Raw genomic sequence first — 69,313 nt, forward strand, 5'->3', positions numbered from 1 at the left:
ATCTGAAAACAGTAGTGGTAGAAGTGGCTGTGTCCACTACAAATGGCTGTCACTGGTTTGTTGATGAACTCTCCTTTGGCTAAACTTGCCCTCAGGCTGCTGCATTTCTAACAGGCTTAAATCAATAAACTCTTTTTAATATTGGTGGGACTGTGGTTTGACAGTTTTGAATTGGTAATTATTTTGGGTTCAAACTGCAGCACAGTCCTGGACTGAATGAAAAAAAAAGTTGATTTGTGTTTTGCGATTTTTCTCTGCACCAAATACACTCATTAAACTAGGGTTTACAGTCCCTACAGAAAACTAAGGCTGCTGTGCATGGATCAATGCACTGCAGAGAGTGAGATTGGAGCAGAGGAAATCATTATACACAGATTTACAGTTTTTATTAACCTTTACTTGCCCAGACTAGAATCACTGACTATGACTGAGCACTTTGCTCCATATTGTGTTTGTTGCACATGACTGGACCTGGACCTACTGCCCACTACAAGACACAATGTCCAAAAATGAATACCATAATGTAAACCACTCCAGCCAATTAAGCAACTGTACAGCTTCCGACAGACTATGCTAAATCATGCCAGCACAAAGTGTGCCATCACAGCATTACTGAATAAAGCCTTTCTAACATGCTGTAGTTAAAGCTGTGTATGTGGCAGCAACTTGAAACTGTCCATTAATCCAGTGGCTTTCACTGTGTCATTATACTGCTCCAACCACAAATTTAAAGCCAGAAATAATTGTATTACAGTTGTCATCATAAAAAAAAATCATGTTGTTCACTAATTCATCTTACTCCTGCAAATGAAAAGTACTGACGATTGAAATAATGTTGTTGATATTGCAAAGAATGTAACCAACTTTCCTTCCCGGGGCTCTGTGTCTGAATATTTGTGGTATCACTGATTTACACCAAGTCATTTCCACACATGCCAGCCAACCCACTCTGTAGTTGAAAACTTAAACAAAACACATGAAAATGTATCTTGCAACATTAAATAAAACTAGGTCTAACCCTCCCATTATGTTGTGGGTCAGTCTGAGCCATCTTAAAGTAAAAAAATAAATGTACATGTGGAATGAGAACGGATAATTTGCAAGCCCCTGTGCAATATTACTTGAATGAAATGACTCAAAAATGTCCATCACCTTACAGTAACTGCTTTATCTCCAAGTTGAACAGTGGGGTTCTTACTCTTATGTAAAATTTAAAAAGTTCAGACTCATTAAAAATACAGGTCCCAAAATTGGAATTCAATGCAACAAAAGTCAGTACACCTTTCATTACTAAGATTCAAATCTTTTTTTTTTTTTTGCAGTACTTCAGATTCCTGCCTTTGATGGCAGACTCCATCTTGCTCTACCATTCTTCAATTGCTCTTTGATGGAGGAGTTCCTTTACTCTTTAAAATACCCTGAAGGTGTTGTATTGAATTCAAGTAAATTAAAGGACTTGGGCTATAGTTTTAAATTTTCCTTTCAAATTGTCCTCAGACTGGGAGCCATCTTGTCAGCCAATATCCAGGCATTCATGGTGCCATCACTAAATGTAATTTCTCGGTGCTGTTTCACTGTTAGGACTGTGCATTGACTGTAGTAGTCCTGGTCAGGTTCCTGTTAAACTTGCTGGACCACATCTCAGTCAGCCAAAAATTCACCTTGGTCTCATTTGAATCAAGAACGTGTTCTTTTCGTGTTAAGTTAATGTTAAACTTTTGTTCCAAACAATGGTCTTTTTCTTGGATGCCATCCATAGAAGCTGAAATGATGCAATATGCCTGGCTCTGCCCGAGCTGTCACAGGAACTCTGATTTCTGTTAGTAACTCTTGTGCCAACTTTGAAGCACTTGCATTGGTTTTCAGACCTAGATTGTGCAAGCAGCACTCTATCCATGGCATCATTTCAGGAGTATGATTGCCGCAGCTTTGTTTAGCGGTACTATGGCTTTTTTTTTTTTTTTTTTTCTTTATTTATTTGATTGGGACAATGCATGTTAATGAACAGACATGAAAAAAAACATGAAAGTAAACATGCCAGATTATAGCCTTCAGGCTAATTTCCATCTGTAGTCCCACGGGACAGGGTCAGGGAAGAAGAAAAACATATAAATGTATTTACATTAAAATAAGTAGTCAATATAATATTTCACTCATATCTCCAACATTCGTCCTCTATAAAACATTCACTCTACATGCTCACCTACAACACAATATACAGACGTTTTCCCCTGGACATAATATACAACAGTCTAAGGTACTCAATAATGTGCACATTCCTGTTTAGACAAAAGCCAATCCTTTAATTTGGCCTTAAAAGAATTATACGTAGGACAGTCTCTTAACGTTACTGGTAGACTATTCCAAAAATGCCCACCCCGAACAGACAAGGCCATTCGACCAAATGTGGTGTTTCTATGAGGTATCGCCAAATCGCCTCTGCTCATTGCTCTTGTGGTTCTGACATTATCATCATAACTCGTACTTTTAATAAAAACCTTCAGGGGTGGAGGAGCGAGGGAGTGTAAAACTTTGTAGATCAGACAAGCCGATTTTAAATTTATCATATTTGTGAAGTCCAATAATCTATGTTTTTTCAAAATGTAACAATAATGAAATGATAACGGTTTTTTATCTAAAATTTTTAAGCCTTTTTTATAAAGACTTTCTATAGGTGAAAGTGTTGTTGGACACGCAAGTGACCATGTATTCAGACAATAATCAATATGTGAAATGATCATAGAATAAAAGTATATTTTAGCTGCACTCAGAGTTAAATTATTTCTAATATGACGGAAGTTTTGGATGTTGAATTTAACAACTTGTGTCACCTTTTTTACGTGACCCTTAAAGGACAATGTTGAGTCCAAAACTACTCCTAGATATTTAAATTCTGGAACTAGGTCAAGCTCTATTCCATTTAGAAAGACGTTTGACGTAGTTAGTTCACGAGGAGTTTTAGCAAAATACATACAAACCGTTTTTCTGGTGTTCAGCAGGAGACAAGAGTCACTGAACCAGTTATGTACAGAAGATAGTGCAGCTGTTAGATTATCAGATGCTTGTTGAGTATTATTTGCTTGAGTGTAGATTACAACATCATCCGCGTACATTTGCGAGAAGACATTATTTGGACATACATTAGGTAGATTATTAATAAACAAGGAAAATAAAACCGGCCCAAGGATAGACCCCTGCGGAACACCAGTATCAAGGTGTAAAGTCTGAGATTTAGCACCACCCACTACCACAAACTGTTTCCTGTCTGACAGGTAAGATCTGAACCACAAAAGCGCTTGATCAGAAATGTTAAATTGAGTCAACCTGCTAAGTAGCAGTAAATGATTTACAGAATCAAATGCTTTCTTCAAATCTAAGAAAACTGCCCCAACACAGGAAGATCTCTTGTCAAGCAGGCCTTTTATATTTTCTGTCAGCACACACAGAGCACTGTCCGTGGAATGATTGGTCCGGAAACCAAATTGTAATGGATGTAGAGATGGATGAACATTCTGTAAATGAAATGTCAGAAGTTTAATCACCCATTTCTCAGCTATTTTAGACATAATGGGGAGTATGCTTATAGGACGATAGTTGGATACCTCAGTACTCTCACCAGATTTAAATATGGGAGTCACTGCAGCTATCTTCCAATTTGCTGGGACAATAGAATTTTTAAAGGACATATTAAGAAGGTGTGCAATAGGACGTACTAAAGAGTCCTTATATTCTTTAAAAAAAATTGTATTCAGCCCAAAGGCATCAAGAGTTTTCGAATTATTCAAGCTGGTAATGATTTTATCTACGTCATAATCTGATACACACGTGGACAAAATTGTTGGTACCCCTCAGTTAAAGAAGGAAAAACCCACAATTCTCACTGAAATCACTTGAAACTCACAAAAGTAACAATAAATAAAAATTTATTGAAAATTAAATAATCAAAATCAGCCATTACTTTTGAATTGTTGATTAACATAATTATTTAAAAAAACAAACTAATGAAATAGGGCTGGACAAAAATGATGGTACCCATAACTTAATATTTTGTTGCACAACCTTTTGAGGCAATCACTGCAATTAAACGATTTCTGTATTTGTCAATGAGCGTTCTGCAGCTGTCAACAGGTATTTTGGCCCACTCCTCATGAGCAAACAGCTCCAGTTGTCTCAGGTTTGATGGGTGTCTTCTCCAAATGGCATGTTTCAGCTCCTTCCACATATGTTCAATGGGATTCAGATCTGGGCTCATAGAAGGCCACTTTAGAATAGTCCAACGCTTTTCTCTCAGCCATTCTTGGGTGTTTTTGGCTGTGTGTTTTGGATCGTTGTCCTGTTGGAAGACCCATGACCTGCGACTGAGACCAAGCTTTCTGACACTAGGCAGCACATTTCTCTCCAGAATGCCTTGATAGTCTTCAGATTTCATCGTACCTTGCACACTTTCAAGACACCCTGTGCCAGATGCAGCAAAGCAGCCCCAAAACATTACTGAGCCTCCTCCATGTTTCACCGTAAGGACAGTGTTCTTTTCTTCGTATGCTTGGTTTTTGAGTCTATGAACATAGAGTTGATGTGCCTTACCAAAAAGCTCCAGTTTGATCTCATCTGTCCAAAGGACATTCTCCCAGAAGCTTTGTGGCTTGTCAACATGCATTTTTGCAAATTCCAGTCTCGCTTTTTTATGAGTTTTTTTCAGCAGTGGTGTCCTCCTTGGTCGTCTCCCATGAAGTCCACTTTGGCTCAAACAACGACGAATGGTGCGATCTGACACTGATGTACCTTGGCCTTGGAGTTCACCTTTAATTTCTTTGGAGGTTGCTCTGGGCTCTTTGGATACAATTCAAACGATCCGTCTCTTCAATTTGTCATCAATTTTCCTCTTGCGGCCACGTCCAGGGAGGTTGGCTACTGTCCCGTGGGTCTTGAACTTCTGAATAATATGAGCCACTGTTGTCACAGGAACTTCAAGCTGTTTAGAGATGGTCTTATAGCCTTTACCTTTAAGATGTTTGTCTATAATTTTTTTTCGGATGTCCTGGGACAATTCTCTCCTTCGCTTTCTGTTGTCCATGTTCAGTGTGGTACACACCTTTTCACCAAACAGCAGGGTGACTACTTGTCTCCCTTTAAATAGGCAGACTGACTGATTATGAGTTTGGAAACACCTGTGATGTCAGTTAAATGACACACCTGAGTTAATCATGTCACTCTGGTCAAATAGTTTTCAATCTTTTATAGAGGTACCATCATTTTTGTCCAGGCCTGTTTTATTAGTTTGTTTTTTTAAATAATTATGTTAATCAACAATTCAAAAGTAATGGCTGTTTTTGATTATTTAATTTTCAATAAATTTTTATTTATTGTTACTTTTGTGAGTTTCAAGTGATTTCAGTGAGAATTGTGGGTTTTTCCTTCTTTAACTGAGGGGTACCAACAATTTTGTCCACGTGTGTATGTCTGAGATAGTGAACAACGGTTGGTCCGGATCACTGGCATGCTCATAATAAGAGGGTGAATTAAATTGCTGAGTAATCTCTCTGACAGAGTTAATAAAAAAATCGTTAAAAGTAGTAGCTATGAGTAAGGGATCCTTAATGATTGTTGAATTAGTTATTTGAAGCTTAAGTTTCTGATTACTGGAATTTGGTTGCCGACCTAATAATTTGTTTAAATTTTGCCATACTACTTTCCCATTACCTCTAGAATTTTGAATTATGGTAATAAAAAATTTGGCTTTCGCCTGTCTGAGATTCTGTACTACTTTATTTCGCATGTGTGTAAACCTTTGACGGTCTGTTGTTAGACCTGTTTTCAGAAATTGTCTTAATAATAGGTCTCTAGTTGACATCAATTGTTTACATTGTTTATTCAGCCAGGGCAAATGATATTTTTTCTGACGTTTATTTTCCCTACGGATGGAATGATTTGAAATAATATCTTTTAGAACCTGGGTAAATTGACTACTATATACTTCAAAATTTTCAACATCTGTTAGTATAGTATCCCAATCCAATGATGACAATACGTTAGATACGTTTTGCCGCTGGCAGTTGGGTACAAATTCATATAAAGACCGATTATTTTTTGAATTAAAGTGATCATTCCTTGTCCTAGACTTTGAAAGTTTCCTAGAAAATAGAATAATATTATGATCAGAAATGCCAGTTAAAAAATTATATGATTTTACTATTCTTTCAGGTTTATTACTGAAAATCAAGTCCAATTTAGTTTGAGAATGTTTAGTAATCCTTGTTGCTTTTTGTACTAATTGTGTAAAATTAAATTTGTCCATAATACGCTTCAGTGACTTTTTGTCTTTCTTACAGTCCCAATTTACATTAAAGTCTCCAATTAGGATAATCTCATTAGACTTATTATGCATTGTATGATGCTTAAGTAGCACTTGCAATTGTTCATAGAAATCAGGCCTAATTGGTGGGGAACCATATAGACAAACTAAAGTAAATGTCATCTCCGGGGAGAGAGATAGCCTTACTGATATATTTTCAATTTCAACCTCTTTAGGAACACTAAGTTGCACACAGTCCAGATTATTTTTACATATAGCAATACACCTCCTCCTCTCTTTTTCCTACTTAAAATTCTGTCCCTTCTAAAAACATTGTAATTTGGGAAAATAATACCAGATTCAGGAGAAGATTTTTGGAGCCAGGTTTCTGTCAGTCCTAGGACATCAATGTTGGAGTTACCAAGTAAATTGTCCAATTGCTCACGTTTCTGGAGCATACTACATATATTCAGATGAGCACAAAGTAGCCCTTTCGGTTTATTTTTTCTATCCCAGATTAATTTCGCATGATTTAGTGTCTTTAAAATTATTGACTTTCGAAATCTCCTCAGTACAGGATTTCTTGTCTTTATACCGTGCTGACAGCGGTTTGGTGAGTGAGGAGTTTGATGTACACACCCAGTTTTGATCTCTGATGGCATTGTACAGTCCACTGACCCTGTAGTGTTCTTGACGGCGGATGTCACATGACCAGAGTTAGCTTCTTGTATTGTTTGTAGCCTAGCTGCTGAATTAGCCACCAAGCTGGCCGCCTCCAAAGCCTTTTTGTGATGTACATAGTGACGGCCCGTTGTAGTAGATGTCGTCCCGGATGCCAAACAGCTATCCAAACGCGCAGCCCCAACATCAGATCGCCAAGGGAGCTGTGGCGGGGAACCGACTATTCCCGCATTGGTGGTCAAAGACAAACCAATAATCGCCGCTGGACATGACGCCGTTGCCCGGGCCACTGTAGACACTCCAAATCCCAGGTGAACACACTGTTCCGACGGTACAAGGCGGATCAAGCCCTCCTGTACGTCTATACCAGACCTGCATTGGCTCGGATGATTACTGAGAGCAGTGGATAAAATGTTTAGGTGGGATTTACGATCAGCAATGGATTTGGGTGGGCCAGGGCATTGGTGTATGTCTCCAGATAAGAGTATTCTATACCTCCTAATTACTGCTGCAATGAAAAAATTTCAGTTGATCATTGATCTTGCTTTATCCTTTTCTGTCTTTGTGAAGTTACACATTCACATTTTCTGTTCCTCTGGAGCTTCTTGTCCATGTAGATATGTGGAAATTCAGATAGACACTGTACATCTCTGCAGGACAAAACAGGTATAGCTAATGGATGGACGGGTCCATCTTTAACTTCATGACGTTTTGAGGTCAAGGAAAGCATTCATGAAAAGAAATTGGACATAATTTCAGTTTTATGTATTCATCCACAACCCTTGGCACATCAAAGGGATAATCATAGCAAACAAGATGCACCAACACCATTTGGTGTTTTACAGCAAATGCCCTCAATACTATTGAAAATGGCAGGAAGTGGTATCTTAAGCCATTGTTTCATCTAATATTCTTTTATTTTGCTAGATGAAGCTACCGTCATGTCCTGTTAAGCGCTTGATTTGAATGAAACACTGATACAAAATAGTGCAAAGAAACGAAACCATAAGTGAGGAATATCACCCTTTTGTATAGATGCAGTAGACTGGGCTTGTACCAGTGATCTTCTACATTAAAGAAATCCTCTTCATATAATTCTTGATTGGTGGCCACGTCGTCTGCTTAAACGTGGACATCTAATCCTGTGTATTCTGTATTGATCAATGAGCGATTTTATCAACACAAAATTAAATCCACAACACAAAGTGAGCAAAAAGGCTCTAACTACTTTCCAGATCTGTTGTATGCTGTGCTCCTACAATGATGGCTCAGTCAGAGTTCATCTATGCTGCACTCTGTGGACAGATTGAAATTGACCCATATATTGACCAAAATTTCACACAAGATTGAGAATTACATTTTCAGCAAGGGAGTGCAGGCAGATTCCCCAGCGGCTTCGACATGCTAAGTAGAATCTATAAAAATGTTCACCTCACCACTGTGATCTAGTACTTCTTACCTGTTGACTTGTCCCTTGTATAAAAAGGAATTGAGATGTGTGAGTTCAATCAATTTCAATTTGCCCGCAATCTGACTTTTTCATCAGGCTGAATTTAGGAAGAATTGCTGCATTAATCAAGCATTGGTAGACATCATTAGATGTTTAAGCAGTGTTTGTCTCTGAAAAAAAAGAATTGTCCTGAAATGACTAAACCAGAATCAAATAAACAAACAAAACAGGGTTGCATAGTCTGGCTTAACTAACAGCAAACAAAGTGCCACACAGAAATATTCTTCCATGTTACAGGCCATCAGCTGAGCCACGGGTTGTCACCAGTATTGCTCTCAGATGTGCTGTTAATAACACAACCTAAGTGATAATCTTAAAGATATATCGCTCATAAAATTGTGATTAATTGGTTGCCAGCCACATTTAGAGACATTAAAGACTGTCATTAAATTCTAATTAGTTCTACATGAAGTAACAAAAGACCTGGTTACTTTAATCATACATATTTATTATGCTCAACTTGGAGAAACAGTGAGATAAATAAACACAGTGGAGAGATAATTGCCTGGGAAAAAAATTGCACCCACTGTTGAACACGGACTCACCAAACAATACTACATAATAATTAGAGGGAACATGTCGCTTCTGTGGCAGCAACTCTGAGATTGTGTAACTGATTAAAAAATCTAATTAGCTTAACGTGATCCGGTTTATTCTTGTGGGTGTCACACAAAAGACAAAACTTTTTCTGGCCAAAACCTGATAACCAAGCAGCGTTTTGGTTTTACTAACAGGCCACTTTAAGAAGATTTACCAGCAGACAGCCACAGAATGATGATCTTGCACTGATCGGGTTGCTTCTTACAGATTCAGGGCTTTACACAAAATCTTTAGGGACATAGAATAGCTTTAATGCAGCTCTAAAATGATCTATTGACTATCAGTTTATTAAACTCAGACTGCTGACAGTCTCAGACATCCTATAAGGCCTGAATCAACGGGGCTTAGGATGGTTAACCTCCTGTGACACACAGGTTTGGAGAAGATGGATAGAGTTATGTAAATCGAGCGTTATTCTGCTAAGATGAGTTTAAAGGTTTATAAAGCCCTCTTCTCTCAGGAGAGGACTCCTGAGGTTATGGCTGATCTTTGCAGTGACGCTTGATGATTTTGTGGGGCTGAAGCTGACATAAACATGGTAACGTGCACACAATGACAATGTTAGCACATTGATGACCATCAAGATTAGCAGTAACTGATAAATAGCACCTCTAAGTTTAAATACAGCTATCGCTCCTATCTACAAACACATCCAAAATCTCTCTAGACAGCTTGTTACTGTATTGTTCCACAAACACAGCTACTGGCTGTGACAGTAAGGCATAGTTTCATCTTGTCTTTGGGCACCACCTTAAAAACTTTTTCCACCAGCTTTGAATGACTTGATGCTACCACCACACAGAACAATTTGTTTACCTTGGGGAGTGTACAGTTGCAATCATGCAGATACATGTGTCTGCAGAGGTGGATGTTGTCCACCATTCTTACCCTGCTTCTGTACCTGCAACTACACCAGAATAGGATCACTTTATAAAAAATCGTTAAAGGTCTTCAATAGAAAACCAATGCCTTATCATGTTTGTAATATCTTAGAAATATAGAGATTGTCCTCCTTGAAAAAACGACCACATAGGTCGTCTGTACACGCCTGTATTACGACCGAGTGTTATGTTTTGAAGTTAAGCGACCTCTAGCGGTTGAGTAATTATCGACACTTTGGTGTCTCAGCTGAAACGTCACCATGAACAAACTTTGACCTAACACTAACCCTAACCCTAACCCCGAATTAAATCCCGTAATGCCTTCCTGTCTCCCGTAGGGGCGCTAACCTAAATATGCTCTCATGGGTCGTATTCAGGGGTACATTACATACGACCTGTGTGGTCGTATGAGTTTGAGGGCTTGTTGGAAATATGCAACTTATTGAGCTTTGAGAATTAAAAAATTTCAAACTTGTTTGATCTACAAAGTGTTACATGGACTTGCCCCACCCCTATGTCTGACTTTCTTACAAGAAGGGCTCACAGCAGTCTTCCCGGGCCTCCTCTGGTGGGGACTGTGAGATCCCACACTGAAAAACAGTCTTCGAACAAAATGCTGTTTCTGTGAAGGTCAGTAAGATCTGGAACAGTCTTTCACTCTCCATATGGGAGTGTCCCACATTACCAACCTTCAAAACTCACTTTAGACAGTGACTGAAAGTGAGCCTTTTATTGTGACCTGTTGTCCTGTTTCATTGTATGTTTCACTGTTAAGTTTTCTATGTGTACTTTTGTAATGTGCTTTTATTGTGACCTACTGTTTTATGTTTGACTGTAATGTTTTGTTTGTTTGTTTTTACAGGCCTAGAGACTGTGGATATAAATTAGCATTGTTGCTACAATCTGGCATATTTACATCCATTGCTGTCTAAATGAACATTTATTAATGTGCACTGTCCCTATCAAATAAATTAATAAACAAACAATAAACAAACCAACTGTGAGACACAAGTCTTTTGGCAAGGACGTGATTCGCTACCAGCTTCTCACCCATAAGTTGTTGGAGCTTCAGGTGAAGGCAGGAACACCACAGCTGGGAAAAGAACGCAACTATAGCTATGTTCGCGTAATGTATTTTTATGCATATTCTTAAAATGTTCATGGAAACACCAAAATATGAAAAGAATTTCCTTAATTTTGCTCAGTTCTTTTTAATTACTGACTGGAGGTGTTTTTCACTTTTTTTGAAGAAGCGCGTGGTGATAGACGTGTGCATAACTGGAAAATGAAAACATCTTGTCAGAATTAGTTCTGATGTGGTAAGCTTTGAACCTCACATGACTGATGACTTGTTTTCACTTCTTTTGTTGTCTTCATTTTTGTACAGCATGAAATTTACACCAGCTGACCATAAAAGAGGAACTGCAACTTCCTCAACTGAACACTACTTTGTAAGACTTCTTACCATTGCTCTCTTGTACATTCCTGAAATTTTGTCAGTATCTTCTTCATCCTTTTCCCTAAAGTTTTAACAGCAGTTGGGAAACAACTGATTCTGTTTTGAACTCCTTCATATTTAGGTTACGGTCATGTGTAATGTAGCCTATAGCAGCACCTTCTGATGACACCGCACGAGGCACTTTATTTGCTCCTATGAAGACGTGGAATTAGCATTTTCTTTTACTAAATTATTTTTTCTGGCATTTCAAAAGTTGTCCTTAAATGCATTTGACAGTCTTATGGAAACACAACTTATGTCTTATTGAGACAATCCCTGAAATGATGTTTAGTTTAATGTTCAAATAGACTTTTTCAGGGAATGAGAGCACTGGAAATGCACTAAACATTTATAAATAATCATGTGTAGATGGTTAAGTTTAAATAAGACAAACTCAGCTAGTCTTTACACCAGTGACTGTAAATACGCAACATGAAATGGAACAGCTGCAAAGGCTAAAAAGTGTCATCACTGCCATCACCCTTAAACAAAAAACATTTACTAGGTTGATACATTCCCTTTTAATCTGTAAACCTGATGTGAAAATGTGACACTGTGTGCTACTGTGATGCCTTGAGTACCTTCTGGTTGCTATAGAGGTCAATAAATGTTAATGATTAATACAGTTCATAGACTGGCCAATGTTCCTTTTACAGGCACTGTGGCATTCAGCTTTGTGAGACTTCATCCAAGCAACAAAGTCATTTTGTCATGTAAGCTGCCTTTAGATTCGTTATCGAGCATTTCAAAGCCATGCAATCATCTGGCAATGGCAAGCCTATGTAGAAAGTACATTGTTGAGGTCTTATGGGACTGTGCTGATTGTCCCGCCTCTGGTCCCGAGTTACATCTACAGTTTATTGACTACAGCCACCGGCAGCCCACGATCAATATGTGAGAGCACCAAAGCCATTGCTGCAGCTGTTGCAATTTCATTGATCGTTTATCATGTTCCACAAAAGGTTACAGAAATGGAGTCTGAGGCAACTGGCAAGGCCGCAGTGCACATCCAATTTCAATGAGTCGGAAGTAGGTTCTTTGTGAGTGGCTGATGCTTTTGTTATTTCCGCATTTCTCAAAGTCTTTTGTAGACAACATCAAACAATTGCTCCACAGGTTTGCTCTCTGCACTGAGGGAGGTATTGGATTTTAAAGGTAACCACTTGATGTTGAAGTAATGTATGCTGAAATACTCTGTGCTTCTGTAGATTCTTATCAAATCTTCACCCCAATGGCAATGTATCTTTTCAGATTTTCCTGCTAGTTTCTGTTTAACATTGAGTTAAATGACAGTGGAATACAAACCAGACTCCCAACAATGTCCAGTTCACAGGTCAAGTAGGAGACATTGCCTTGCAGTTCTTTGTTCATGTCATAACAAGCATTGTGTTCCTCAACAGCATAACGAGTGTATTTCCCATTGTACATGGCACAGCTGGAAACCTGCCTATGAAGTGAGCTGCAGTGCTTGTCACTGAGCATCAGAAAATAGTCCAGTCATTTGAAGCAGAGACACAGATGCTGCATCCACACAGCACATGCCCTCCTCTGCCTAATGCATATTCACTACATGCAGATAGTGAAGTAGCTCTAATGCAATCTGGCACATTAGTCCTGCAATAAGGGCAACATGTACATATTCTGTCACAGCATAAAAGCATTTTGCTGTACCTGAGAGACAGGATGTGTACTTTGATGATCTGTTGCAAAGCCCGGTGAAACTTTGTGACCATCACTGCTGACAGCATTTTGATGGCCACATCTATTGGTCATACAAAAATTATGAACTCTAAGACAGGAGCTTGAGTGCTTCTGGGTGAGGTGGGTGTATTTTGCTGCACTTCACTTCAAAGTTGTGTACAAAAACTAACTACAATGTTGTTGATGCACTATTTAGTATTAGGTATTGCGTGCTTTTTAAAATAAAATGGGATGAAGTGGATTAAGGGAAACCTCTATTGGGAAAAAAAACAGACACACTGTTGACGGCACCAATGATAATGTTGCTTCATTTAAGAGATGTTTGTACTTTGTCTTTGCTTTTTTTGACAGGTTAAAATTATGTGGGACTTTGCTGTGACGTGATGTCAGATTATTTCTGTGTACAGATCAAGATGATTTAAGCTTCTTCACCCTCCCAATGTAAACAAAACCCTGTTTTTTCCTCAAACTCTGCTCTTCCAATCATCTAATCTCTTTGTCAATCTAAGTGCTATTCATCAACTTTCTAACCTGTCTTTACACAAATGTCTCTTTTTGTTCAATGCTACACAGTTATCAGGTCTTAAATCAAAAGAAAAGCAAACAATTATTTGAATTGTTTTTTTCCCCCAAGTGAACACAGGGGTTACCAATAATGAATAAAAGGGAGGCTACACATGCTATATATGTTTAAGCATTTCTATTTTTACTAACTGTACAAGTACACCACCTGCACAATTACAACTTGCAGTTTTTTTTGCAACCGAATCAGTCAAGGCTTCTCAGTTAGTGCTGAGGCAAAATTTTGTGATTATGCAATTTTGAAAAAAATATTAAAATTTTGATATCAAAAGCCTTATTTTTGGTTGTTTTTCCTGACAGAACTACATTTCACTTGCATGTGATATATTCAAGGACAGTCAAAAAGTTGAAAATTCTTACTGTTTTATTGATTCTTGCTCTTCTGAGGCAAACAGTGCATTGCATAGCAATTTTGTTTATCTGTGCTATTGGCAGTCACATTGCAGCAGGGTCTGGGGTTTTTTGTACTAGTTATTCACTCATGCTGCTATGCTTTTTTGCTTTAAGCAGAATTGCTTACTTACTGCATTTGCCACCTCGGCACTAGCTGTTACCCTCCTAGCTTGAACACAGCCTCACCAGCTTTGCACTTTTTTCTTTGAAAATGAACTATTTCTGTCTACAGAAATGGGCTCAAATGAACTTACTTATTGCTGAGTGGATTATTTGTTTTGGTTTTTAATTAAAATCTCAGTATGGATACTTTGTTTACATGTGGTTACGTTTTGTTACAGAAGTTGAGGGTACAGTCTTGCTGTGGCACTGTACTGTATGTTATATTTTGGTTTAGTAACATATGACTCCTCAAGAATCATTGACAAGAAATGAAGACCGCATTTAAATTCCCTTTATTTACTTTAGTGGACAGTGAGACCACTATGTAGGTTCTAAAAGCGCAAAATGTAGAGAAGCAGCAAATGAATGCCCTTTATGGATCTTCAGTTTGGTGGTCCCACTGTACTGTGGACAGCCGAGGAGAAGGCTAATTCTACACTAATCTACAGCTGATGGAGGGCAGAATAAGCTGTATGTGCTTGGTCCATTGTGGACTCAGGTGTTTGAGGACTGAGCAGCTGTTCTGGGGCCAGCTCCACGCTAAGGAGCGCTGCATGGTCGCTGCTCTCCAGCTGAGGCGAGGCCTGTTGTCTGTTGCTATATTTGATACCACAGTGAGTAATTAATAATGTTCTATTAATAACCGAGGGAGATGTAAAAATTTCCCATTCTTCTCTGCTTCACACTGCAGCTTTTGGCACGACTTGGCAGCCCCATTCAGTTCTGTTGTTAAGCCAATAGCTGTCACAGAGCCACTGGGATGATGACTCACGTGCTATTTCATGAAATGTTTTAATTCCACCATTGTAAAAAGTGATGTAGAAATAGCTATAGAGGTGGTTATAAATACTTCTATCCAGAGGTTAGTGGAGGACGTAGAATTCCACACAAATGACATACTACAAAATAGGTGCATAAAAGTTTTATTACACTAAATTATAGCATGCTTACAGGCACTCATGGCTAAATTCAAATTCACAACACATTCACTGAGTATAATTTAGTCTAAATAAATTAGACAGTGTTTTCATACAGTACACGTATCAGGTACCAAGTCATTTGTCTCACAAAAGAAACAGTAAATTATAGTGTTGATTATATTGTTGTCCTGCTGGTGTGTAGAATTTGTAAGTGGCTGCTGATTTCCTGAGGGGTGCAATTTAAGTGTTTTTAAGTGGAAAATTTAATAGATTCATATAAATACAAGAAAATACAGATTTATTTTTGGAATCTTTAGCACTCATTTTTCTTGAGTTTTATACTTTAGACAAATTAATGTGTTCTCTCTCGTTTTCTCTCATGTCCCTGTGAGGGCAGTGTAGCTCAGACTGTGAATAAAAATGTTATAAGACAATTTTCAATGACTTGTGAAAGATATTTACATTACAAATACACTGTAAAGTTATTCCATCTTAATTAAAAATGCTTGTGATCATGATAGTGTAGCAAGAGAAAGAGTACTTTGTTTTTCAGGCCTGACTTCAGTTTATATTATTTTAGTCCATGATAATTAATGTTGTTGTGAAGGCTGTGCTTTATTTCCTTCATTGAGATGTCTGTTCTTCTCTCACTCCAGATTCATGTTCCTTTAATATTAGCCTGTAGGGTGATTTAATTTGACTGCTGGACAGTCTGATTAGGTCAGTTACAAAATTTGGCATGAAAATGTTCAGATTTTAATTGCCAGAGATGCATTTCTTTTAAAGCACTTCAGGACATCTTTATAACCCACCATCAGAAACTCCCTCATTGCATTCCAGAGGAAGGTCTTGCATAGGCCAGGTAAACATGAAGGTGTTTAATATTAAATGAAAGATTTTGATTCCCCACTGGGAGGTTATATGCTTTGTTGTTAGTGTATTATCTCTCCCATACATCTCTCAGATCTCTCAGTGTTCCACACATGCTGCACAAGCAGTAATCATCAACGCTTAGGTTCAGGTGACTTGCTGCACTTGGCCTTCAGTGACCCATTAAGGACCCTTGAGATGGAGGGGAAGTCATCCAGGTTGTGTTTTTTAACTGAGTAAACTTGACTGAGTTCTGAAATTGCCTGGCTTCATTTTGAAGAGATTGGGTGCACTGTGATTCATAATCCAACTTTACCCTCAGGGCTAAAGAATGGTGGCTTAAAACCAAGAAGGCAGGAATCACACAGTGTAACACTGGCAATATGGTTAAAATAAAAACAGACTTAAAAATCACGCTGATTGTATACAGATCCTAATCTGATAAAAATGGAACTCAGCATATCATGACAGTTGCTTATCCTGATATGTCTTGATTTATTTTGAGTAGGAAGCTATCATGGAATTTAAATGCCATTGGCAGTTGCCAAGTGCCGGTACAACATTTTACAAATGTGAATAGCAGGAAATGAGTGTGGGCTGAGAGAGCTATTGAGTGGTGATGCCGCAGTGACAGTTATTTCTGCCCAAGCAATGACTGGCTGCCTACTATTTTGGCACTGTGAAGCCAAATCAGTAAGCTGGCCTTGGGCAGCACAGCTCTGTTGTTGCCATGGTGAACAGATTATCTCTGTATAAAAACCCTCCATTTTCCCAACTTGGATGGACAGTTGTTTTAGCTGGTAACCTTTAAGTGCATCACTTTCTGTTAAATATTTCTTCAGGTTTCTCCTAAACCCTGTACAAAAAACTGAGGTCAAACATTAACACTTCAGTTGATTAAATAAAGCAGATGTATATCATAAAAACTCTACTCTTGAGTATTCAATCTCTGGTGGCGATGATGATGTATCTGTTACTTTCTTGTACAATATCCACATTATTCTTCACCCCACGATGCCTTACATGAGTTATGGGTGCAATTTATGGTTATTTCTTTCACTGAACAGGCATCTGTGAGAGTTAGCGGTATGTGACAAGTGTCTTCCCTTTCTTAAAGATCTGAGGGAAATAAATGATGAAGCACAGCTTGCCACACCTGAAAAAGGATCATATGTTCATTCTGCTACCTTCTACAGCCTTCGAGCAAATGCATTTTGTCTTCATTTGTGAGTTTTCTGTCTGCACCATAACATCCCATAAAATATCCAGTTGTCTACATTAATACTCAGTTTTTGTAATGATCAAACGAGCACGATACAAAATGTTAATTTATAAGGTTTAGACACAACTGTTTGCAAAATTCATGCAAGTTATCATTAGGCTAAGACAAACCTGAAAATATAAATAGAATCTTGACATACACACGTGGACAAAATTGTTGGTACCCCTCAGTTAAAGAAGGAAAAAACACAATTCTCACTGAAATCACTTGAAACTCACAAAAGTAACAATAAATAAAAATTTATTGAAAATTAAATAATCAAAATCAGCCATCACTTTTGAATTGTTGATTAACATAATTATTTAAAAAAACAAACTAATGAAATAGGGCTTGACAAAAATGATGGTACCCATAACTTAATATTTTGTTGCACAACCTTTTGAGGCAATCACTGCAATTAAACGATTTCTGTATTTGTCAATGAGCGTTCTGCAGCTGTCAACAGGTATTTTGGCCCACTCCTCATGAGCAAACAGCTCCAGTTGTCTCAGGTTTGATGGGTGTCTTCTCCAAATGGCATGTTTCAGCTCCTTCCACATATGTTCAATGGGATTCAGATCTGGGCTCATAGAAGGCCACTTTAGAATAGTCCAACGCTTTTCTCTCAGCCATTCTTGGGTGTTTTTGGCTGTGTGTTTTGGATTGTTGTCCTGTTGGAAGACCCATGACCTGCGACTGAGACCAAGCTTTCTGACACTAGGCAGCACATTTCTCTCCAGAATGCCTTGATAGTCTTCAGATTTCATTGTACCTTGCACACTTTCAAGACACCCTGTGCCAGATGCAGCAAAGCAGCCCCAAAACATTACTGAGCCTCCTCCATGTTTCACCGTAGGGACAGTGTTCTTTTCTTCGTATGCTTGGTTTTTGAGTCTATGAACATAGAGTTGATGTGCCTTACCAAAAAGCTCCAGTTTGGTCTCATCTGTCCAAAGGACATTCTCCCAGAAGCTTTGTGGCTTGTCAACATGCATTTTTGCAAATTCCAGTCTCGCTTTTTTACGAGTTTTTTTCAGCAGTGGTGTCCTCCTTGGTCGTCTCCCATGAAGTCCACTTTGGCTCAAACAACGACGAATGGTGCGATCTGACACTGATGTACCTTGGCCTTGGAGTTCACCTTTAATTTCTTTGGAGGTTGCTCTGGGCTCTTTGGATACAATTCGAACGATCCGTCTCTTCAATTTGTCATCAATTTTCCTCTTGCGACCACGTCCAGGGAGGTTGGCTACTGTCCCGTGGGTCTTGAACTTCTGAATAATATGAGCCACTGTTGTCACAGGAACTTCAAGCTGTTTAGAGATGGTCTTATAGCCTTTACCTTTAAGATGTTTGTCTATCATTTTTTTTCGGATGTCCTGGGACAATTCTCTCCTTCGCTTTCTGTTGTCCATGTTCAGTGTGGTACACACCTTTTCACCAAACAGCAGGGTGACTACTTGTCTCCCTTTAAATAGGCAGACTGACTGATTATGAGTTTGGAAACACCTGTGATGTCAATTAAATGACACACCTGAGTTAATCATGTCACTCTGGTCAAATAGTTTTCAATCTTTTATAGAGGTACCATCATTTTTGTCCAGGCCTGTTTCATTAGTTTGTTTTTTTAAATAATTATGTTAATCAACAATTCAAAAGTAATGGCTGTTTTTGATTATTTAATTTTCAATAAATTTTTATTTATTGTTACTTTTGTGAGTTTCAAGTGATTTCAGTGAGAATTGTGGGTTTTTCCTTCTTTAATTGAGGGGTACCAACAATTTTGTCCACGTGTGTAACTCCAGCTACTGCCATCATTTCAATCATTTGTCCAACTGACTGTTGTCTCTGAAAAATGTGAGCAATGTGTCCCTGGTGTTAACTGACTTCTTATTATCTGCATTTAACTGAAAAATTTGTACTCACAGTGAAGGCATTGTAACTGGACAATTCTATACCCAAGCAAAACATACCGTAACATATCTTGTGTAACCAAGCCAGGACTGTACTTCTAATGAGCAAGAAGTAAAAGAAAACATCAGTTGAGGATGTAGAAGCGAAGTAACATAAGACAGACAGTTGACAGTAAAGTAAGGCAATCTTCTTTATCTATGGGGGACAATTTGTCCTCCAGTAAAACAAACAAAGGCACAGAAGTATGTAATCACCACCACACATGGAAAACAGATATAAACTAGTAAAATTGTTGATTAATTTTCAATTACAAATTGGTTAAAACACTGATCTGCAATTCTCCAAGGCCCTAAACCAACTCCTGAGGGAATTTTATTTTCTGCTGTGCAGAGGAAGGGCTGTGGACACCTCTATCTCTACTTCAGTACTAACCTTAGAAGTCTTAAGGAAGGAATAAACCAACAGCTGTCTGTTTTCATCTTAGCTCGCACCAGGTTTAGCTCATTTTGTACACATTTAATGCCATGAATGATCGTAGAAAAAGTAGTGACGCTATTATGCTGCCTTGAAAACAATGAAAAAAACAACACCGTCACTGTCTCCCATTAGAACTGTTGTTCAGGGGATGTATATGATCAAGTCTAGATTTCATATTTGGTTTTTAAACTCAGACTCATCATATTCCATATGGATACACAGTGCAGCTGGAATGGGGCAGTAACAAAAGTGACGATTCGTTGTGTTGACCAACAAAAGTTTATCCTTATCAGTTACAAGTGGAGCGTAGTTTTTGTTAAGCGTTACCCTTGACATAGCATCAAACAGAAATTAGCTTTAGCTTTAACGTGGTGTTTATTTTCTTTAGTTAACTGATTTGAAAACACTCACTGATAAGATATCAGTGCTTACATTTGTCCAGGTGAAGGCCTTTGTCAGGAAGTCCATGAACTCGATCTAAAAATCAATAGGCAGCCCATTATCAGAGGTCAACAAAACACATTATGGAGTAGCTGTCAAGCCTGTTTCTGTTCTTTCTGCATCCATGTTCATGAAATGGTTCTACAAACTAAGCAAATCCCTTTATTCTGTTTATTTCATTACCTGTTTCCCCTCTGCTTCTATATGCTCCTGCAGACCATTTAAAAATGATTTTGTGCTGTTTCTTCATGGAGAAAAAGTCTGTGAGGCCCAACAACTTCCTGTTACATTACAGTCTTACTGCACACTAACGCATTTTATGGCAGCACTGCTTTGTATCGTCATTGAAAGATGCTCATTATGGTCCAAGGCAATCGCAGAGTTAAAAAAAAAGAGTTGTTTCTTTAGATATGGAGTGTTCATTCATTACCTGTGTTACCCAGCCTTGCTGGAGAGCAGGTCATTATAGGGAGGCCATGGCAATGCTGGCTCCCTCAGTGTTGTACGATAACAGGTCCTAGTGTCTAGTGTAACACTGTTGTAACAGTGTGAGTTTCTCTTTTTTTGTTAGCACACTTTCTCACTTCACCAAAAAACTAAGTGAAAATGCTTGCTGACAGCCAGGTGGGGATGGGACTCCAGAGCAACACTTAATTGGTCTGCTGAAGCCATGGCCAACATGGGGCCACGAGAAGACACATACGCCCAGGGAAGAGAACCGAAAAAAGCTTTCCTTGGTATGGGATTACAACACACAAGGGACTGTGGACACACTAACAACACTGCATGGCTGAAATCCTTGCAATTCTCAAATAAAAAGTCCAATCTGTCAGGCAGAATCCCCCAAAGCCAAGGGATTTGTCAAAATGTGTAGTCAGTGTTTGTTTTGTTTTCATTCATTTATTTATTGTTTACTGGCTTTATGATGCAGTGAAGGGGTTTTGTCACTCTTTTGTAGCCATGCTAGCACAACAGCTGCTCTACAAGATGGCACTGTACATTGGTTCAAAAGCCTGCTTTAACCCTAACCAAAAATCTCAACAACTTTGTAAGAGATCATCTTGAATTATTGTGCAGACATTTTTCGTCCCTGGAGAATAAATCCTCATCACTGAGGCGAGCCTCAGACTTTTTCTCCAGCTTTCTAGCAAATGTCTTGAAAACTATCAGATTGATTTCCACGGATCTGCATACAGAACAAATATAAACTATTTGAAAGAATTCCACTTTTTGATTATGAAGAGTGGCAAACACAGAGATGCCAGAAACTGCAATTTCTTGAATGGCCACTTAAGGCATGCTTCAAAAATGAGTCAGTCTCTTTAGAACCCTTAAACTGTTCAACTGCAAAGCAGAAATAAACAGCCTGGTGCAAAAACTTTTCTGTCTCTATTGCTAATTTCCCTGTTCAAGAAAACTGTAAAGAGGTGAATTGCATATAACTAATCTGTTTAAATTGTAGTAAGATGTAATGTTATGCGCTAATTTATTGCGTGTGGACTTTAAGTGACCGGTGCTGCCCATATTTCAGAGATGTTTACATGACCAGCCGTAGCTCCTCTCACATTCCATCTGTTTGCTAACCAGGATATAAAAGGAATCAGACACTACCAGGAGCTTTAAAATCGTACTTTATAAACCTTTAAGATGCATCATAGTGTTCACCTATGTTGATATACAATCAGTGATACTGATATACAATAGTTAAAGCATTTTAAACTTGATTTATTACCTTATAAATCAAAACATTCAACTCATAAACATCTGCAGAGAGAAGTCCCTCTTGTAGATCTGAATAAGAAACGCTGTAATTGATTATGTTTAAATGTATGTGGATCTTGATTTGGAGAGCCACGTATAATTCTGAATGGCAACTTCATCATAATCACTAGTCTCATCTTCAAAGTCTGTTTTTTTGTGTGCTCATTAGGGATGCTTGATGAAGTTCCCAATCAATATGCAGATTAGGAGCACATCAATTTGTTTTGATTCCTCTGCCATCATTGTTTCTGCACAGAGCAATCCCGCTGAAATGCTAGAATGAAGATGTCAACACTACAGATTTATATTTCATTCCCAGCAGTACACAGAATGTTTGCCATTTATTTTATGAGCATGGCAAGTGCGGTGTGTTTTCGAGGTGTTGTTGAGGAAATAATCCAGATTTTGCATGAACGCTGAACTTTACTGATTTTAAAACAAAAAATATTTATTTGCTTTAGTTTCGGTCGAATTTTGTGGGCTGGGATCAGTGGAGATCAATGCCTGGAACACATTTCTCCTAGAGTTGTATCCTTCCATTGAATCGGCATTCAGATGGCGTGGACGTGGACACAGATTGACTCTTCAGAGGCTTGTTCAATAAATTAACTTGGAACCATTGTTCCTGTCAGAAATATGGCTGTGCCTCAAGTTTCCAGCAGAATACTGCTCACAGTAGCACTGTGATAGAGGTAAATATGTTATCTGAACTAAGTGAAAGTGTCAGATGTCAGATTGTTATTCTGAGCAAAAAGGAACTTTCTCACCCAGCGTCAAGTCACAGTTAGACTGAAGGTTTCTAAGAGGGTAGTGCATGGAGCTCAAAAACACTGTGTGGAAACTAGATCAGTTGTCTCAAAGGCACGATCAGGCAGACCAAAAGTGAGCACATCGTCAGACAGATCAATACATCAAGCATTGTTCACTGAGAGATAAAGAAAAAAATAACAACTGCATCAAATACACAAAAGTTGCAAGCAGTGCTCTCAGAGGATGAATCGTGTTCCTAAACCACCTCTCAGGATGGAAAACAATGCACTTTGGGTGGGCTAAGATTTCCCAACATTTCACAGTGGATGCTGGAAAAAAATCTAGTTTACTGATGAATTACAGTTTGAACTCACAGTGACACATACTGCTGGGAATATTCCTGTTTGCAGGTGTTTTGTCTGCTTGGGGGCTGGCCAGTTGCAATGAACTGACTCCGCCCTGACCAAGGCAAGGAGAAGCAGGACAATGAGACCAAACACACCTCAAAGCCTTAAAAGAACTTGAAGACCAAAGAAGACCAAGGAGTGCTGACTGTTGCAGACTTTCCTCCACAGTCACCTGACCTAAACCCTATTGAACACTGATGGGCTGCTTGAAGACCAAGAAAGTCAACCATTCCTGACATGGCCGGAAGCACTTTGGAATATTATCAGATCATACTGGAATTACATTACTTATAAGGATTTGTGCAATCTTGTGTCCATGTACAATAGAAGGCATGCTGTTATTAAAGCTAGAAAGGGGGGAAGACTAAATAGTAAAACATTGTAATAATGATAAGATTTATTTTTTCAGATTTAAGTTTTCAGTCAAATTGTTAGGCTGATTTAATTCTGGAAACACATGCAAAATAGGAGTATCTTTACTGGTGGTTTTAGACTTTTATACCCTGTACATAACAAAAAACTGCAGTGTATATATATATATATATATATATATATATATATATATATATGTATATATATATATATATATATATATATATATATATATATATATATATATATATATATATATATACACACACACACACAGACACACTAACGATTAAAAGTTTTAGAACACCCCGATCTTTCCATTTTTTTCATTGGAAATTGTGTACATTAATGTCCTATGAAATTGAATATTTGATAGATGCAACAAAAACTGTGCATTGTTTTATTAAGGAAGTGACTTCATTGACTCTGCAGACCTTTGAACATTGAGGCTGACTGAAGCTCCACTCTGTTAGCTTCACATGAGTCCCTGAAGTAATTTAAATGTTATCAGAAACCTGCTGAAATCAACTCAACTCTAAAACTGAATGGTACTCAGTTACAAAAAACAGACACTGAGGTCGTATTATCTTGTCTCTTCAAATTTGTCAAAAGCTCAGGACTTGAAGTATGAACCTTCCTCTGCTCTGTTTCATTTCATTTTGTAGCACGCTGCTCTGATGAGGCAGGTGGTGTTTTCTCTGAACAGCAGAGTCAAGCTAATGTTCGTTTTGTAGTAAAAAGGTTGACTCAGCATGGGACTCATTTCTGGACAAATCAAAGTAAAATTACTGCTATTGATTATCTTCTTCATCCGGGTCATGGTAATTGTAGAAGCTTCAGTAAATTCAGCAGCGCTATTGTCTTGTTTTATGTGACAATTCCAATCAAACTCCTGTTGCAGTTTGTATTGAAAATGTTGGTCTAGCAGAGGATGGTTTTGATCCATTGACCTCTGGGTCCAGCATGCTTGCACTGCACCACTCTGCTCCTCTGGACTCTGGATGGGACTCCAATTGGAGATCTCCTGATGGTCAGATCATGTTTGAAGTAGTTGTTCTACCACTGATACCAACATTCAGTTAGAGAAAGGGGGAAAATGAAGTGAAACAGAGTTTGTCTGCAGCCTTCAAATCATTAAATCCTCTCTGCTCTGTAAAGAGGGCAGATTTCTAGATTTCTGCTGTTTAGCAAAGAAATGAGCTACAAGTTAAGCAGTCCAACTGCTCCTTTCTCTGTTTGAAAGTGATCAACTTTTGCTGAGCGATTCAACAGATTGTGAGTATTTCTGGTCCCACATGTAAATGACTTGTTACTTCTGCGGATTTATTCTTAACATCCTCACCTTAAAGAATAAACTCATGAACTGCAAGCAGGGTTCAAACCTGCGCAGGGAAAGCCCATTGGAATTCAGGGCCAACACCTTAACCACTCAGCCATCACAGCTTGGTGTTTGGTTGTGTGTCTCTCTGATGGACTGGTTACCTTTTGGTTACCTGGTTACTGGCTTCACCCTAAGCAGTGGATACAACAGTGTATAGATGATGGATGGATTTTATTCATACATTTCAAGAAATGTTTTGGACTTTGTCTTGTTTTATGTGACAATTACAGTCAAACTCCTGTTGCAGTTTGTAGAGAAAATGTTGGTCTAGCAGAGGATGATTTCGATCCATCGACCTCTGGGTTATGGGCCCAGAGGTCAATGGAAATGTGGAAATCCAGTGAAATTCACTGGATTGTGGTTGATTTTTTTGTGTGTGAATGTTCTTAAGAAACATTTTTCTTTTTTTCCACCAAAAAAAATTAAAAAATTTCTCAAAAATGTTGAAAATGTGAGCATCAGAAGTTTCACTGTGAACATGTGTATTTTTTCTACATTTTCATACTTTAAAACGGGTCAATTTGACCTGCAGGACAACACGAGGGTTAAAGGAGCATAAGCTGATAACAGATTAACTAAAAGCAGTGAGATAAAAGAGGGAAATTTTGCTTATTTTATGCAAGGTATTGATTTTTGTTGTGAACGTTTTTGGGGAAAACTAAGCAGCCATAAATAAGCCGGCATTTCAAAATTACTTTCTTGGGTCTTTTGCCTGTTATTGTGATAACTCTAAAACACACTTTTGAACCTGGTTTTAGCGATGACTAAACATCTGCAGTATTCTATATAGGTGGTTCTAGATAATATCAACTTGGAATGAAGGCAGTAAATGCAAGTGTAGCAGCAATGGAGTCATATATGGACCATAGACCGCACTTACTGGTTTGTAGACTACTGTTTGGAAGTTCAGCACTCATCCACCGACATCTAGGTCTGATGTAGGGCTTCCACTAACCATGTTTTTAAAATAGAAATCTGTTCACAACTTTATTGATTTGGTCTCCAAATCAATGAAATAACCATTCTATTGTACTGCTGTTCTATTGTGGGCCACATTTCAGTAACTAAGTCATACTTGTTCTGTTGTCTGAATACAGAAACAGACAAAAAAAAACAGATTCATGGAATTTCAGCTGTATTAACATGTAGTATATGAAAGCAGAGAGTAGGAGTGTGAGTGTGAATTGCTTTCTTGAGATGGTCCTTGTGTGTTTCTCTTCAGGTGCTTGTGCATTGCCTTAATGCTGCTGTGGTACACCATCAAACTCCTTATTGTTTAGTGATAATTTGTAGTTCTCCCAGACTTCTAAAATCTTTGGAAAAATTCACAGTAAACTGAATCGGATTTTGCTGCAGATGCAAAAATGTCTGACGTTGTGATGCAGTAATTACATCCTGATACTGAAGAAAAGCAACTGTTAGCCCGAGGACACTATTCACATCCACATGATAGCAAAATTGCAAAGTAACCCCATCAGAAAAGTCTTAAAAGTAGTAATTGAGACCATAAACTTCTCACTTTCTACTTAAGGGTTAGGCTGGCCTGTCCAGTACAAAGGCCTTCCATCTCTTGTAATCATCTACAGTTTAGGACTTTCAGTCTCTCTCCAATAGAATTCTCTTAATGCTAAGAACTGTTTGATGTTATCCAATCATGTCTTTCTTGGTCTTTCCACTGGTCACAGTGCAAAAGCTCAAAATCTCACCAAGTCTATTTGTCTTATTTTTAGTCAGTGTCTCATCCCACTTGATTTATGATAAATTCACTTAACAAGTGTTATTTCAGCAGATGGAGGGACTTGTTTTAAGACAATGCATCTTAAATATCTTGTAAAGTCAAACAATCTGGAAATTATCTTGTTTTGAGTTGAATTTTACAAGAAAACTCAAAATAAGTTTAACCCTGGTGTCGTTCTGAGGTCAAATTGACGCGTTTTAAAGTTTGAAAATGTGGAGAAAAGATTTTTTTTTACAGTGAAACTTCTGATGTCCACATTTTCAACATTTTTGGGAAATCTTTGTACATTTTTTGGTGGAAAAAAAGAAATGTTTAAAATGCTTCTTAAGAACATTCCCATAAAATTCAACCAAAATCCAGTGAATTTCACTAACCAAAATTTACAGTCTTTCTGAAGTAACAATTCATAACTTCGTGGCCTCTATACGAGTACTTTGTAAACTTGATACTTACAAAGACGAAAGCTTCTCTAGGCTCAAGCGTTTAGCCACTGCAGCATATACATGTAGTGTTTGCAACTGTTTCTGCTGTACTGTTAGCATAGACTGTATATAAAGATGATTGTTAGTCTGTCTTACGTCAAAGATTGTCTATATACCCAGATGAACTCTCGGTCCAAAAAACAACCAAAACGATCTTTTATGAAGAAGTGTCTCACTCCGACAACTTTTTAACCATTGTCCTTCAACAGTTTTTAACCTGAAATCAACTTATTTAATTACACATTATGAACGTATTTGCAACCGTTTAACTGTTATGAAATTGTTAATGCCTTCAAAGGCATGACAGTATTGTTATAATAATAATAATAATAATAATAATAATAATAATAATAGCATATTACTATTATAATTATTTACTATAATATAATAATAATAATAATAATAATGTTATTCGTCATAATAATAAGAATAAACTTTATTTATAGAGCACCTTTCATGCACAAAATGCAGCCCAAAGTGCTTGAACAAAGTGATATAAAATATAACAGTTAAAAAAAACAGAGTAAAACAAGGAATACAACAATAAAAACATAAAAGAAGAAAAATGCTAAAACAAAACAATAGCCGTGACAATAAAATCAATCAGAATAAAATTTACCGAATCACACACAAATTAAGCCACCATGACCTTTTATCATAAAAGCCAGCAGTACCACCACCACTGCAGACAAGTCATTTTTGTGTTTTTGCTTGAAAGTGCACATAGCGGTCATTACGTAGCATACAAACACATAATGTCAAAAAAACAAACAAACAAACACGCAGCTAAGTGCAGAAATTGTTTTCAGAGCCACTCTCAACAAGTGTCTGTTTGTCTGCTGATGGAGTTCTTGTCAGTCACTGATCAATCACTACACAAGTTGGACTGCACAGCTTTTACATTTGTTTAGACCGGAACATCTTGCTTCACCTACAATATCTTTGCAGCAGAATAATAGTGGTGTCAAACACAGAACATACCACAGAAATATCTAGAACAAAATAACATTCAAAGCTACTGTAATTTGCAGCACTTTATTAGCCGTCGAGTCCCACTGTGCAGGGTGGGTTTCAGGGATATTTGTCTTCCTTTTGAAGAAGAGGCGGAATTCTGAGCAATTATTATGTTTTAATTCTTGCTTGTGACACAGAGAACACAACATGCATGTTTGTATCATTCTGTCATCTCGAACACCAGCTTTGGGTGCCACAATTTCCATGGATATGACGAATATGCCACTGTGAACATCAGACAGCATAATCACCAGCTACACTGACACACCGGCATGCTTCTGGCATAGCTTGAGCAACTAGGAATTCAGACAAAGCAGCTACTGATACTGTTGAAGCCAGTCCAGAGCTGGCTGGAAATATTCACTCATGAGGTGAGTTACATAGGACCCTGCAAATTCCACAAGGGTCCTGCCTTACCCTCGCCTTAAAGCGAGTGTCAGTGTTTACAACCTCGGCCAGAGGATGAAGAGAGACTGTTCTGCTTAGCCTGCTGCTACCGTGACCCGACTCTGGATAAGTGAAAGAAAATCGATAACTAGTTGGATGGATGGATGGCACTGTTAAATGACACATAGGGCCTAGCTGCAGTCTTAGACCCTAGACTTCATTTCACTTTGTAAAGTCACAGATAATTGTGATACATTGCAAGGACTACATTAACTTTTAAATAATTGTCTATATTTAATATATTCTACAGTTTCTTTTTCATTGTGCATTCATTCATTTTTAATGGAAATATAAACTTATCTAAAGATCCTATCAATTTTTTTCTATCAATAAATATAATTTCTTCATACATCATTCTGTATAGGTGTACTTATTCTTACACTGACAGATGGAGAAAACCCTGTTAAAAGAGGGAGACTTTTACTGGGGACTCAGGTGTGACTGTGAAGCAAACGGCTCACAGGTTATGTAGGAATCCCCTTCAGCAGAATTTCGTTCGGGGCCTCAGGGAGGTTCTGCTAGAAATGAGTGTGAACTAGTTTACTTTTTGGGACTGTGAACTTAGTTCAAAGTTTAAAACTGTGAACTGTGAACATTAACAAGTTCATAATTTGTGTGAGCTGAAGCTCTGGAGAAGTGAGAGTTTGCAAACATAAAGGCAAATTAGCCAGATTAACATAAAATTGACTGTGTACATTCATGCTCTCAAGGGAACAAACCTTTTTATTTTAGTGGCCTTTCCTGTTGCAAGGCATGCAAGGACAAACTTCACATGAATTAATAAACACTGCGGCCTCTGCAGTTATCAGGGCTTTAGGCTTTTAATGTTGTTATGCTAATGATACTTTCATGTTGGATGGTGTTTAATATTGTCTTCTTCTGTCTGAATGGGTACAGGTCACTTTTTTGACCTACAGACAACTCAGTGTAATTTAGTGCTCTCATGTCCCTCCCTGAGTGTTAGCACTTCCTTTGCCTCTGCTGCCTGCTCTACAATCTACCCCAGCTTTGAAAAGCCAATTCACAGGGCAAGTAGCCACTTTACTTAAGTGATTTTGTGGTTTGTACCACTCCATGATTTCTCTCATCTCTGCCCCCTACTCCCTGCACCCTCCCTGGTTCTCTTTGGTGTGGGTAGAGCTGATCCCTGTCAGGGAGGTCCGATTCTCTGCACATGGGGGTTGAGTTATGAAGGTGGAAACCACAAGCTCAGCAAACACGACGAAAGAGACAGATGAAGCCGCTTTCGCACTCTGGGCTTCTCATCACCCTTAAACCTCTAGAATTTACTTCATGTCAAGCGGCTGTCCCTGTGCCACAGAGACGTGCTGAAGCAACAGAGTTTATGACACCCAAGCCAATAGGCAGTTCACACTCACTGTTACACCAGCTCATGTCATGCATTTCATAAAGAGTAAATAGGATTCCACAATAATCACTGCTTAACAAATTCCACAGACGGCGCTCAGTCAGTGTGAAAACAATCCACCAAGATTTTACTGCCTGCTTGCACTTGGCTTATTTTTTCTTTCTTCTTTTTTTCTTTAAGCTTCAAATTCTGTTTGGAGGACAGTACAATAAATATGCCCACTGATGCAAAGTAACTCTTCGAATAAGCAGAAAGTTTGCATAAAAGCTGAGTCATGTAAAACACGATATTGTGTGAGTGCAAAGACTTCCATTAGCAAGAGCTAATTCACTGATGGTGAGATTTTCTGAGGTCAAGCCCACTTGACACCAGAAGAAAACATGAATCATGAGCTCTCTGAGGACTGCTTAGGCCATTGAACGCTGGGGATTAGGAAGTTTTTTTTAATTTTTTGAACCACAAATGCCAAGAGATGTCTGTAAATTTTTAATCAATGAGATGGGAAACAAACATGTGTGTCTCACTTTCCTTACAGATAAACAGATGCAATGTTGACACATGTTCTTGCACAAGGTTAACATTACATTATATGCTGTTTGTGGGAAGGTCAGGCTTTATATTTCAGCCCTTCTGCAGAAATTTCTGTCACTTGGTTATAAAAATCAATTCCAATGAGGCCATGTCATCTTCCACTCATGGCAGAGCTGTCAAATCATGTCTGAGAACTGCACTTTAGAAATCACCGTCAAAAGCTCCAGTATGTCCATTACAGGAATCCAAAATGTCAGTCAGCCTGACTATGCAGTGGAAAATGGCAAAGACAGGGCTGATAACAGTGTAAAATAGTTTTTTATTAAATAATTATAATTATTGCATCATTGATTCTCAACATGTGACATTAAATGAAAGTATGTTCATAAAAACTAAACTAGACTTCCTAGCATTAGACCTTATATGTGGTACCTCTCAAGGCAGAAAGTGAGGTGAAGATTCTTCTTTGACACAACCTGCTCATGCAGTAACAGCCACTAGATGAGTACTGGCAAACCCTTTCCTCTTTAAACATTTGTTTACACCACCCCATTTTAGTTATCAGTAGTTTTTGTCTCAATCAAAGAAGCATGGCATAAAAAATAAAAAAAAACGTCGTATCCTAATGTCTTGAAATTTATCACTTCACTAGAAAAGGTTGAGCTATTCATGTGTGCAAATTGGTGGTCAGGGTTGAGTGAGGGGTCAGAGCTATTCATGGCAACTGCTTTTGATTCAGAGGTTGATTTAGTCAAAATTTTGTCTTGTTTTGGTCAGTGAAAAAAGCTTCTCACACACTGTTTCCATGTGACTCCTCTGCAGTTATACAACGACTAAATGACTCTCTTAAGTAAAGCCAGTTGTCATTTCCATAAAGGAAGCACTTTCTCTCTCAGTCATTCTTGTTAACCTAGCATTACTGCATCTGTTTTTTGCTGCAGAGCAGACAATAATAAACTCAGAAATAACCATTTGGTGTGGTAGGACTACAACAGGAAGTCAATACAGAGACATGAAACTGAACCGTGGTAACTAGGGCAGGGCCCTCTAACGGGCTGGTGGAATAACTAAGATCAGAGTCTAATAAAGAAAAAAAACAGGTATAAATAAAAAACTAACCCACGCTAAGTACTACCTTGGCAGGAGAGTAAAACGAGAAATGCAATCGCCAGGACTAAGTGGTGACTAGAAGTTTGGCTGAACTGGATATACTAAACACGAGCAATCTAACAAATACAGAGACTGGTTTTGGAGATCGAGCTGGAAACTTGGGTGACAAGGGACGACAGAGGGGGGAGTACAGGGAGAGAGTGGCAGGTGTAGGTGACATGTGGCTGGCGGCATGGCAGGTGTTGATGGCGGGGAGCTTGACCAACGTGGGGGATGGATTCCAACAGACAAGGAGGGAAGCAGAGATGATCCAGGTAGGTAGGTAGGTAGGTAGGTAGGTACTTTATTAATCCCAAAGCAAATTCAAGAAGTAAGCAGCACGAGCAGGCATGGAGTCCAGGCTGGAAAGCAAAGAGCAAGAGGTCAGCACGAGGTTGTCAGGAAAGGGAGCTAGACTGAATAGGGGTCGGAATTAACTGAGGCTGTTCGATGGTTTGGCGCTGAGTAGTGTGCAGAGTCTGGTCTTACGGAGAAGGATGCAGTTGATGAGATCACTCCCACTTGCTCGTGTGCCAACTGCTACTGCTTGGATTGGAGACACTTCCCCGACAAGCCGGGTCGCACACTCACACCCACCTGAGGAGAGAGGAGAAGGGAGGTGGCAGGGAAAACCTTATACTACCTGGAGCCAGAGGTGGAGGGTGTTACACTTGTCTATTAAAATACTGTTCAATCTTTGAGTTTTGCTGGAGAGGAGGAGCTGAAGCATCAGATAACATAGTTGTAATATTTCTTTGGTGTACATATTTCAGATGGTTGATTGATTGATTGATTGATTGATTGATTGATTGATTGACTAATCCTAGAACTTAGTCATTCCTTCCAGTAGCCACACTAGCTGATGAAAGCAATGACAGCACATATTACAGCCAGTGTGCTAGACTATGGATTCAGCAGATATATGCAGGGAAAGTAAAAAGACGTTAAATCTCTGAACTCAAGGAAGCTTCTCACCATCTTTTGCTCCTTTCCTATCATTTCTCTTGAAGCAGGCAAAACATGACGAGGTAGAGAATGTCAAAAATGCCATAATATAATGCCAAGCAGAGCAACTTCTTGCTAGTTTCTTGGTTGCACCTAGAAGCATTCGAGTGAATCTGGTGCAAACAAAATGTTTAATTGAAACACAGAAAGCAATTTGGATGAAATATTATCAAAATCTTAGATTTAGTGGAATTTTCCAGTGAAACAGCATGTCAGAGATAAATACTTCAAATACCACCTAAAACGTGAAGATTCAATAATTTCTCTGGTTTTAGTTTTCCGCGCTGATTCATGGTGTCATTTAGATTTTTTTTTTAACCTTGTAGTAAGTATTGGATGTAGAGGGCTAAAAAGCATATATTTACATGTTTGTGCAGTATTTTTTTGTGTGTTCATTTTGTCATAATTACATTGTCATTATATTTTTAAATACTTAAAAAACATGAAAACATCATTTGGTTTTAATGTTTTTTTAATGTTAGTCTTGTTTTTCAACTGGGTCAACAAATATTTTAGCATTTAATGATGAAAATACCAATAGAATGAGTTGGGGATAGATTAACTGAAAAATGATAAAGCATGACAGAATGAACAGGAATTAAAAATAAGAGATGAACACGGGCTCAAATAGGGATTGATGTTGGGTTGTTGGTGCACCTGTGACTTCCAAAGCTCATCAGTAAACAGAATGGCTTCACATATAGGCTGTCGTGGAGGCAAGTCATGTGTCTGCAGTAAATTAGAAAAAATAACTTACAATTAAATTGACATTGGACCTTTCAAATAAATCCCTGCCTATCCCCCTGGAAATCAGCATTTGTTCGGCGTTTTTGTTACTCATTGACCACCCTAGACAGTTGTAACAGACTATAAATAACAAGTAAAAAACAAAAACAAAAACAAATCTGACACATTTTTCATTCAAAGTCAATGGAAAGTTTTGTGCAGTTGTTTAGTCATTGATGAGTTGAGTCTCAGGTTGTCAATAATCCTCGCTTCTCTCTAAATCCTCATTTGACTTCTTCCTATAGACAACAACAGCAGCATTTTTCCTCTCTATGTTGCAGAGAAAAGAAGGAAGCTTTGGAAGCCTAACAACTTCCACAAACTGCAACATACTGTTAAGCCTTGTTGAGAGGAGTTCAGACTAAACTTCTGTGTGTGAAATACTCAAAAAAAAAAAAAAGATTTGACACTCTAACTGGAGACGTACAGCTGTGTTCGTTGGAGTTTCACTCATCCTTTCAAAGTCGAACATTTTCAAGACATGCTCTTATTTTGAGGGAACCTGCTCTTAACATTAGTGATAATTATACACTACCAGTCAAAAGTTTGGAGAAACCTTCCCATTCAATGCTTTTCTTTTTTTCCATGACTATTTACATTGCAGATTCTCTCTGAAGACATCAAAACAATGAATGAACACATATGGAATTATGCAATAGACAAAAAGTGTGAATTAAATCAAAAGTTGTTTTACATTTTAGATTCTTCAAAATAACCACTCTTTGTTTTGATTACTGCTTTGCACACCTTTGGCATTCTCTGGATGAGCTTCATGTAGTAATCTGAAATGGTTTTCCAACAGTCTTGAAGGAGTTCCTAGAGATGCTGAACACTTGTTGGCCCTTTTGCCTTTACTCTGTGGTCCATCTCATCCCAAACCATCTGGACTGGGTCTAGGTCAGGTGACTGTGGCGGTCAGATCATCTGACGCAGCTCTCCATCACTCTCCTTATTGGTCAAATAGCCCTTACACAGCCTGAAGATGTGTTTAGGGTCATTGTCCTGTAGAAAAAGAAAGAATGGTCCAACTAAACACAAAACGGATGGGACGGCATGTCGCTGCAGCATGCTGTGGTAGCCATGCTGGTTCATGCCTTCAGTGGTTCATGCCTTCATTGAAAATCTACACAATAGTTTCAGTCATGAAAATAAAGAAAAAACATTAAATGAAAACGTGTTTCCAAACTTTTGACTGGTAATGTATATAACTGAGCACTGTATTCAGTGCTCTACCTCAGTTTTGTTTGAGTTAATTTGGTGTCTGATTTTACCAAATTAAAACAGGGTGGATAATAGAAATGTAAACTACACGGAAACAGAACGAGGAAGTGACAATTGGCTTCAGTTCTGGCAAAGCAAACTTTAGAAAGACACATAATTCCACAAGTCCTAGAAATGCTGTTGAGTAGTACATCTGAACTAAAAATCTAGTGGTGAAGAAAAGCAGCAGGCCATCTCCATTTCAGTTAGCAGCATTTACTCCAGCTGCTTTCAGTCAAGACAATGTCATCAATTGTTACAGATGGCAGTGTAACCTGTGTGCAACTCTCCCATTGTAGGATACAAGGACAGGGGACAATGCTAGGGCTATAGTCCTTGTACCTGCACTCCAGCTAAACAAAACAGACTCTACTTCCTCCTCTACAGCCAGACTTTTTTTTTTCCTGGCATACTCTTAAAATGCATGGTGTCCCTAAAGTCTGGAAACATGGCAGATCTCATTAAATGTATTTTTTTTTTTGCCTCTATAGATTAAATATGGCTTTGTCAAAAGAAGAAAGAGTTGGACTGATATTTCTCAGTGGTCATGAAGGATGGACATATCAAAAGCTAGGGTTAGGGTTAGGAAAGTGATGTTTTAGGATGAATTTCAACCGGAATCAATTCTTTAGTTTTGGCTAATACATTTTGTCATCCAGAACGGGTTTGTCCATGGCATTGCCCATTTCTTTAAACTTTTTAAACACCTTCACCATCGTGGAAAAGCCAGGTGGAATCCTCCTTGGATGATGTGCATTAATTTCATCTGTTATCTATCTATGTCCATCCTTCACGTCCACTGAGAAGTACCACTTCAACTCTTTCGTCTTTTGACAAATCCATGTTTAATATGTGGAGGAAAACAATTATAGTTAATGCAATTTCCTGTGTGTCCAGACTTTTGGGACACCCTGTACAATCATAAAACAGCAGTGTGTAATACTCTACAAAAGGCATACACTGTTTGTCCTTAACAGATTACCATTCTAGTCTATTGCTACTTGTTATCAGTGCAGAATACAGCTGCTACATCTGCTACTACAAATTTGACCAGCTTATTCATGCATTAGACATCCCAGCAATTTTCACCTGATTACTTCCTATTTGGAAAGACTGAACCACTGTAGAATGATTGGGGTGGTTTTGTATGGGAGTGCATGTCATCAAGGCGGCTCCCATTTAACCTGCTAGGGCACCATGGGAACTGATCCCGCACAGCTAAACTGCTCTGGACGAGGTTCTGTTCTGAGTTTGGGATTTAAAGCCGCTGTTAGAAGCACCACACTTTCACCATTTCTTGTCCTGGCCATATTCTCTCCGAGCCATACAGACTCTCAGCTAAAGAAAAACTATATAATTGGGTTGCAGGTTTTGTCGAGCCAACTAACACAGAGCCTGGCTTTGTAAGACTTACTTCTTAGAGCATTCGAATGCACTGCTCAGGCCTCAGTTTTTGCTGACCTGTATATCATTATAGAGCTGTGAGTAATTTCATTGTACAGAATTTATCTGCTATTTAGTCTGGAATGACAGAATTTGATATTAGTTCTGACACATTGATGTAGTAATTCACTGAGTTTCTATTTATTTGTGATCCATGCGGCTGCCCGTGTGGTCCACTCTCCGGTCCACTCACCAAAAGCATGAATCATAATTCTTATAGTAAACTATGACAAAGACTTTCTGTACATTCATCTTGCATGAAAACAACATGCATCAACAAATATGTCATCTCCCATTATGCATCGCCCACTTTGGGCATTTAGTATTCAAGACTCAGTGGCAGGGAGCTGGCAAGCAAAGCTTCAACAAGCCACCCCCTCCTTCCTGCATGAAACAGACAGCCTGAACGGCACTGTATGAATTATCCAACATTATTCAATACCTGAACCTGTGTGAATAAATGGCATTATCAGCTGAAAAGTGACACACAATTAAATCTATAGTGTGGAGCCAATTCATTTCACAAATGAGCTTCCTTACTGGATTGTATAATTATAGACTTTACAGGACAGGAGGAGGAAGGTCAGAGCCAGCTGACGGATAGTCTCTTTTCATCTTTAAGCTTTTTTCTATACATTTGTGACGACTCTACCCTTTCAGTGACCCCAGTACTGTAAAGGTTGATTAATTATGCCGAGAGCCTCTGTGAAGAGTTCTCACCATAATTGCAGGATTGTTTCTTTTCTTAACTTGCTTTGCATTGGACTTCTATCAAAATGACATCATTGTGGAGGATGTGATATGTAATGCTCTGTGGTGTGTTGCAAACACGGACCAATTAGACATTTATTGCATTTCAGCTACCTGGCAATTACAGTGTTATGCTATGCTTGCACTTTAGGCACAAAGAGTTAAAGCATGACCAATCATTTTTATCACTTTGGGATTAATTAAGTATCTTAAGGTGGGTAATGAATCTCTTGATTTAATATATTTTGCTGTGTGGTCAAATTGTAAATATTTGCTGTTGTATCATGAGAGTTTTGTTCCAGATCAGGAGTAGGTTAATCCATTGCAGAATATTTAATCCACTGCAGATTAAATATGGCAAAATACTACATACTGCACTTTCCACGAAGTCGTACAAAACATTAGAATACTCTACCTTGTGCACTTTGTTTACAGTCATTCATCCATTTATCCTCTGTAGGGTTGTGGGGGGCTGGAGTCTATCCCAGCTGACTTCACCAGGACAGATCACCAGTCTACCACAGGGTTACATATAGAGACAAACAAGCAAACACATTCACATTCAAACCTGTGGACAGTTTAGAATCTCAGTACGTTCTTGGACTGTGGGAGGAAGCCAGAGAACCTGATGAAAACCCATGCAGGGAGAACATGTAAACTCCACACAGAAAGAACCCAGGACCTTCTGCTAACCACTGCCCCACCATGTTAATAGTCATTGCATTTAAAATTCATGCACCCTGTGATGCTGCTGTTAAGAAATGTTTCTTAGTTTTATGACTTGTAGGACAGCACAGATGTATTTAATGATAATATAGCAACCAACCAGTGTGACGTCATTCTGTGATGGTGAGCTGGAATGGAAACAAGTGTTATTGTAATAGGTACTCTAGTGGGTGTCGTGTTTTTAAGCAACTGCTCCATCATGTTCACAACCCAAACACCTTGCTCTAGTAGCAAAAATTCATGAATGACACTTCTGTGTTATTTCTATTTTTGTTCACCGGGCGCAGTGGTAAATACTTATGGACTCCAGTAAAGCCTTCCCAACCTCTAACTGGGTTATGAACATCGCCAAGTTAACTACACACAGTGGAAACATTACAGTTGCACAAACTCACTTTATGTTGTATGAGTTACTGTGTGAAAGTGTAGCATACATTTTGCACTGCAAGTGGTGACATGTTTTGCCCTTGGGCCTTACCATAGCAGTACACATTCCCAGTACTGCCCTGAGACCATGCACTGCTAATGGCAAACATGAATACTGGAAACCTGACATTTGTGGAAGCAGCATAAGATTCTATGGATGCCACTCATTTTCTGTTTTGCTCAGTGCTGACAACTCATCTTTAGTTGCCTGCTGCAAATTATGGCGGTTTTTGCAAAAGTACAGTGGGCATGGTATTGCAAGGTAATTTGATTTTATTGAAAATATCGTTCACATGTCATAGTGTTAGTATGACTACAACTTCAACACAGTCACACACCAAAATGTTTAATAACTGCATTGGTCAACAGTGAAATGGTGATTTTTAGCCACTTCTGTGACTACATATATCTCAGGACTTTTGTCCAGAAGGCAGGGGTTTGAGTCCTATGAATTTCTGTTGTTTTGTGTCATTGTCACTCACTATTAGTAGTTTGTTATTTCCATTTCAGGTTTGTTGTTTTATTTGTTTATGCTACAAATATTCTTGGTTAATTTCAGGTGCCAAAGCTGTTAGGTTTCAGCAAAGGTCTTGGTTGGTTTAGGTTACAATACACTTGTGCAAACTCTAAACAAAAAATTCTGATTGTTTTCTGTGCTGCTTCGGTGACCTGTCCTGCCTCATGAACAGATCAGACCACTCACCATTATTTTTAGGTGGTCAGCAATCTTCCTGTATCCTTCTCTATCTTTGTAAAGTATCACAATCATATTTCAGTTTCACTGGCAGTTCTTTTTCATATAGAGTGATGATGCAGTCAAGCAGACAGACACAGTTCATAGATCCAGCACTGAGTAAGTTCTGCTGTTCACAGGTCATTTTATAAACATGTTCATGCAGTTGCACTTATTGAAAATCACATCTAGAAACTGCTTAAAGGTGGCACCATTTGGAATAATTTGACATTTAAGAGATATTGCACAGAGGTGCACTTTGTGCTGCAATAGACTGTACATGCAGAGTTTCCTTATGTTATGGATCTTTTAGCTTTGCTTTTGTGCAAATGTCGGTGCGGATTTGAATTGGATTTTCTTACCTTTGGAACGGAACCTGAATATTCTGGGTTCACTTTGATCGCAATTCCAACCTGACAAAGTATCACAACACCACTGATATCACTGAAACAGATAAGGCACAGTTTTGTAACACCAACAAAATAGGGAATAAATAGTTAAAAAAATTAATATTACAATTCATGACGCCAAAGACTCCTATGAAAGTGTCACATTGCTGCCGTCTCCTGGTTCAAACACACCGAGTGTCTGTTAAAAATCGATTGGTCTGCTGAATGCAAGTGAAGGGTCAAGTCATTGCCACTAGCTTACTCAGTCATTCAGATTCTTCCCCAACAACAGAAACATGTGAGCAGATGACCTTTGTGCAGCATCTCACACTCCATTTTACAACACCATCAACATAAAGTAATGTAATGAATTTGCTTGTCAGTAGCTTCTCATTCTCTTGCCTTAGGCTGCTGCATCCTACTTCACCACAGTGCTGCCTTTCTGACTGCACTTTAATAAGGCAATGGAGTCTTTGGCAGGATCAGTACATTTGGGAAATCCACAGAGGCACCAGTGATTGAGTACCAGTGCCAACGCTAAAAACCCCTGAATTGGAGTGATGGCTGATGGGTAACCGATTTGATAGAGGGCAATGTCGCTGCGTTGTTTGATAAAAGATCATTGTGAATCGCCGTGGGAGGGCGGGAGGACTTTTGTTCTCACAAAGTCCAACTCAATATATTTTCCTACCCACTGCTGGTGCAAAGGGCAGTTCTGAAATTTGGCTTTTGCTCGCATTGTTTCTCCATCAAGGTCTTAAATTTAAAGCATGCTGTCGATGGGGGTTCCTAAAAGCCTATGTTCATCATGACCACATAGCATAACTGCATGGGTCAGTTAATAATTAATAAATTGCCCCTCTAAGGGCTTCTTCTTTTAAAATGGCATTGGCAATGAGGGTAGAATGCAAAGTGGTCCCTACATATGGTTAAAGGACCTTCATGAATGTACAACGAAGGATCAAGGGGAATGTTTATTTCTAACTGAATGAGGAAGGCACTTTGAAAGCACCTTACAGGATTAACCCTCCACTCTTTGCTCACAGGGCATCACCATGATGAACAGTCTGTCCTCTGAGCGCTAAGGTCTGTCAATATGCTGTTCGATGCAAAATTGCAGCAGCAAGGCGGCAATTAGGCTTAATCCTTGATAAAGACTAGTATGTGGTCTGACATTAGATTGACAACTGCTATCAGTAATTTCGTCACATCGCAAAGTGTGTGGCACATGTTTGTGTTATTGCTGCCTATTTCGTGGACCAAATGTTACAAGCAGTTTCAGGCAGTTATACAGTAGTCTGACATTTCTTTCTTTTGTTCTCCAACCTGAATGACACTATCGACTGCTCTGAATGCACTGCAAGTGGTGCATTCTGCTTGGTTTAGGCAAGAAAAAAAATAAGGAAAAAAACGTCCAACTTTAAGTTATCAGGTTTAAATAGACAATCATTGTTGTTAAGGTTAAAATAGCAAACAAGCAGCTACAGTAATGGAACAGGTATGGTTAAAAGAAATAGTGCCTTTCAGGTTGAAAAAGGAAACTTCCTTCTCACTATGTGATATTTGAGTCTCTAAGACTGCACAACCTTGCCTCTTCTTTTTCTCCCATCTGAATTACATTGGTCAATAGAGGCCACTGTCGCAATGAAGTTGAGGTCATAATGAGTTGCTTTCCCAAGCAACTATGGGGTTTTTTTCATTGGACAAGTCTCTTACACATCTGAGGTTGATCAAAAAGTTAAGTCTGTTTTAATGCGCATGCACAGAGAAAGTCATGAGTGCAATGAGTTAGAATGTTGTCTACCATCAGACTATTCACTTTGTTCCGCATGTTTTTGTGACCACTGGTGCATTTGCAATTTCTCCATTGAACACAAAGAACTTTTTTTTTTAAACTGCAGTTTCCAAAATAAGACAAGGAGCATCCGATCTGGAGTATGTGGAGCATGCTTGTTGTTTTCCTCAACATTACATGGTGGTGTACAAGGAGTGAATCCCTAGAGTTGTACTGTCAAGACAGAGTACTGTGAAGTACTGAATGTCCTGTGCTACTGTTAGATGGCATGTAAGTAATCTGATGCAGCGGACCACAGCACGGTGACCAAAATTAAAATTAGAATCAATTTTGTGCAAAGTAGGTTTTCACATAGAATGAACTTGATGTGGTGATTTAGTGCATAACATAAACACTGGCAAGTAGAATATATTTAAAGGAGAATAAAAAGATTTAAAAGAAAACAAGTGTGGCAAGTCAATAGACAGTTAATCAATTATAGTTTCCTATAGGTTTGTTGGCCACAACCACCAAACTAACGCTCCCTTACTTAAAAGGTCATCATTTAAACACTGTTAAAAAGATTCAGTGCTTTTCACAGATGGTTCCATGCTAACTTTTGATCAATCCTCATAAATACCTGCATTTATTTTGGTCCACTATTAATATTACTTTGTAACATTCAAATTACACACAATTTGGCTAAATCTATATTGAAAAACTTCATTGGTGTACAGTACTTCTATGAAAATTGATACTTCTCTGATTGTCGATTTTAGCCCAGACAATCTCATGTCTTTGTAACCATTTTTTTGTTGGTGAAAACAATCATTTCCTGCCTTAGAATGGCTTAGATGTAACACTACACCATTGCTTCCTCTAAAATGCAGATTATACATAAATTGTATGTATATTGGAGCAGCTCAGGCCTTATATAGTTGGACAAGAAACCAATTATGTAGAAGAATCCTCATACAAAAGGCCCCCATTGCAGTTTGACAGGACTGGTTATTTAGGTTTGTTATGCAGGAATTACTGAAACGCTGTAGTTTCAAGGTGCAAATGCCTAGCCCCGGTATTGAGTGCTCATTTTGATGCATCACAACACATTAAAAAAAAAACACCATAGAGACATGTTACCAAGAAAGAAGACATCATTTTCACTGAAAGGGCTCTTTAACTGTAGTATGTGAATTATCCACAACAAGAAAAGCACTCAGAGAGCACAGTATTCCATCAAGGCTGCTCATTTCCCCATATGGCATTGTCAGAAATGCAGCATATTTTTGTAAAAATGCAGAATTTTATTTTATTTTACTATTATTGATGATCAGAAATCACTGCACCATAGAATGTGGCTATTTAATATAGATGTACCCACGAACAAAATGACCTTGCGCTGAACACAGGCGTGTGTTATGCATGTGTACATTATGTACAGACGCTGAATCATGTGAGCTATGTGTAAATTACTCTTTCGGTCTGTTGATCAATTCATCACTTTTTGCGAGGCTTTGTTTTGGTAGTGTTAAAATAACTGTTCCCTCCATGCTTTTATTTATAAGGCATATTTTTTAATGTTATGGGCTTTTATTTTTGGCACCATTCCTGTGGCACAGGAAGTGCTTATCTAAGAAGCAATTTCTTGACATTAGGAAGATGCTCCCGAAAATTCACATAGGAATGAAAGGAAACTCAGAAATGCCCCCACAATTTAATCAATTGTTTATTGTATCTAATTGTTTCTTGATAAGTCCCAATAAGTCAGTAGTTGGCTATCACAATCATGTGATCGTCAGCAGGCAGCTGATGTTGCGTTCACTTGTTGTCATGGTTACAGTGACATCATGCCAGCTGCTATCTCACAATGGGAAATCTTTAACAAATCTGTGGATCCAAACTATAAGCCACATCACTGTCAAAATCTAATCAGTTGGTCCTTGCGTCATTTCTGACCTTGGTTGAAAATTTCGTCCAAATTCGTCAGTCCGTTTTTGAGTAATGTTGCTAACAGAGGGAAGGAAAGACTCATGTATGCCTATTGTCAAAGTAATAATTACTTTCCGCTGAGCGCAGGAGTGTGTTATTCATGTGCACGTTAGGATACCAAACTCCGTGACTGAAATATGTAGCGGGCTGAGAGAACTGATGCAGGTAACTGACACAGCATTCATTTGTTTTCATAGTTACAGTGGTGCTGTGCTGACCGCTATATCTCGCAATGGGAAATCCTTAACAAATCCATGACTCCAGACTACAAGCCACGTAACTGCCAAAATCTAATGAGGTGGTCCTTGTGTCATTTCTGACCTTCCTTGAAAATTTCATCCAAATCCATTAGTCTGTTTTTGAGTAATGTTGCACACGGATAGACAGACAGATGAGCTCACAGACAAACTACACCGGTCGTCGCATAACTCCGCCATGTTCCTTGGAGGAGGAATAATGGGAGAATAACAGGAACCCTGGTAATAGAAAGACATGATGCTGGTTAAACCTAAGCCATCTTTTAAACCTAAGCATCAAAAACACTAGAGAGATGATTGCCCCTGTTGTTTTTCATCCATCCATTCTCTATACACCGCTTTATCCTCACTAGGGTCGCAGGGGGCGCCAAAGCCTATCCCAGCTGACTCGGGCGAAGACAGGGGACACCCCGGACAGGTCGCCAGTCTGTCACAGGGCCACATACACAGACAAACAATCACACCCAGATTCACACCCACGGACAATCCAGAGCGATCAATTAACCTCAGCATATCTTTGGACTGTGGGAGGAAGCTGGAGTGCCCGGAGAAAACCCACGCATGCAAAGGGAGAACATGCAAACTCCATGCAGAAAGATCCCGGGCTCAGGCCGGGACTCGAACCAGGGATGTTCTTGCTGCAAGGCGGAAGTGCTAACCACTACACCACTGTGCAGCCCTGTTATTTTTCATGATACACAAAAACACTTACAGCAATGATGATAGTTTTATGATTTGATAGTTATACAATGGAATTAATTTTATTTGTATAAATTATCTACCAAAAAGTACCCCATTCTGGTAGAAAAGTGCTCTACCTCAAAATAGGCAGATAGCTCACAAAATGGAGAAAAGAATTAGCAGCAATGCTAGATAACTGGATAACTGGAGAGAAGTTATTAAATGTGTATTTAGACTTTTGTATTGGACTATCAGGTGTACCTAATAAACTGTTTTCAGATGTCATTAGGTATTCTGTAGCCAAGCAGAAACAGACCCTACTTTACATTTATGCCTATGTTCTGGCTAGTACAGTTTTGAAACACAGTTTTAGCTCTTAATCAAATATACTTGAGAGCTTTGTGGAATATTTTTCTACCACTGTATGACATCATCTCTCTCAAAATAACAATAAGCATATTGATAAAATCCATTAACTATGAAAATCTCAACAAAAACAACAACAACAACAAAAACCCTTGACTAACACTTTAATGTATTGCAGTAAATAAATTAAGGGCATTATTTCTTGATTCTATTCTCTAGATTCTCATTGATTGTAACAACCAATACTGTAGCTGACCTGGAACTCATGAGAGCAGAAGCACTCAGAGGCATCAGTATATGGTGACTTCACTGACCATGACCTCTAAACTGGAGTCAGGCTTTTATGCACATTACAGAAGCTTTGCTGGAATCCTACACAAGAATACTGCCATGATGCTGTCCATTTCATTGGAGCCTTTGGTTTGGGCGGTGTAATGGTGTTCTCTAACAGCTAAATACAATGGCTTTCATTCATCAGTTGTCAATAATGTTTGTGTCTTAATGAGTCTAAGGACGAAAGATTCAGTCAGCTGCATTCACACAAATGACTAAGGCCAGCATAATGTTGAAGTCAATACTCACTGACACATCGGAAATGGTAAAGGAGGTTTTCTAATTATGCTGTGCAAGTCGTACAGAGATGACACTAAATTAAAACACAAGCAAGACAGCAAGACATATTAAATGAGGAATGTATTTGCAGAATATGCAAAAAAGCAGCAATGAAGACAAAGTTAAGACAGTTATAATATTCTGGCCTCAAATTGACGTCATCTTAACCAGGGAACTGAATCTGTTAGCTTTAAGTGGCTCAGTGGTTAAAGCTTTGGGCTACTGATCAGAAGGTCGGGGGTTAAGTCCAAGTACTACCAAGCTGCTACTACTGGGCACTTGAACCCAGATTTTTTTGGGATATGCAAAAAGAGAATTTCGTCTTGCGGAATCAAAAGACTGTGTGAAATAAATAAATAAATAAATACATAATTAAATAAATTAAAAAAACACATTGTAAACATGGGCTCCACAGTGGCTTGGTGGTTAACACTTTCGCCTCGTAACTAGAAGATCCCTGGTTTGCGTCACAGTCTTCTCGGAATCTTTCTGCATGGAATTTGCATGTTCTCCCTGTGCATGCGTGGGTTTTCTCCTGGTACTCCGGCTTCCTCCCACAGTCCAAAACATGCTGAGGTTAAGTGGGAACTGCAAATTGTTCGTAGCTGTAAATGCAAGTGTGATTGTTTGTATGTATATGTAGCCCTGTGACAGACTGGTGACCTGTTCAGGGTGTTCCCTGTCTTCACCCTCAGTCAGCTGGGACAGACTTCATCCCCCCCTCCCATGACCCTAATGAGTATTAAGCGGTGTATCGATAATGGATGGATGGACATCGCAAGCATGCTGTTAACATACATTATCTGGTGTTCTCACTGAATCTATTGGGTTATCATGCAGTTTTCCAATTCTTTCCATCTGTAACAATCTATAGGTTCTGAGTGCAGTGCAGCCTGTGTCAGATGATTCTTTGCTGGAAAAGACACTGAATGTTCTGAAGTATAAATGTAAAAGCTTCCATAAGCTGAAAATAGGTTGGATTGCTGTTGCATAGCAATCGGTGATAGTTGCATAACATGTTTGTTTTGATAAAGAATGCTGCAAATTTTTAAAGTGCTAACTCTCATCCCTGGGTTTACAGTGGCCATGGCTAGACTAGTGACAATGACAGGCTGTGCTGACTCATTTTGCCTTCCGCTCAGTTCACCGGCTTAATTCTGCAGTAATTCCACTGAAAGCTGTGGTGTCAGACTCCTGTGTTTGTCTTGTTTTCTGTCACTGTAGCCTGGCTGCCTTAAAGTTACATGCAGTTTCTGTCTCTGTGGGGAATGTGTGTGCGTGAACGCGCGCGTGTGTGTGTGTGTGTGTGTGTGTGTGTGTGTGTGTGTGTGTGTGTGGCAGAGGAGGGGGGTGCTGATTCACGAGCCTGATTGAAATGGAGCATCGCAACCCCCCAGGAGGTCTTTATAAGCCCCTCTCCTCTGACTGGGAGAAGCCACAATCGGAGGGCTGTAGATCATAACAGAGATGATAATGGTTTTCCTAAGATAGCACAGAGGGGAACAGGAGGGACATTGAAAGCCAGTCTATAAAAGCTTCATTCAAGCTCCTGGCAGAGACCCTCCATAGCCCCCTAAATGCACCTGCCGCTGCCTAGGGGACCCATGGAGAACCAGAGAGGGAAGCATGGAGAGGGAAAGAGGACAAAATCACTAAAAAAGCCAAAGGAGATGGACAGGGTCTCAGCGTGTGGCTGGCGTTGGTCTGCAGAAAGCCCTGTCCGTTGGGTTTTCCAGCCAGCCAGAAAAGCCAGAGAGGGATGTGGACAATAATTTTGAGCAGAGTGAGTTATCGTGCTACTGAATGCCTACCCTCATATAAGGGGAATATGATGAAGGGAAGCGCATACTAAAACAGCACTCATCGTGCCCTAGAAGCCAGAAAACAAGCACAAAGACAAGAGCTATTCATATGTGCTGTAGAATTTAAATGAATGGCTATTTCACCACCACTGCTCCAATTGTTTTTTTCCCTCAAAGCTTTTGAACAGATAAAGCTATCCTTACTAAAAGAAGTGGTAAGAATGGAAAGGAATTTGAGTGAAGATAAAAATAGTCATATTTTTCTGCAGGGAAACTTGAAGCTGTGGGGTTTCTGCACTCAACCTTACAATAAGACATTCACAAATCGTATTCATGCTCAGCTGACTGTAAAATCATCTAAGGAAGAGTCCAAAACAAAGCATTTCAGTAATGGTGAAAATAAACAGCTATTGCATTTGTCACTGTCAATACCTGAACAAATAAAACATTAATAGCTGTTGTATAAGTGAGTTTACTGGCCGAGTGAATTTAAAAGTCTGAGGCTAGTTCTGCTAGCAGCCCTTCAGTGTCACACAAAGTCAGATTACTCATCGCAGTTAGTACTGATCAGCCTCTCGAAACAGTACGGTGTCTTATGTGGCACAAGAGGGGCTTTGTCAGGTCTGAGGAAACAGCTTATAATGATGTCATAAGGATGTGAAACTAAGAACAAAGACAGTGCATTTAAAATTGGTTTATTTTTATGTTGTGCTGAATAAATATCCTGGTAATTAGGCCAGCAGATCATGGCATTTTTGTTTAAATGAAAAATTTGCAATACAGTAAGTGGAGTCAAGGAAGGAATGTCCCGGTCAAAGGTTTTTGCCCCTAAGTCATTTAGCACTTCTGCTAATAATGAGTCACTTTAAGCATTGTCATTGTAGTAACTGGTTCTTCTAGTAGGCAGTGCCCCATATTGTTTTAATACTGTAGCTATTGTGAAAGGTTATCGCTTGGACTACTGGCAACTGTAAAAAAAATTGGATCATTTGTGTACTGCCACAACTCGTGGTCTCCCTTTGCGAGACCAGAATGAGAGTAAACGTAAACAAAGGACTGAGGTTAGAATACAACAGTGTTTGAGCATCAACTTACACACTGAAAATTTCATGTTTTGTTGAAGGTTTGGAACATCCAATAAGGCTGCCTTGCTAGTTTTCTTTTTTTTTAGCTTCTTTTGGTGTATTATCTATTTTATGACAGTGCTCCTCTCCCTGCATGCAAATGTTCCACCTAAACATTTCCCCTGTCGCTACTTTGAGTTAACACCATTGCCTTGTAGTTTTGGCCCTGCCCAAGGTGACTGTGATTGGTTTAAAGAAATACAAACACACCACAGTTATTCCCTATACTAGAACGGTAAAGGTGCAGCCAGACTATTCCGTGTCAGTGCTAGGGAATAATCTGGCCAGGTAAGACCACCAAAAACCTGGTCGATTGGTTTAACCCCAACCCCTCCTGCTGTCACCACACCTTTCATCCCCAGTCTCACCCTGACCATTTGAGGCAGATGTTTGTCTTCCCTGAACCTGGTTCTGTTGGATTTTTTTTTTCTGCACGTCAAAAGTTTTTATTTTCTTTATCAGTTCTTTCCTAGCATCATGGGCTGCTTGGTCAGTGGGAATCCAAAGCCAATTTTGGATTGTTCGATTCTCTGTTTTTGTGCAAAATATGGAAAGTGCTATGAGATGACATGTTGAATTGGTGCTATATAAATAAAGTTGATGTTTATATGACAGTGATAGCATTTCAGCAGAATCCTAAGTCCTTGAAATTTCAGCATTTTTTTCAACACAGAGTTAGAGAAAAGGTCAGAACACAGAAAAAGTTGTATACAAGCTGCTTGTATACATGAAATGATGGTCAATATAATTTGACCTTTTTCACAAGAGTTTGCAAGAAAGACAGCTCTTTAATATCTAAGTAAAAACTACTAAATCATTCAATTATAAGGTAAAGTAAATGATTGCATAAATATTCACCCCCTTCAAGTCAGTATTTGATAGATCACAGCACTGAGTCTGTATGGATATGCCTCATTCAGCCTGAAAATCTAGACACTGCAATTCTTCACCATTCTTCCTTTTAAAACAGCTCAAGCCCTGTCAGATTGCTTAGAGATCAGTAGTGAACAGCTCTTGACTTGGTCACTCCAGAACATTCACCTTGTCGTCTTTGAACCATTTCTTTGGACCTTTTGCCATATGCTTGGGGTCGTTGTCTTGCTGGAAAATAAATTGTCTTCTCGTAGTTGTCTTGAGTGACTTTTCTCATACCCATTAGAATACTTCTCAAATTATCCTCCAGGATTTGGTGATACTTTTCAGCATTCATAGTGGTCTACACCTTTACAAACACCAAACTATGTTCGGTGTTTGCCAAACATAGCATCTAGTCTGATGGCCAAAAAGCTCAGTTTTTGTTTCGTCAGACCAAAGAACCTTCTTCCAATTGACCTTGGAGTCTCCAACCTGTCTGCATGAATTCCAGGTGAGATTTTATCTGAGCTTTTTTCAACAATGGCTTTTTCATTTTGACTCTTCCATACAGCTTTGACTGGTGAAAAACCCGAACGACAGTTGTATCTCTCCAATCTGAGCCACTGAACCTTTTAACGCCTTCAGAGTGGTCGTGCATGTCTTGGTGACCTCCCTCACCAGTTTTATTCTTGCCCGATCATTCAGTTTGTGAGGAAGGCCAGCTCTAGGTAGATTTAAACAAGTGCCATACCACTTCCATTTCTTAATGGTGGATTTAACGGAAATCTTTTTGTAGCCATCTCCTGACATACTTTTCAATGATCTTTTCTCTGAGTTGCTTGGAGTGTTCTTTTGTCTTCATGTTGCAATTGTAGCAGGCATACTGTAGCAGACTGGATATTCCAGATACAGATGTTTTTACATGACAATCACTGAGACACATCAGCTGCACTCAGATGCTCTCCATTTCACTAACTGTGACACTGCTGGCATCAACTAGCTGGACCTCTGTTGAATTAGGCCAGTCACTTTAAAGTGGGGGAATATTTATGCAATCATTTACTTTACCTTATGTATATTTCAAATAATTGACATGATTCATATAAAAATGTTGGCAAATTCTTGCCAAAAAAGCCAAATTATATTGACCATGATTTCCAGTATAAAAGCAACAAAAGGGTGACACATCCAAGTGGGGTGAATATGTTTCATAGCCAGTGTATTTACATCAACAGAACATTATCTGATAATTCAGCAATGCATTTTTAAGATATTTTACACCAAATCAGTCAGACTAGTGTTGTCGTCTTAAGACCAAGTAACTGATGGTACATTTTTTGTAACACCAATTGACAAGGTTTTCAAAAACTGTGGAATTATTTCAGCTTGGATTAAAATGGTGGAATCAATCAACAAACAATTTCATCCTTAGAGTTATGTTATATGAATGGCAAAAACATAAAGGTCACCCTGATGTTTACTGCACAGACATGATGAAAGATGCAGGCTTAGTGTACCTGTTTCCTCACCAACAGTTGCAAAACAGAGTTGAATAAGACACAGTATTATGACAAGTTGCATTATGAGTGGGAAGGGTGAGTCCTGCTTTTTCAACTGGAAGAACTCCAGCAGAACTGTTGCATCCTCCACCTACATTAAAAAACATTCATTCAGGCACTCTCTCTGGGGTTTGCCAAAAGGCATTCTGGGGAATGTAAGTCAGTTTAAGTTAAAGTTTAGTAAAAGCAGACAAAAAATAACTTGATACAAATCTCATACCTGGGAATTCACTCATACTATGTTTAACATACAATGTTCAGGAAATACCAATCTTGACTTTGGCTTTGACATTTTCACCTCTCATCCAGTCACATTATTTGTATCTTAAAACATTTTCGGACTGAGAGTATATCTATTTTGTCCTTTGTAGCTGTTTACATTAAATAGGTGTGGATTGAATGTCAGTGCCCACACGCTCACAGCCTTTAAATAATACGAATGACTGAAATGTTCCTACCTCAGTGCAGCTGGAGGAGTAAGACCATTGGTATTCAGAGTACTCATGAATAACTGACTGATTACAGAGTGGGGAGCAATAAAAGTGCCCTGAGCTTTAGTCAGAGATGCCAGGGTCAAATTAGGATGCAAATTAAAACTAAACTCAATTCAATAAATTGAGTGCGCTAACAGCAGTGCATCAGGGCTGATTTGAATGATGTATGCTTTCCAAATTAGTTGCGCATCTTTGGACATTTAATGAAAATGCCTTATGTTTACCCCATATTCTTCAGTACAATTAGATAACCAAGATCTTTGTCAAATGTACTTTTAGTGCTTTATCAGCTGAAGACTGACTGTGATCATTTCACTTTTGTTTCACTTTATATAGATACACTGGACACATGGACATGGCCTCAAAGGTCTCATAGTTAAAATCCATTTCTATTCTGTGCCCATCGTTTGCCTTAAAAACTTGGAGTTATAAGATCAAGGCTGTAAGAGTAAGAAAATACTTACTACTGTCATTTCTCAAGCTTTCCTTCACCTAGATGACCTCCCAATTTTACAAGGCACTAAGGATTTTAACCAGTTTCCATGGAGAAACTAATAAACAACAATCAACAGCCTGAAAATTTGTACAAACTGCCTGCTGCTTTCAGGTGAGAAATTCTGAGTGAACAGCTGCTTCTCAGTCTGCCAAGTTTTTCTGCTCTGCAGCTGCTACATGTATACAAACAGTGACAGAAATGCATCCCATTAAAACTACACTTTAGAGACATTTCCAAGCTGCTGCTCTGCACTGAGCGAAATCCTCCAAAAATTTTAAGCACATCGTTGTCTGACAAACTCACCATACACGAGTTAAAAACAATGGATGGGTGAAAATAATCGCTCAGAGAGAAAGTTAGAAGAATTACAAAGTTCTGGTCTCACACACTCATTCACATCCATGTCAGCTGCCATGCAGTCATATGTTTTTTTCTGAGGTCAATCATGGACACAGAGAGAGTCTCCTTCCTGAAGGGAATGAGGACACAACTGGCTCAGCTGCATTTGAAGCTACAACTACTGAGACAGTCTGTTTGAACAGGATTAAAACCAGGAGTTCTCTAATCATGGTGAAATGAACCATCTTTGTAGTATCTTGTGATGAAAATTGAAAGACGTTCTGGAGGCATGTGAGACTTTCATTAGTTTGCCGAAAGGGAAACACTATGGGACCTTCAGTGTGCTTCCCAGGGGAGACTTTCCACAAGACTGGAACCCGGCTGCAGGGATTTGCTCCCATTCAGTCACAAGAGCATCAATGAGGTCGGCATCTGATCCAGGGCAATTAGTGCCTGGCTCACAGTAACAGTTCATCCAAAGGCCAGCTCTGAGCAGGCCAGACAACTTGTTGCATTACAAACTGGGGGAAAAAAATGGTTGAAACAGGAAAGAACCGCTCTTGACATTGTCAAAGCAATGGTAGCAGGCTATGGTCTAAAAATAATCACTAATTACCACTATAACTCTACGTGACATCAAACAAATTTAAACACTTTCTCTTTTCAAGGCAATCAGTTAAGGTTGTTAACGGTATAACAGCCGGCTGACCAATTAAAAAGTCAGTAATTCGTACTAAATATTGGGGGAGATCATCTAACAGTGATTGTTATAGTGCTATTTAGAGGTGCTTTTCGGACCGAGATAAGACAATGATTTTGGCCCTGATTACTGATGTGCATATTAGTTTTCTCCATAATGGCCGCCCCAGGATTAGCTGACAGAGTGTCAGCGTGTATTTAACTGTAATAACCCTTCATTTTGGCTCTGTGGCTGCTTCCTACCGTCCGCATACCCTCTTTATCTATTCCATTACGATGAAAAAGGAAGAGCTAGAGGGTACAGCTCTGTTCAAGACTGATAAAAATGTGCCAGCATGAGACAAGGTACAACGCCAAGGATCTGATTGGGGCTTGCACCATCTATCTATCTATCTATCTATCTATCTATCTATCTATCTATCTATCTATCTATCTATCTATCTATCTATCTGTTTACAAATACAGCCTTAATTATGCCCTCGTGGGAAATGGCAAAATTGTCATCAGACTCACATTAACCATGTGAACTCACAAAACACTGAGCTGCCTTAAAGCTTCTAGTTTGTAGAGGTAATACGTTGAAGGCCAACATTAAAAACATGAAGTAGCTAAAAAACATATTAAGTACTGGATATGCTATCATGTAGGAGAAGGCATTTTCGTGAATGTGCATTAATAATGCAATACAGTATGGAAACCCTGGGAGCAGAGTTAGAAAAAACATCTAACAGAAAGGTTTAGAGATGGAAAATGGTGAGAAACAGTAGCGGTGGTGCCTCATAATAGCTACACTACCGTTCAAAGGTTTGGGGTCACCCAGACAATTTCATGCTTTCCATGAAAACTCACACTTTTATTCATTTGCTCACATAATTGCACAAGGGTTTCCTGATCAATTTGCCTTTCAACATGCTTAGCTAACACAGCATACCATTGGAGCACAGGAGTGATGGTTGCTGGATATTCCATTAAAAATCAGTCGTTTCCAGCTAGAATAGTCATTTACCACATGAACAATGTCTAGACTCTATTTCTAATTCATTTAATATTATCTTCATCTAAACTTTTGAACGGTAGTGTACATATGTCCATTATCCACAGAATGGACATCACTGACAGGTGTAGTGAATCACTGATAATTCCTGTACAATATAATGTTCTGCACTCTAACAGGGACAGCTGTTACTGACCACAGACTGTTTCTGCTGCTCCATGATAAAATGTTTCTGCTGATGTCTATTCAGAGGAAAAATAAGAAGACAGATATATAAATGTTAATTTGCTGTTGTCAGGAAGGTTCCTGTTAAAATGTGATTATCCTGGCTCTGGACTCTGAGGGCAACTTGTTTTTCTATAAAAACCAGACAAAACATTAATGCCCTTGCCGTGGCAAACAGCTTTGGCTTTATTTGATTTGATAACATTCATTTTTAGGTTGAAATTTCCAAGAAATATGTTAATTGCTACTGTGTAAAGGGAATACTGTGCAATTATACAGCACTTTATTTATTTAAAGTGTTTGCAAACCAGATGTGACTGCATTTTGTTCATATAACACTGAATTCTGCATGTAACAATGCAATTAATCTTGATTAATCATAAAAAAACGTGATGAGTTGCGATTAATAATGTTAATCTTTTCCCAGCAGTAATACTGTAACCCTACACATGGTTGTGGTTGACATGTACTCCTTAGCTTTGAAAGTACTGTTCATATACAGTGTGTAATAAGCTAGTTAGCATCATTAGCATGCTAAGAATCGCAAGTAAAGGCAGACAAACATACCATTTTACATTTCTGTGCTTGTGATTTTGCTTTTAGATAAACTATTCCTTTATGCAGTAACATCAGACAAGCTTACACTTATCACCCTAAAGCCATACTAACCTACAGACTCACATAATAGGGAACTGCATGGTAATGGGGGGTGTTTGCATTGAGGTTGGCCTAAATAATCCAGATGATTAATAGGTGGAAACAAAGGTCCAGTATAATAACACTGCTCACCTGACTCTGGGCACTTGGGTTCGGAAGCTTTCCCATGTGCGTGTGTGTGTGTGTGGGGGGGGGGGGGTGTTCCAACTGGTGACATGAACACCTCCAACCCCTACCCTCACCTCTGCTTCTGCTGTATTAACACACACACAGGCTCACTCAACATATCCCGTCTCATCGCTGCTGGTTGCATTCCCTGGCCCTTGCTCCTAAAAGTAAAGTGCTATTTTAGGAGCAAGGTAACAATCAACATGGCCAAGATCATTAGCCTCAGTTTTCCCCACGGGCCAGACACAGAAAATAACTTTCGCTTTTCCCTGGCATCTGCAGATACTGGGGTAAATGAAGACATACAGCCCCCAGGTCCAGCGGCCTGCTCAAGGTAACCTCTGCTGTCAGCACACATTTACTAATGCTGCCTGTCGAGGGGAGGGGGCACCGGGAGAAGAGAAAATAATATGCCACAGAGGTAATGCCCCATGCTTGATATATTAATAAATAAATAGCTCTGCCCGATCCCATTTCATTTCCATGAGTAAATTCGCAAAGGAGAAATCCACCTTTGATTATTCCATGCAATAACTGAATTTTTCTGCTGCTGGAAGCCCCACCAGCAGCTAGTTAACGCTTTCTTCAATCCAGTTGCTAGAGCGTGTGATGGATCTTGCTTTACAGCCTTATCTGATTTTAAATGAGGATTTTAGGCCAAAATTAATGTATTTCAACATTTTACATTTGTCTCATGTCAGTGAGAATGAGATGGGGCACATTTATGGTTACGAGATTGCAATTATAATAATTATATATAAAGTATATGTGTGCATTTCATAAATAACCACCTACACCTGCTTTAAACCAGATAAACAGGTCAATACCATTTGCACTGATGTCACTTTTATTGCCTTTTTAAACGCTATTTGCACTTTACACTGATCAAAGGAACGCATCTATGAATTCAGCAGACAGCTACTCAATTAGTCTGTCCATAGGCTACGTAATTAACCTTAATTTATTCTTGAAGAGATGGTCAAATCAGCTGTGAACAGTATTGACATGTCTATTCTAGTCAGCATGCCTATATTAGGATGAACAGTGATTAATGTGGTGAACTGAAGCGTGGATATGTTCAACTTGTAGCTCTGGCCTAACATCTGTATTTCCCTGGAACTAGGTGAAAGCTCTAACAGGGTGGGTGTGACCAGCAATTTTTCTGAAGTTTAGATGATAAGAGGCACAAGCAAAACCCTGAGGCACAAACAAAAGTGGCTCAAAGAAGGAAATCACTGAACCGGCCAGAAAAAGCCTCACTTTAAGGAAGTTTTCTCTGATGATATTTTTAAGAGCCCCATCAATGCCCTAACTGGTTGGGAGTCACCTACAGATGACATTTAAATAAACAAATAAATATGAATGTTTCGTGGACAGGGTTGTGTTGGTGACAATAACAGCATTAAGACAACTTTGAGGCATGCATTGATATCACTGGTGTGTTTTTTGACTGACCATCTCCACGATGAAAAAAGAAACTCATACTTTCTCTGCAAAGTTGGTGGAACTTTTAGGAAATTTAGTGTTACGATAGTTCCAGTTTGGGGGCTGTCACAACGAACAAATTATGCAGTAAAAAAACAAAAACAGTTAAGCTTTAATTATATAAATATAATATAAACTACATTCAAAAATATAAATATTGCATAATACCTTCAAGATGCAGTGCCAATATGGGCATTGTAAAATGATATGAGTGGATTTGGATGTCAAGGATAGGTCATAGAACCAAAGCCTAGTAATTATTTGTACTGGAGATAGTTTTAATGGTTGAGCTCCAAAAGTAGTTAGGCAGTGTTTGCGTAAGCCTGCTCGGCATATGATGCAAACTTATTGATTACCATGTACCTCTTTCCCCATACAACCTTGAATAATTTCGCTAACCTGATTATTTTGTACAAAACCTACAAGACAAAACCACTTCAATTTTCTACATTTTAAATATGACTGTTTTCTAAAGATCCGAACTTGTCACGAACGGAGCTGGTGGACCAGAGCAGAGAACCACACTACCAGGGCTGGCTGAGTGCGAATGGTTTATTGTGTGGGGTGAAGAGGGTGGCTAGGTGGGGGAAAACCAGGGCGTAGGAGCGGGGAGCTCCGGGCAGGAGTGGGGGATCCAGGCAGGAGTGGGGGGATCCAGGCAGGAGTGGGGGGATCCAGGCAGGAGTGGGGGGATCCAGGCAGGAGTGGGGGGTCCAGGCAGGAGTGGGGGGGTCCAGGCAGGAGTGGGGGGGTCCAGGCAGGAGTGGGGGGTCCAGGCAGGAGTGGGGGATCCAGGCAGGAGTGGGGGATCCAGGCAGGAGTGGGGGATCCAGGCAGGAGTGGGGGATCCCGGGCAGCCGAACTAAACAAAAGCAGGAGAAACACAACGTCAAAAAACACGGCAGAACTCAAAAACAGAAACTGCTAAGGCGGCTAGAGACCAAACCGAACTGCATGGTTGCTTGTTCAATACTCTGGCAGGGAGTGGAAGGTTGAGCCGGTCTTTATTGTAGGGGTGAGTCGTTAGTGAAATGGTTGTCAGCTGTCCGGGAGCTGTGCAGGTCGTTGATTACCTGAGTGGAGTCAGCTTGAGGAGCTAGACTCCACTCAGGCACCGAGCTGTAGGGGAGAGACAGGGCAGAGGAGCGGATGGGAGACAACCAGACAGAGACAGGGCAGAGGAGAGGATGGGAGACAACCAAACAGACAGACAGGACAGAGGAGCGGAACCGTGACAGTACCCCCCCCTCAACGGGCGCCTCCCGGCGCCCCATGGACCCAACCAAACCCACCGGGGCAACCAAGGAGCAGACAGAGACACAGGGACCAGACGGAACAGAAGGGACCAAAAGGACAGGAAGGGCAGAAAACAAGGGGAACAGACAGGAGGGAAGGACGGGAGGGAAGGACAGGAGGGACGGGAGGGAGGGAAGGACGGGAGGGACGGGAGGGAGGGAAGGACGGGAGGGACGGGAGGGAGGGAAGGACGGGAGGGAGAGAAATGGGAGAGGGACTGAACTAAGACCGGACTGAACTGAACCGAGGGCAGGGCAGGACCGGACTGAACTGAACCGAGGGCAGGGCAGGACTGGACTGGACTGGACTGAACTGAACCGAGGGCAGGACTGGACTGGACTGAACTGAACCGAAGCTGAGGACTGGACTGAGACTGAGCTGAGCGAAGCTGAGGACTGGACTGAGACTGAGCTGAGCGAAGCTGAGGACTGGACTGAGACTGAGCTGAGCGAAGCTGAGGACTGGACTGAGACTGAGCTGAGCGAAGCTGAGGACTGGACTGAGACTGAGCTGAGCGAAGCTGAGGACTGGACTGAGACTGAGCTGAGCGAAGCTGAGGACTGGACTGAGACTGAGCTGAGCGAAGCTGAGGACTGGACTGAGACTGAGCTGAGCGAAGCTGAGGACTGGACTGAGACTGAGCTGAGCGAAGCTGAGGACTGGACTGAGACTGAGCTGAGCGAAGCTGAGGACTGGGCGGAGGGTCCGCTCCGGAGGACGGACCGGGGGTCGGGCTGGCCGTGGATGGGCAGGACGGAGGGTCCGTTCCGGTGGGCGGCCCGGTCGAGGCTGGGCAAGCCGGAGGGTCCGTTCCGGTGGGCGGCCCGGTCGAGGCTGGGCAAGCCGGAGGGTCCGTTCCGGTGGGCGGCCCGGTCGAGGCTGGGCAAGCCGGAGGGTCCGTTCCGGTGGGCGGCCCGGTCGAGGCTGGGCAAGCCGGAGGGTCCGTTCCGGTGGGCGGCCAGAAGGCGGGACGGGATGAGATAGGACAGGACGGAGGGCACGCTTCAGAGGGAGGCCTGGAGGCGGGGCCGGCCGAGGCTGGACTCGCCGGAGGGTCCTCCTCCGAGGACGGCCTGGGGTCCAGACAGACAGGCGGGGCCGCTCCGGCGGACGGCCCGGGGACTGGGCAGGTAGGGACCGGACAGACAGGCGGGGCCGCTCCGGCGGACGGCCCGGACAGACTGGCGGGGCCGCTCCGGCGGACGGCCCGGGGGCCGGACAGACTGGCGGGGCCGCTCCGGCGGACGGCCCGGGGGCCGGACAGACTGGCGGGGCCGCTCCGGCGGACGGCCCGGGGGCCGGACAGGGCAGAAGGGCCGCTCCGGGGGCGGCGCAGGATCCAGGGGCCCCTCCGGGGGCGGCGCAGGATCCAGGGGCCCCTCCGGGGGCGGCGCAGGATCCAGGGGCCCCTCCGGGGGCGGCGCAGGATCCAGGGGCCCCTCCGGGGGCGGCGCAGGATCCAGGGGCCCCTCCGGGGGCGGCGCAGGATGGGAGGCGCAAAGCTTCTTCCTGGACTCGGGGAAGACCTTAGTCCCATTTAAGGTTGCCGAGGTTCCAGGGAGCGGAGGCGGGGCGCCGACGGCCTCCTCAGGGAGCGGAGGCGGGGCGCCGACGGCCTCCTCAGGGAGCGGAGGCGGGGCGCCGACGGCCTCCTCAGGGAGCGGAGGCGGGGCGCCGACGGCCTCCTCAGGGAGCGGAGGCGGGGCGCCGACGGCCTCCTCAGGGAGCGGAGGCGGGGCGCCGACGGCCTCCTCAGGGAGCGGAGGCGGGGCGCCGACGGCCTCCTCGGGAACTGGGGGCGGGGCGTCGTCAACCTCCGCGGGAACTGGGGGCGGAGTTGGGAGCTCCTCCGGGGGCGGAACAGAAGCCGGGGACTGGAGCCCCTCCGGGGGCGGAACAGAAGCCGGGGACTGGAGCCCCTCCGGGGGCGGAACAGAAGCCGGGGACTGGAGCCCCTCCGGGGGCGGAACAGAAGCCGGGGACTGGAGCCCCTCCGGGGGCGGAACAGAAGCCGGGGACTGGAGCCCCTCCGGGGGCGGAGCCGGGAGCCCCTCCGGGGGCGGAGCCGGGAGCCCCTCCGGGGGCGGAGCCGGGAGCCCCTCCGGGGGCGGAGCAGGGTCCAGGGGCAGGTCTGGAGGGGAGGCCTTAAGCCTTTCGACGGCTGCCGAAGTCCTGGGGGCCGGAGGCGGTGCGTCGACCACCGCGGAAACTGGAGGCGGTGCGTCGACCACCGCGGAAACTGGAGGCGGTGCGTCGACCACCGCGGGAACTGGAGGCGGAGCGTCGACCACCGCGGGAACTGGAGGCGGAGCGTCGACCACCGCGGGAACTGGAGGCGGAGCGTCGACCACCGCGGGAACTGGAGGCGGAGCGTCGACCACCGCGGGAACTGGAGGCGGAGCGTCGACCACCGCGGGAACTGGAGGCGGAGCGTCGACCACCGCGGGAACTGGAGGCGGAGCGTCGACCACCGCGGGAACTGGAGGCGGAGCGTCGACCACCGCGGGAACTGGAGGCGGTGCGTCGACCACCGCGGGAACTGGAGGCGGTGCGTCGACCACCGCGGGAACTGGAGGCGGTGCGTCGACCACCGCGGGAACTGGAGGCGGTGCGTCGACCACCGCGGGAACTGGAGGCGGTGCGTCGACCACCGCGGGAACTGGAGGCGGTGCGTCGACCACCGCGGGAACTGGAGGCGGTGCGTCGACCACCGCGGGAACTGGAGGCGGTGCGTCGACCACCGCGGGAACTGAAGGCGGGGGGCCACGGTGCCTCCTGGCCTCGCGTCTTCGACGGCCAGGCCGTTTGGCAGGTGGTTCTATGGGCGGCAGGGAGACAGGGCCCGGTTGGCTGCCATCGGGAAGTGTGACGGGGCTGTCCAGGAACTGCTGAATGTAGTCGGGTAAGTAATTTATCAGACCAGGTCGCTGAACCGCCAGTCGAAGGCCCTGGGCCACAGTCTCCTCCCTGGGATCTTTCCTCCACGCGTCGTGTAGATCGCGTAATGCATAAAAGTATATGCTGTTCTCCAAGCAGGAGAAGAGAACAACAAGGGAGGAGCCCTGGGTCCAGGGCAGGGAGTCGGGGTCCTCAGTTGGTGGTAGTGGGGTCTGGGTCCGGTTCTGGGAGCAGAGGTCGGGGTCCGGTTCTGGGGAGCAGAGGTCGGGGTCCGGTTCTGGGGAGCAGAGGTCGGGGTCCGGTTCTGGGGAGCAGAGGTCGGGGTCCGGTTCCAAAAGATGGCTCCCGTGTGGACTGGAGACGGAGGGCCGGAGTGCGGTTTCGCTGAGGCAGAACCCAGGGAACCATGGTGCTTCTTGGACGGCAGTTTTACTGCCCAACGGGTTCCCCAGAAGGGAGAGGAGGAGTCATGCATTGACATGGTGGCTGGGAAAGGACTGACGGTGACCAGACGAGGAGCAGAGCAGAGGGATTCCACCTACGGGGACGGCGAGGGTTGTGAAGGGGAGAGGATTGGTCCAACCCCGGTAGTGGGCTCTCTGGGTCCGTTTGTTGGCCAGAGTATTCTGTCACGAACGGAGCTGGTGGACCAGAGCAGAGAACCACACTACCAGGGCTGGCTGAGTGCGAATGGTTTATTGTGTGGGGTGAAGAGGGTGGCTAGGTGGGGGAAAACCAGGGCGTAGGAGCGGGGAGCTCCGGGCAGGAGTGGGGGATCCAGGCAGGAGTGGGGGGTCCAGGCAGGAGTGGGGGTCCAGGCAGGAGTGGGGGGTCCAGGCAGGAGTGGGGGGTCCAGGCAGGAGTGGGGGTTCCAGGCAGGAGTGGGGGTTCCAGGCAGGAGTGGGGGGTTCCAGGCAGGAGTGGGGGTCCAGGCAGGAGTGGGGGATCCAGGCAGGAGTGGGGGTTCCCGGGCAGCCGAACTAAACAAAAGCAGGAGAAACACAACGTCAAAAAACACGGCAGAACTCAAAAACAGAAACTGCTAAGGCGGCTAGAGACCAAACCGAACTGCATGGTTGCTTGTTCAATACTCTGGCAGGGAGTGGAAGGTTGAGCCGGTCTTTATTGTAGGGGTGAGTCGTTAGTGAAATGGTTGTCAGCTGTCCGGGAGCTGTGCAGGTCGTTGATTACCTGAGTGGAGTCAGCTTGAGGAGCTAGACTCCACTCAGGCACCGAGCTGTAGGGGAGAGACAGGGCAGAGGAGCGGATGGGAGACAACCAGACAGAGACAGGGCAGAGGAGAGGATGGGAGACAACCAAACAGACAGACAGGACAGAGGAGCGGAACCGTGACAGAACTGCAACTGTCAGGAAGGCAATAGTGTAAACTAACCGAATAAATAACACTCAAGTCAGTTGAAAAGCTCGAGTGATCTTCGTCCTAGGTTTACTTACACTAATTCCTAAGACTGACTGAGATGCTCTTAGCTCTTGGGCTCACTGGGAGAAGAGACAAGAGCAAATCAGGCACACTTGCCAACCAAGTCAGCTTCTCATTTGAACGAAGGAAACATTACCTCAAAAATGAAAATGTAACATCTGAATACCCGTGGCCTTAAATGTTAATATCCAGTTTACTTTGTGGCAGTCATTAAGTTTTATGGATAGTGAAGTTCAGCATACACCAAAAGTGAGAACACCCCTGTGCAAAATCACTTAGATCTCAAATAATCCAAATTGTATCATCTCTCAACAATTGCATTATTTCAGAGTTGAACAGTGGAGTATTTGTGGTTGTAACCAATCTTAAACAAATCCTTTGCAATTGCTAAATCAAAAATACAGGAACCAAGACTCAATGCAGCAAAACCTAATACAACAGTGATCATTGAAACAAAATTGCAACTGTGATTTCCAATTAGTCTAACTGCATAAACATGATTAAAAAATGATGTGTGGACATGAGAACTTTCTCAATTGTGGACCTGTGGGATGTGTCTATCTGGATATCAGCATCATGATTAAACACGGAAAAGAGCTGTCAAAGAAATTGAAAGACCTAAATATGAGAGATCAATAAGCAACTAAACATCATTTGAAACAGTTTCAGGAGGTATAGAATGAGCCATAATACCATTATTCACAGCTGCAGTAGTTGTTGTCTTAAATTTACACAATTGAGAGTACTCTACTTGCACGAACTAGCTTTAAAAATACAGATAAAGAATATTCTTTGGTCAGATGACACCACGATAAATTTGTTCGGATCTGATGGGGTCCAGCATGTTTGGCAAAAACCTGGTCAGGACTACCATAGTGAATGCATAGTCCTGAGAATGAACCATCAAGGAGGGAATGGGATGACTTGAGGTTCCATGAGTGCAGGAGGTGTTGGGAAGATGACATTTGCAGGTGCTCCATGAATGTCTGTAAATACACCAAAATACTGGCTGACAAGATTCTCAATCTGCAGAAGCTTGGTAGAAGAGGAATATTCCGCATGATAATGATCTAAAGCACAATGACAAAGTCGCACAGACGTTTCTGAAGAAGATAAAAGGTAAAGCTACAATCTGGACAAGTATGTCACCTGAATGAATCCAAAAAAATACCTTTGGGATGCTTTAAGGAGAAGAAACGCAACCCCTCCAGCAAAGAAAAACTGCTCTCTGAAGAATGACAGAACATCTCTTCAGAAATTTGATTTCCTCCATTGTGACTGAGTTTGTCATCAACAATAAAAGATGGATGTAGCATTCAAAGAATTAAAGATTTGAATATCAGTAATGAAACTTGCCCTCAGTTCCTACTGTAGGGACTGTTTTTTTTTTTCAATATAGTGACATGAATTTCACACAAAAGCAAATACCCTCCTTTTTTGATCTTTAAGTAAGACAATACATATAAAGTGTTACAATTTTTTTAATAATTTGACATTTAAGTGATATTGCACAGGGGTGTGCTCATTTCTGTTTTCTACTGTACATGAAGAAGACACAGATAATATTTTAGATAAATGTGATATTTCTGCTGTGAAGCCAAAGCCACTTGAATAGGGCAGAGTGGTTGTTATTATGTCCACCTGTGCTTTTCCTACTGTGACAAGTCAACATGTCTGCTGTGAAAATCTCTGTTCAGGCTGGTGCAGTGTGACTGTTCATTGGTCAGAAGAGGAAAAGTACAAGCAGAAACTTTCATTTTTGTCCCTTTATGTTTTTACGTTTACTTTAATAGTGCTGGTGATTGAACACACTTAATTTTCTTTCTGAATCTGTAACAAAACAAAAACTCTAGCTTTAAGTCACAGTACAGAAACCATTGCTTCTGGGTTTAATGACATTATGTATTGTACACAAGGCAGCAAGCTGGAGGCTCTAGCTGGAGGCTATGTTTTCAGCTGTGTAATAATTAAGCAGAAGCTCCAACTGTTACATCAGGCTTTATTTTTATATATGTAGACTCGCACAGACTTGAATTGACTTACAGTTCCCTTTAAGCACCATGGATAGCGACACTAAGATAGTTTGTAATAATGGTGCATTTGGAAGAATAAACTAGCTTTAAACAACACTTTGTCAGTATATTGTTTTCAAGGCTAGAACAGTAATTCCAGCAAAAACAAGCACGTGGAGTTTTGGTCCTGGTCAGCAGCAATGGTCTGCTCTGACTTTTGAGATGGTATTTCGGAATAGCACTTTACTTTCACAGCCATTGTATTATCACAGCATGAATTAGTTTTATTACACCCCCCTGAGGCTATATTCACACAGGACTGTTACCTGGGATGGCCTCTGATTTGTGAAAACTGGAGAGGCTTAATGTCTTTAATCCTGTGTGAGCCTGCCATGTGTACCAAATCCTGTGTTGTTTTCAAGAGGGAAGAGCTACTTATACAAGGCTACAATGTGAATTCTTGTTAATGTTATGTTTGACTTTTAGTGTGTTGTTTTTAGCTTCATGTTTATGAAAAGGAGGCCATACAAAAATCTAAAGCCTGCAGCTGCACCAATAACAATTAGGTGATGTGGAATGCAAATATACCTACATTACCATAACCCAAAAATGAGGCAAATTTTATCAGCAGTGTGGTGTCTATTTGGTGACCTCAATTCCATTCATAGAGAACTATATTCTTGACCTGGTTGCTCCGGTAACCTGGTTTTGGATAAATGCATGAAAAAAATAAATGGGTTACAATAACCTGGATAAACTTATCCTCTAATCATGGAAAACATGAGTCCTCCCATGTCACATTTGTGGCACAGAAACAGTGTTCACTGTGGTATTTTATTATCGCTCTCACACACTCTGAAGAGTGCCAAGTCAAAATGAAAAAAAAAACCCAACGAAAAGCACTGGGGTTGTAATCATTAGACCTGCCCTGCCAGAACATTAGATTTATTTGTGTAACCGAGAGAATTCCTGTCAGGTTAGTGTCAGCTTCAAAGGGCTTAACCTATATATAGGGAAAAAATATTAAATGGAAAAAGCAGGTTGTTAATGTCAGTATCAGACTTTGCCTTCTGCTTGTCCTTCTGTTTACAGTCTAATCTTGAAAAGTTCAACATCCTATTACTAAACTGTTTCTGTAGTTTAAATAATTATGATTAATTATGTTGACGGCAGATGTCATGTGATCAAGTTAAATGTAGCATGTGTAACATCTGTCCAAAGGGACTATGTAACCTTTGAAAGAAAAATTGGCTCCATCTTTCACTTACAAATGAAATGTTGAATTCATTATGCCCACTTCATTCATTCAATACTTTCAGGGATTTCTCAGCTATAGTCTGACTTGGTAATGTTCACAAGCTTTGTTTTGCCAGATTTCTGACTTGATGATTCCTCTCTATACTGCCTTTTAGCGTGTCATTGGTACATTTAATTTCATAGTTTTCTTTAAGTATGAGGTAAATCTACTGTGAGTGCTGATGACACCACCAGACTAGTTGCTTTTCAGTCTAATCCTACAAATCTCTCTCATTTGTGGTTTATTTCATTTCTTTTTGAAAAAGGCAAATGTATTTTGATGGTTTATTATTTGTATTCTTACATAAAAATGCATGTACTGGGGAATTACTACATAAAATTTAATTAAACTATGATTATGGCTAACTTTTACCAGTGCTGCAACTGTCATGAAATATCATGGTAAATGACAAATTTGCATATATCACAGAGCAAAAATTAGCTTTGCTTTCTAACTGAACAAACCTTGATGATAAAGTCTTCAGTCCTTAAATGCATGGGCTGTTCTTCCACTTATAAGGCAAACAAAGCATAAAATAAAATAGTGAAAAATCTAATATTAAAATAATATCGCATGTTACTTTTTCAGAGTGGGGTGCTTACAACACAGAGCTCTCTACCTGTGTTTATGTTCGGAACACATTTAAGTTTGCATATAGTAGATATAAGATATAAAGGGGGGCAAAGAATCTTTAGCATAAAATGTACTGGGAGCTAATTAAAGGACAAAATAAAATCTATCAGATTTTTCTTTCCTTTAGTCCACCGGTGGCCGCAGCAGCAAAAGGCAAATGTTTTCCAAGTTTTCTTTGTGAGATCTTCTGAGTTCACAAGCTTAAAATTTGCTGAGTCAAGGCAGTGGGGTTTAGTTCAAACTTATCTTGGGAACACTAACTGGAACTATTTGAACCATCCACAGCACATTTGCTGTCATTCTTTGAATCTGCTTGACCCCTGAGAGGGAAGGGACACTGCACATCAGTAAAAGTTGTTCTGGGTGACCACCTTAATCCTGTGATAAAACACCTTTATCTGATGGGAGCGGTTTCACCATTGGGTGCACCAAATGAGGGAATATCTTTTGGAAGAATGGTAAATGGTCTGCACCACTGTAAAGTGCTTTTCTGCCTTAGTGGTACTCAAAGCGCTTTACAATGTGCTTCTCATTCACCCATTCACACACCAATGGCAACGGAGCAGCCATTAGGAGCAACTTTAGGTTCAGTGTCCTGCCCAAGGATACCTTTAGTCCATGAGCCAGATAGGTTGGTCGGTACCACTCAGGGGGGCAAATTGATACCTATACCATTTTGTTGTGCTACCCATGAATATATCATTTTGGTATGACTGACCTCTCAAAGTGGCAGCTAAATATATTTTATGTAAGTCGCAAGTTTTCGCAAAAGGGCTAGGCATTTACCAGCCTTATCCCTAACCCTGTCTTATTGGCTATCTTACATGGATAACCCTTATGGTAACCCTTAATACTTCCATGTAAAGGTCAAAGCCCAACCACAGAGGTGGTCAGGATGGTAAATGTTGTATTTTGCCTTGCTCTATGTCACACTAAAGATGTATCACATCAGTGATGGATGTGTTGCAATCTACAAGAAAGACAATGACAAAATTAGTGTTAAACACGGTGCTTTAATTTAAATTGCTCAGTTAAAAAGTGTAGATAAAAACATTCCTTTAAGTTTTTTGCATCACAGCATATTAGTAATAAACTCTTTATAATTTTCAGTGATTTTGAATGTCTTTTATGAATGTAGTTAGTATTTAAATCAATGTATATGCTTGCATTTACTGTATTAGAGGCTAGAAAATTGTATTGACGTATCTATTAAAAACCATGGATATCCCACATGAAGCTGCCACTTGTGCATGTCTGTCATACAGGAATAGTTACTAGGGATATGCATATGAGAATTTGCCCCTCAAAGTCGTACCGATGACCCCAATTTTACCTACTTGGCTCATGGACTATAGAGATGTGGAGAGGCTATAGCCTAGCTGCGCTAGACAACCCAAGGCAACGAATTTAATTCTCTGCCAGGGTGGGTCTAGTTACCCTCGGTAAGCCTCGAGGTTGGATGCTCCTAAAACTGGCCGACGAATCACCATGAAGTGTAGAGTCAGAAGGCGGGCGTAACTAAGTGACGACAGAGGCACGACGATTCTGACAGAAACAGCCAGAAACAACTAGCCTAGCCGCACTAGACAACCCACCGCAACGAATTTAATTCTCTGCCAGGGTCGACAACAAAAACGACAACAGTCATTGAGCTCCATTAGCACCGACTCTGAATCATCTTTCTGTTAACATGTCTGTAATATACTTGAGCTTCACCCATTGACTGTATAAATAAGGCTTCACCGAACTACCGCATCCTCTGATTTCCGGCGCGCTAGGAACTACGTCAGCCTATTTGTTGCACTGATTGGTTGTATAACTACCCAATTGCTGCAGAGTGATTTGAAAGACAACCTTTTAGCCCGCCTCCCTCCCTGTCGAGAGTTCCTAGACCCTTGTGTCTTCAGACCCTGGGTCTAGCGCGGCTAGGCTAGAGGAGCTCGGGATCAAACCATGATTAGCCCGTTCTACCACTGGAGCCACCTCACCAGTTGCTTTAGCAGCACGTGATGGCCCAACACCTTACTGTGACACTTTATGTTGGTTTTCACTTTAATTTGTCACCCATCTGTATATACACATTGTGCCAGACCATCAATTGTTGTATTTATGCGATGAAAGAATTAGAGATACCGTATAGGTATAACCTGATCAGAGGGATCTCCTGTGCTAGAGATGCAGTTATTTTATCTGTTTTCCAGAGCTGAAGCAGCTGTCAGCATGGAAGAGCAGGGCTAAAAGGAAGAGTGCATGCAGGCTCCTTTTTTTTGCCACTTCTTTCTTTCCCTTCACTCACTCTGTTTTCACTGTGTAATGCTGCCTTCCTGTTCCCGTCGACATTCTGTCTTTCTTCCCATTCTATTCCCTACATTGTTTCCCCTATTCTATCACGCTTCCTCTCACTCTCCTCTCTCTGTCTGACAGCAGAAAGGCTCCTTTGGGAGGTAATTAGGAAAAACTCAACAGAGACACACACAGCAGCTGCTGAAAACAAGGCTTTCACTACTTTCTACTCTTTCCCGGCATTACAATAGAAAAGGGCTGGGAGTTAGGGGAAATGGATGATGTGGGAGGTACGCAGGCACTACCTTGTCTTTAGGGAACGATGCCAGGAAGAAAATGCTGCTTTGGTAATCCCAAATTTTTATGCACTGAGGTACCTGATGCAAGTTTGAAATTAGTTTTGCTTATGCTTGTGTCACTCAGAGGCGTAAGGTCTTGCCTGGTCTTGTCTAACTAATTGGTAGCATTGGCACTCAGAGTAAAGATGGGATAACAACTACATGGTCTATTCAAAGAAGAAACCTTTTTCTAATTTGGGACAGAAAAAAGTTTCTTTTCTTCCTTCAAGCAAAAAAACTGCATGTTAGTGGCTCTATGCCTTTTTCTCTACATGCTGGTGAACAAAACCGTAGGACAAGCCCTTCATAAATGCACCTGATGGCTCTTTTCTCCTCAACAAACTTGCTGCCCTCTGGGCTGCATGCTCATTTTGTGCCTGCTCTGCACACTATGAGTGACCTAGTTCAATTTTTTTTTCACTTCAGAGAAAAAGCAAAGACTTGTCATTCAACGGTGTAGCTAAACGTGAACCAAACTTTCAGTGATATCAATCCTCGCCTTGACATTTGACAAGTTGAGCTACATACACTACCAGTCAAAAGTTTGGAACACCTTCTCATTTAATGTTTTTTTTCTTTATTTTCATGACTGTTTACATTGTAGATTCTCACTGAAGGCATCAAAACTATGAATGAACGCATATGGAATTATGGAGTAAACAAAAAGTGTGAAAAAAGTCAAATCATGTATATTTTAGACTCCTCAAAACAACCACCTTTTGCTTTGATTTCTGCTTTGTACACTCTTGGCATTCTCTTCATGAGCTTCATGAGGTTGTCACCTGAAATGGTGTCACAGGTGTGCCTTGTCAAGGTAAATTGTGGAATTTCTTGCCTTCTTAATGGGGTACCATACCTACTGACCTCCTTGTCAAACTGGCTTCATGGTTACAAAACACAGAGCCCTGTGTCCTCAACAGTGATGCACTGTTGACAGCCTCCTCTGAGGGCTGGGACTATCAGTTGCATGTGCAGAAGTCAGGTTGTCAGGTTGACAGCCCTATTTGACAACTGTTAGCAGCCATATTATGGCAAGAACCAATCAGCTAAGTAAGAGAAATGACAGTCAATCATTACTTTCAAAACTGAAGGTCAGTCAGTCTGAAAATTGCAAATATTTTGAATGCATCCCAGGTGCAGGCGCAAAACCCATCAAGCACTATGACAAATTAGCTCACATGAGGACTGCCCCAGGAAAGGAAGACTTAAGAATCACCTCTGCTGCTGAGGGTAAGTTCATCCAAGTCACCAGCTCAGAAATCACAGTTAACAGCGCCTCAGATTAGAGCCTAGATAATTCCACACAGAATTCTAGTAGGAGACACGTCTCTTCATCAACTGTACAGAGGAGACTGGCGCCAAATATGCCTTTATGGTTGGCCTGGTAGTGTATCTATTTAATATGGCAATATACTCTATAATGGTGGTTTTTCTTGTGGT

At 40.9% G+C, this 69,313-nt stretch overlaps 1 protein-coding gene across 1 annotated transcript; it reads right to left on the reverse strand.

The window, feature by feature from the left end:
* Nucleotides 1-32,168: 32,168 nt before the first annotated feature.
* LOC127534485 (serine/arginine repetitive matrix protein 1-like) lies at nt 32,169-57,716 on the reverse strand (the record flags this gene model as incomplete). Its single annotated transcript, XM_051949734.1, has 2 exons — nt 32,169-32,178; nt 57,328-57,716. Coding segments are annotated over 2 exons (399 nt in total), but the record flags the coding sequence as incomplete, so codon positions are not given.
* Between the last annotated feature and the right edge of the window lie 11,597 nt (nt 57,717-69,313).

This window comes from Acanthochromis polyacanthus, chromosome 6 (assembly GCF_021347895.1).
Source record: "Acanthochromis polyacanthus isolate Apoly-LR-REF ecotype Palm Island chromosome 6, KAUST_Apoly_ChrSc, whole genome shotgun sequence".
NCBI lineage: Eukaryota > Metazoa > Chordata > Actinopteri > Pomacentridae > Acanthochromis > Acanthochromis polyacanthus.